The 69251-nt window shown below is 49.1% G+C and overlaps 4 protein-coding genes, 2 long non-coding RNA genes and 2 other non-coding genes across 17 annotated transcripts; 5 read left to right on the top strand and 3 right to left on the bottom strand.

Annotated features, from left to right (window-relative positions):
• Positions 1-25132: 25132 nt before the first annotated feature.
• On the bottom strand, positions 25133-28935 carry LOC120678769 (formin-like protein 3). The gene is made up of 2 exons (XM_039960108.1): positions 27595-28935; positions 25133-25677 (listed from the first exon to the last, which is right to left on the bottom strand). The coding sequence occupies exon 1, from the start codon at positions 28846-28848 to the stop codon at positions 27616-27618; it is 1233 nt and encodes a 410-aa protein (XP_039816042.1). The 5' UTR covers positions 28849-28935; the 3' UTR covers positions 25133-25677; positions 27595-27615.
• Positions 28936-29075: 140 nt separating this feature from the next.
• Positions 29076-32358, top strand: LOC120678770 (probable protein phosphatase 2C 1). 5 transcript variants are annotated; one of them, XM_039960109.1, is made up of 12 exons: positions 29076-29267; positions 30016-30067; positions 30180-30259; positions 30442-30523; positions 30610-30686; positions 30786-30865; positions 30950-31047; positions 31396-31519; positions 31623-31705; positions 31795-31843; positions 31934-32001; positions 32092-32358. In XM_039960109.1, exons 1-12 carry the CDS (start codon positions 29158-29160, stop codon positions 32170-32172), a joined length of 984 nt encoding a protein of 327 aa, XP_039816043.1. In that variant the 5' UTR covers positions 29076-29157; the 3' UTR covers positions 32173-32358. The 5 variants fall into 5 exon arrangements, with proteins under 5 accessions (XP_039816043.1, XP_039816046.1, XP_039816044.1 ...); XM_039960112.1 differs by having other exon boundaries at positions 30420-30523; XM_039960110.1 differs by having other exon boundaries at positions 29080-29267; positions 30616-30686.
• Positions 32359-33824: 1466 nt separating this feature from the next.
• On the top strand, positions 33825-33906 carry TRNAS-GCU. Its single transcript has one exon. It is a non-coding gene; the product is annotated as a tRNA-Ser (tRNA).
• A 167-nt stretch (positions 33907-34073) lies between these two features.
• Positions 34074-36512, top strand: LOC120678771 (activator of 90 kDa heat shock protein ATPase homolog). The gene is made up of 3 exons (XM_039960115.1): positions 34074-35126; positions 36039-36118; positions 36224-36512. The coding sequence occupies exons 1-3, from the start codon at positions 34233-34235 to the stop codon at positions 36315-36317; spliced, it is 1068 nt and encodes a 355-aa protein (XP_039816049.1). The 5' UTR covers positions 34074-34232; the 3' UTR covers positions 36318-36512.
• Positions 36513-38145: 1633 nt separating this feature from the next.
• LOC120680352 lies at positions 38146-38221 on the top strand. The gene has a single exon (XR_005677621.1). It is a non-coding gene; the product is annotated as a small nucleolar RNA snoR117 (small nucleolar RNA).
• A 76-nt stretch (positions 38222-38297) lies between these two features.
• LOC120678772 (protein PHOTOSYSTEM I ASSEMBLY 2, chloroplastic-like) lies at positions 38298-43164 on the bottom strand. 6 transcript variants are annotated; one of them, XM_039960119.1, is made up of 5 exons: positions 41936-42413; positions 41660-41703; positions 40875-41052; positions 40369-40461; positions 38298-38603 (listed from the first exon to the last, which is right to left on the bottom strand). In XM_039960119.1, the coding sequence occupies exons 1-5, from the start codon at positions 42039-42041 to the stop codon at positions 38425-38427; spliced, it is 600 nt and encodes a 199-aa protein (XP_039816053.1). In that variant the 5' UTR covers positions 42042-42413; the 3' UTR covers positions 38298-38424. The 6 variants fall into 6 exon arrangements, with proteins under 6 accessions (XP_039816053.1, XP_039816054.1, XP_039816051.1 ...); XM_039960120.1 differs by lacking the exon at positions 38298-38603 and adding an exon at positions 38671-39027 and having other exon boundaries at positions 41936-42248; XM_039960117.1 differs by lacking the exon at positions 38298-38603 and adding exons at positions 39037-40272; positions 43026-43164 and having other exon boundaries at positions 40369-40471; positions 40875-41703; positions 41936-42297.
• A 630-nt stretch (positions 43165-43794) lies between these two features.
• On the bottom strand, positions 43795-45127 carry LOC120678774. The gene is made up of 2 exons (XR_005676744.1): positions 44977-45127; positions 43795-44361 (listed from the first exon to the last, which is right to left on the bottom strand). It is a non-coding gene; the product is annotated as an uncharacterized LOC120678774 (long non-coding RNA).
• A 4318-nt stretch (positions 45128-49445) lies between these two features.
• On the top strand, positions 49446-50376 carry LOC120679724. Its single transcript, XR_005677292.1, has 3 exons — positions 49446-49482; positions 49698-49731; positions 49838-50376. It is a non-coding gene; the product is annotated as an uncharacterized LOC120679724 (long non-coding RNA).
• The last annotated feature ends 18875 nt before the right edge of the window (positions 50377-69251 follow it).

Here is a 69251-nt window from a genome sequence, read left to right as displayed (position 1 = left end):
TGTTTTATAGATAGCTTGTACTGAAAACTTGCTGCTGCCATCAAAGGCCCAAATAATTGAATCACAGTCATCAGAAAATGAAATAGACTCAGCAATTGAGACTAAATCCAGCCACTGGTTCATAAGTCTGGGGGACACATCTCTCCTATAGGAGATTTTCAAAGTTTCACCATCCCACAAGTCAGCAATGCTTTTATTTTTTTGGTCAGCTATTGTGTAAAGTTCCCAGAACTGAATAGTTAGACTACAATTACCAAACCAGTGGTCTTCCCAAAACCTGATACACTTACCATCTCCAATTTTCCATCTAACTCCCAGTTGAGCAGCTTTACTAGCCCAAAGCACCCCTCTCCAGAATGGGGAGGCACCAATTTCAGGACAACAGAAGATATTTGGGTTTTTGGTATTATATTTGTAGTCAATTATTTTTTTCCAAATAGTGTCATCAGCCAGTTGATATCTGTTTATCCAGGAAGATAAAAGGCTCATATTCAGGCAAGAGAGATCTGTTATACCCCAACCTCCATATTCTTTTTTCTGAGCCAAGCTTTTAAAATTTGTCAAATGGTATCTATGTTTATCTTCTTGATCATTCCATAGGAAATTGGCCATCTGAGAATTAATATTCCCAATAGCCCATTTAGGGAATTTAATCACCGAAAGTAAGTATACAGGAATACTAGCAAGATAGAATTTTAGCAGGATAAGTCTGCCAGCACTAGAAAGTAACTTCCCCTTCCAACCAGCAATCCTTTTAATCAGCTTTTCTACTACTGGTTGAATATCCTCCCTCTTAAGCTTGGTATAGTGCAGAGGAACTCCAAGATATTTAATAGGGAAATTACCTATATTGCAACAGAAGAGTCTAGCAAAGGCCAGGTTCTCATCATCAGATAAATTCAGAGTGAGTAAATCACTTTTGTTATAGTTTATTTTCATGCCAGATAGGTTTTCAAAACAAGCTAGTAGCCACTTAAAGTGACATGCTTGTTCTAGGTTATTTTGCAGGAAGAGTATTGTGCCATCAGCATATTGTAGACTCACAACACCACCCTCAAAAATATTTGTGAGTAAGCCTCTAATGATCCCCTGGTTAGCGGCTTTAGTAAGTATTTTGGTAAACACATCCACTACTAAGTTAAAAAGGAGGGGGGACAGGGGGTCACCCTGTCTTAGTCCTTTTCCAACATTGAAATAAGGGCCATTTTCATCATTAAGTCTAACACAAACTGAACCACCATGGGTCAGCTTCATGACCCAGGAAGTCCATTTCTCACTGAAACCCCTGGTTTTGAGGACTTCCAAGAGGAAAGCCTAATTAACCCTATCATAGGCTTTCTCATAATCTAATTTCAGGATAATTCCTGACTTTTTCTTTCTAGCAATTTCATGAATAATTTCATGAGGTGCCACTACACTCTCAAGGATGTACCTACCTTTTATGAAGGCAGTTTGGTTTGGAGAGAGCAACCTATCAATAATTTTAATCAGCCTGTTGTTAAGAACTTTACTAAAAATTTTAAAATTGCAATTAATCAAAGCTATGGGTCTGAATTTTTTCATTTCGGTAGCATTGTTCTCTTTAGGTATGAATGTAAGAATAACGTAATTGAGTCTAGAAATATCTAATTCATTATTCTCAAAGGCTCACACAAGGGCCATAAAGTCCGCTTTAATTAGCTCCCAAAACTTCTAGTAGATCAGAAAAGGGAAGCCATCCGGTCCTGGGGCTCCATCAGCATAGGACCCAAAGATGGCTGTCTTAATATCCTCATCAGAGAGGGGGGCTGCCAGGATCTCATTTTCCTCATCAGTAACCTTGTCAGAATCCTCCCAAAAAGATGTATCAACATGGATATCCAATTTATCTTCATACCCAAAGAGGGATTTATAGAAGTTAGTAGCTATCATAATCATGCCTGTATTCTCTGTAACCTCACCATCAGGACCCTGAAGGGTCTCAATTTCTTTTTCCTTTTTCTTTGGTTAGCCAAAGCTTGGAAATAAGAAGTATTTCTATCTCCTTCTTTAATATTCTTATCTCTAGATCTCTGTTTAGCTTTAATTTCATCTATTTTCCAAATGTGCTCCAGTTCCTTTTTGACTTCATTCATCCTTTGGGTCTCTCTTTCAGTCAGCATGTTTTCTTCAGAGAAAACATCTAACAGGTTAAACTCTTCTTGGAGGGCTTGTTTTTTCCTTTTTAAGTCAGCATTAATATTTAAGGATCACCCTTTCAGTTTTCTTCTAAGGGATCTTAATTTGAATTGCCATATATCAATAGCCTTTGTATGTTGGCAGGGGGGCTCCCAAACCTCTTTAACAATATTGTAGAAGCCATCTTGCTCCATCCACCATTTTTCAAATCGAAAAAATGGGGTTTTTTTCTTAGCTAGTGCCAAAGTTTATAAGCAAAGGAACATGCTCACTTCCTAATCTAGAGATTCCAGTCACATTAGCCATAGGATAAAAAGCTTCAAAATCAGTGGAGACAAGGATTCTATCCAAGACAGCCATAATTGGTTGCTCTTTGTTGTTTGTCCATGTGAAAGCTCGATTTGGGTTTTTAATCTCAATTAAGCCCCAATGCTCAATCCACTCATTAAAAGAGTCAGCCCAGTGGTAATTAATATTACCATTGTTCTTTTTAGCTGAGTTTCTAATCAGGTTAAAATCTCCTCCAATTAAAGTGGGGCCCTCCCACTCACTCATAACTGCCAGAAGTTCATTTAGGAACTCCTGCTTGTGTTCATCATAAGCTGAGCCATAGACCGTGATTAATTTCCAAGTGAAACCACCACTGATATTAGAAACAAGAGCGGAAACACAAAACTGTTTAATATCCCAACTGATGATATTAAACTTAGAGGTTCTAAGGCCAACTAGGACACCTCCAGCAGTGCCACTAGCTGGAAGGAAGTTCCAGTCAAAAAGACCACAAAGCAATTGAAAAAGGATTGATGAAAAGAATCTTTTTTTGTTTCCTGAATACCAACAAAATCTAAGGAGTTGTTTGATATAAAATCTTTCAAGCACTCTAATCTGCCTGTTTTATTCAAGCCTCTAATGTTCCAAAATGCTCCTATCATTATTGACATTTTTTTGTTTATTGGCATCAATGCCTTTTTGAAGGACTTCAGACCATGTCTCTTTGTTAGTAGCAGTCTGAGGATTAATATCCTTTACTGCATGAGCAGAGTTGTGAGTGTTGGCCTGAGTTAAAGAGGCATCAACCTCCAGGTTGCTTGGTAGTAAAAGTTCTGGAAACTCATCACAAAATTGCTTACTCTTACTATTTTCATCATTTTTCATGCTATCAATATTAAATTGAACAACAGTGGTATTATTACCCAAGGAGACACCAATATTCTTAGCAATCTGAGAGAGATAATGAGGGTCTAGAGCAGCAAAGGAGTTACCTATCAAAGTAGCTGTAGTTTCCATATTCTTGAAGCTTTGTCTTTCAATGGCTTTTTGCATTATGGTTCTGTTGTCTCCAGAATTCCTCCTGGGCCTTTCCTTCTGAAGAACAGGGCCCCATTTCTGTTTCTTTGGTTTAGCTTGTTGATCTTGTTCCAGCTTCATAACTTCAGTTGTGTCAACACAATTCTCTAACTCAACAGTTAGATTCCTTTTGGTATTAGTCAAGAAGGACAGGTCTAGGTTCCTTTTTTCTGTCATTTCCTCCTCATCAGATTCACTGAGGTCATCCATTTCCATTTCTTTCAGAAATCTGTTACATTCACCTTCCTTAGCCAGTTCTCTAAATTGGGCCCATTTTGAATGACTTTCACTGTTAGAAACTTGGTCTGAATTAAAGAGGTCAGTAATTTGGACATTACTTTCCAGGCTAGTGCCATTTTGTTTGTGGTGAGTGCTAGCTTCCATCTTGCAAAACATCTGTCGAGCAACATCTTGGTGGTTGGCTAAGCTTTCCTGAACATACCCAGCAAGGGTGTGATCTGTATAGATATTTCCAACTTCTTTCTTTGTCAATTCTTCTCTCATTTGAGCAGCTTGGATTTTATCTTGGTGACTGTCCAGATGTGACATACCAAAAAATTTACCAAAATAAATCACGCGCTAAAAATAATTCTCAAAACTTTTTCATTGTTGAGCTCAAACCTTTCCCGCCCGATCTCCCGAAAAACCGGTCCCGACATCCGAATCCATCGCTGTCATGTTTCCCTATTCGCCCTCATCCCGCGCGTCACGACCGACCGGCGCGCGTGCGCATCCAGCCGCGGTCGCCGCCGCGATCCCCGCCATCTCTCTCTTTTTCTCTCTCTCTCTTTTTCCCTTTTTCTTCTCTTTTTCTCCATTTTTCTTTTTCCTTTTCCTTTTCCTTTTTCCTTTTTCTTTTCCCTCCCTCTCTCTCTCCTTCTCCCTTCTCCTCCTTCCCTCTCTGTTCTCGAGCCGCACGCGCCCGCACACCCCGCGCTCCTCCGCTCCCTGCCCACGCACGCCCGGCCCCGGCTCCCCGACCACACGCGCCCGCACACCCCGCCTCCGCCGCCCTCTCCCAACGCGCGGCACGCGCCTGCTGCCCATGCGCGCGCCCCTGCACACGCGCGACGCGCCGCTCGCCGCCCCCTGCCCCGTCCACGCGCGCGTGCCCGTGCCCGCTCCCGACCTCCCCACGCGCTCCACGTGCCGGGATGCCTGCTGCGCTGCCCGACCCATCCCGTCACGATGAGCTCGCCGCGCCGCTCGGCACAGCATCGCCGCCTCGCTGCCCGAGCCGCGAATCCCGCCGGCCGCACAACGCCGCTGCCTTGCCGCCCGAGCCCCGCTGCTCGTGAGCAGAACTCGGCGACAAGCACAGCAACAGGCCCCTCTCCTCCATGTGCACGCCGACGCCCTCGGCGCTCACGCCGCTCTGCGATGCCGACAAGCACAGCAGCCCGCCCCCACATCATTAATGGCGCTCCGCCGAGCCCGCCGGCCGGCCACCGCCGCGTTCCTTCCCTCCACCGCCTTTCCTCGCCTATAAAGAGGCCATCCGCATCGCCCTTCACTCCCACAAGCTCCACCGCCACCCCTAGCCTCTTCCTCGGCCTTGCAATGCCGCCACCGCAAGTGCCTCCGCCCGCCACGCCTGCCTCCCGTGGCCGGCCCGCCCCGCCGCCTCCCTGCTCGAGACAAGGGCCGAGGTAGGTGCCCTGGCCCTCCCTCTCCCTTTTCCCCACGAGCACTCGCCCCTGGCCGCCCCTGCCCATGGCCGTCGTCCGCCCGCCACGGCCATGGCCGTCGCACCCCTTCCTGCGGGCCCCCTCCTCCGAAATTGGGGAGGGGAATCGACTCCTCGCGCCGCTTGGCCCTTTTCCCCTCCTCTCCGGCCGCCGCCATGCCCCCAGGCCGCGGGCCCATGGCGCCGGTGCCTCTGACCCCCCCTCCTCTATTCTGTTCGGGAGGGAGGAGGAAGAAGGAGGGCACATTTGCCCAAAACCCCCTCCCCTCTCTTCTATTTGTTAAAGAGCCCTTCCACCCTTTTTGCCTTTTTGCAAAAGAATCCCTGCCCTTTATTATATTCACAAATAAACCCCTCCACTAAGTTTTATTATGCCCCTGCCCCTTTTTAGAGTGACCCATGTATTTCGAGAAATTACAATTAAGTCCTTCCCTTTCCAAAACTAATTACAAAGAGGGCCCTGAACCCCGGTTTAACCCTAAAACTTTACCACACTATTGCTGACATAGTTTTGGCCACGCCATTAGGAAACCGCCCAAAAATATTACTCCTATCTCCATATCTTAATTGTTTCCGATTCGAGCTCAACGATAAAACCTTTATTTCTTTTTCTTGATTGTGTGTTTGTTTGTATACGTCATAGATCACGGTGTGGACGAGGGAGAGCCCGTAGACGAGCAGCAAGTGAACGAGGACCAGTTCCGCGACCCCGATCCCGAAGGACAGTACTTGGATTGAGCTTTATAACTCTTGTTATGTACATCGATTAGGACTTCCCGGAAGGCTTTGAGAACGGCAAGTTCAATCCCATCCTTTGATGCATGTTTTGTCCTAGTTTTATGAATACAACCTATTGGCCTGTTTTACAAAACTGCATATGTTTTGCCTGCTGAAAATATGGTTGGATAGCCACCCCTTGATTTGTTATAACCATTCCTTGACCACCTAGATTGATATCTGAATGTGATCTGTTTGGACGTTAATCGCTGCTAGAACGCTTAGGATCTTAAACACGGTACAACTTATTTTATAAAGAGAAAATGTGTGAGTGTGTGGGAAGGGGAAAATGTGGAATTTCAAAAGATGAGATTAGACGGGATGGATGGCACTTCTGTGTGAATTGCCGAATGGTGTGCTCGTACCTGTGTGGTAGAGCAAGGAAGGGAGATATCCATCTTGTCATAACTAAGGACCGAGTTAGTGTGTCATCTCACCTAACTCCACTATCGTGCAAACCACTCGACCGTTGTATGGGCAACGGCTTAGCATAAACTCCACTAGTTAGTCTGATAGTCATCAGGAGAGTTGAGAGCAACGGGTGATCAAGGAGAAGGAACTAGCTCTGTGTGACTTATGCCCCGGTTAAAACTTGAAGCGTCCCCTCATAAGAGAAGACTTAAATGTGATACAAACATCAGTCCCAGGAGGCTGATGCCACATTTATTATATCAGATGGTTCATTACCGTACAAACCTCCGAGGAGGGCACTCGATACAGATAATAATAATAATAAGTAACCAAGCTATGACATAACACCAGAGCGCGACCCACATGGGATCTAACTCGGGCTCAGAGTACTGCGTCAGGGAAAACATCTCGTACAGGGCCGGTTCCACAGGCAAGGTTGGGTGTAGATCGATGACCCTACTCGGCGTCGTCTGGTACGAAGTCTGGGTCTTCTTCTGTAAAAAGTAAGAATGGGGTGAGTACAACGTACTCAGCAAGTCCAACCACATCCACAGAGGGGGTTATATCAGAATAACATGCTCAGGTAAAACAAGGATAAGGTTATGGTTTTAATTTGCGGAAAGCTAAATTTTATGCAGGGGTTCGTTTAACTGAAAACATTTCAGAAACCAATTTTTGTATTGAAAAACACGAAATTTAAGTTTTAAACTGCTACCGGACTTCCCGTCCGTCGTAGCCCACGACACAACTACCGGACACAATTCCAAAACCACTCACGCTAGCCCAACCCGAAGAAACACTAGTTATGTGACCACACCGTAACTCGCCCAATACCGTGGGCACGGCTATTCGAATAGCTTTTGACTCTGCAGAGGTGTGCAACTTTACCCACAAGCGGGTACCACAACACGAGCACCGTAGTGTCGGTGTAGATCCTGACATAGCCATTACCCACCTTAGCTAGACCTGATTTGTCATCACGGGATTCACCAAGGGGTCATCGACCTAACTCTGAGGTATAACCGGGGTATAAGTCACACTGAGAATATCCCTTCTCCTTGGTCACCCGTTGCTCTCAATCCTCCTGATGGCTATCACATCAACTAGTGGGGTTTATGCTAAGCCGTTGCCCATTCAATGGTCGAGTGGTTTGCACGATAGTGGAGTTAGGTGAGATGACACACCAACTCGGTCCTTAGTTGTGACAAGATGGATATCCCCCTTCCTTGCCCTGCCATACAGGCACGAGCACACCAAATGGCAAATCATCCTGAGATGCCATCCATCCCGTCTAGACTCATCTTTTGAAAATCCACTTCTATCCCTTCCCACACACACACCTTTTCTTTATAAAACAAGTTGCATAAAGTAGCAGGTCCTAAGCGTTCTAGTATCGATTAACGTCCAAGCAAAATCAGACATTAATCTAGGTGGTCAAGGAATGGTTATCACAAATCAAAGGGTGGCTATCCAACGGTGTTTTCATGCAAGCAAAACATATGCAGTTTTGTAAAACAGGTCTATAGGTTGTGTTTATAAAAACTAGGACAAAAACATGCATCAAAGGACGGGATTGAACTTGCCGTCTTCGTAGCCTTCGGGGAGGTCCTTGTCGAAGCACTGTCCTTCGGGCTCGGGGTCGCGGATCTGGTCCTCGTTCACGGGCTCACAGTACTACTCGTCAACGGGCTCTCCTTCGTTCACACCGTGGTCTACGATACGTACAAACAAGCACACAATCAGGAAAAAGCTTTTCGAATAGCCGTGCCCAGGGGTCGAGGGGCTTCTTTGTAAATATTCTTGGGGGGCAAGTGCTTGGTTATAAATTCTAAAAAATACATGGGCCTATTAGAAGTGTAGAGGTTTATTTATTATTGGGTTTATAAGTTGGAGGGCTTGTTTGCAAAATAAGGAAACAAGAAGGGCTTTTTGGGAAAAAGGTTAAAAGGGTGGGGGTTTCTTTTACAAAAACAGGGAAGGCTAGGGGGTTTTGGGCATAATGCCCTGTCCTCTTCCTCCCCCGCGCTGGGAAACAGGGGAGGGGGCCGGCGCTCATCGGCGGCGCCAAATCCGGCAGCTCGGGGGCTCGGGGTGGCTCCAGGGTGACGGAAACGAGAGAGGGAAGGAGATGGGTCGATCCCCGGCCTCACCTTGGACCGGGATGCGGCGAGGTTGCGGGGCGACGGGAGCGGCCGGCGGCATCACTGGTGGCGTGTGGCGGCGGTGCTAGCGCTAGGGAGGACACTAGGGTGGTGGGGGCTTGGGATGTGGTGCGGAGGAGCGGAGCCGGGGGGGCTTTTATAGGCGCGAGAGGCGGTGGAGGTGAGGGTGCGGTGGTGGCGGCCTGACGGACTCCGAGGCCGGCTTTAATGGCGGTGGGGGCCGGCTCGGCGCAGTGCCACTCGAGTGTCGAGGTGAGCAGTGGCTGCGGTGGCGTGAAGCAGGGACGGCGGCAGCTGGGCGGCGGCGCGGACGGTGATGCGACGCCTCGGGCAGGCGGCGACCGGCGGTGCTGTGCGGGCGTCAACGGGGTGGGGGTGTGAGCGGCGAGGTGACGCGACGCCTCGGGCAGGCGGCGATCGCCGCAGGCGGCGCTGTGCCGAGGTTGCCAGTGCTGTGCGCCCAAGGCGACGGCGTGCGCGCGCGGTTCGTGGCTCGTCGTGACGAGGCCGCGTGCGTGTGGGCGCACTGGAAGGCCGGGGCGGCGCGCGTGTACGCGGGCGAGCGGCGTGGCACGGCTGCGCGGGATTGCGGATGGTGCAGGGCGAGCGGGACCGGCGGCATGGTGCGGCCGGCACGGGCGTGCGCGAGCGCGGCCAGGCGGCCGTGGCGTGGCGTGGGCGCGCGCACGGCTCGGGGCGTCGCGGCACGGCATTTGCGCACGCGTGGGCGTGCGAGGCGGGTCGGGGTGCACGGCCAGGAGAGGCGCGCGGGCAGGTGGTGGCCGAGCAGCGCTCGGGGCCGGCGGTCGTGAGCAGAGCAGGGTGAGGAGCCGGCTCGGGCGGCGCTAGGGAGTAGAGAGAGAGGAGGAAAGGGCCGAGCGCGCGGGGAAGGAGAGAGGAGAGGAAAGAGAAGGAAAAGAAGAAAAGAGGAAAAATGAGAAAAAGAAAAAGAAAAGAAGGGGAGAGAGAGAAGGGAAAGAAGAGGGAGAGAGATTCGCGCCGAAAACACGGCGCTCGGTCGGCCACGCGCGGCGTCGGGCACGCGTGCACGGTCGGGTGCGATGCGCGGGTCACGGGTGAACAGGGGGGTTGGATACGGATGTCGGGGTCGAGTCATTCGAGGATCGGAGACCGGGCGGAAAAGTCTGGAGTGAACCGAGCTCAATGATGAAAGACTTCGAAAATTAGCGCGTGTTATAATTTGGTGCATTTTGGGATGTTACAAAACCTCTGTGATAGGTCAATGACCCCTTGGTGGATCCCGTGATGGCTAGTCAGGTCCAGCTAAGGTGGGTAATGGCTTTGTTGGGATCTGCACCGACACTAAGGTGATCGAGTTGTGGTACCCCGCTTGTGGGTAAAGTTGCACACCTCTGCAGAGTTAAAATCTATTCGAATAGCTGTGCTCACGGTATTGGGCGAGTTACGGTGGGGTCACATAACTAGTGTTTCTTCTGGGAATGGACGGGTTGGCGTGAGTTGTTTTGGAAAAGTGTCCGGCAGCTGTGCCGTGTGCTACGGCAGATGAGGAGTCCGGTAGCAACTTAAAACTTGGATCCTGTGTGGATCAACACTATGTGTTACTCGGTACAAGAAAACTTGCTTTGAAAATCCTTTCTTTTAAATGAACCCCTGCATAAAAATTAGCTTTCCGCAAATAAACCCTAGCCTTATCCTTGATTTACCCCGTGCATTATATTCTGTTTATACCCCCTCCGTGGGTGTGGTTGGACTTGCGGAGTACCTTTGTACTCACCCCATTCTTAATTTTTACAGAGGAAGATCCAGACTTCGTTCCCGAAGACGTTGAGTAGAGGTTCCGTCCTGCACCCAACCTTGCCTGTGGATAGGGTCACCCGCCGGAAGTTCCGTATGGCGCAAGAATCTGATGACCCCCTCTTCGTAGTTAATATCATTGTGTGGGTGTTAGTTGTTATCCTCGCGATAGTGGCGCTTCACTGCCCACTTCCGCCTAGAGTTGTACGGTGATGTACCATCTGATGTAATAAAAGTGTTATCAGCCTCCTGGGACTGATATTGTATCACTTTTAAGTCTTCTCTTATGAGGGGACGCTTCATGTGGTATCAGAGCCGTAGGTTGGCCGTAGGACGTGACCCTAGGAGCGAGACCCTTTTTCAGGCCTTTTCACATTAGGACTTTTCCTTCCTTAATCCTTTTTCCACACAAACACTCACCGCTGATTCTTACCCTGTTCCAGACGGCTAACAATGGATGGAGTGGTGGAATCTGCCACGCAGAGCCCAGCCTTCCTAAGTTATTGCTACTCAGCCTGGAACGCGTCGGAGTTGTGGACCCACCAGAGTACGTCTACCGGGAGTACGACTCCAGGGGCACTCTTCGGTGCGACATGATGGTCTTCATGGGAAAAAGCACCCGCTACCCTGACGTAGACCCCTGGTTCATCTCCACCACTGGCTTTCGCTTCCCAGACACCTACCGAAAAGCCGCCCGAAAAGCCTTGCGACGTATGCGTGTGGTCTACAAACATCATCTTCAGCGGACTCCTATGAGATTTTTCCCGCCTACTAGAGGAAGAGGACGCTCATGGATCGCCCGGATGAAAGTACTTGGAAGAGAAGAAGAAGACTTAGAAGATACGGTCTCCCACCTATCCATCTACCTTACCGGCCTAGATGAGCTCTACCGCGAACAGGCGGCACAACTGAAGCAACAAATCCACAGGGCAGAAAAGGCAATCCAAGAAATGGAGGAACAACGGACAAGAGCCATACGAGCCGAGTATTCCCTAGCCGCTCTCCAAGCCCAATGGCAAGAACACGAGGCTCGTAGAGGAGTATGTGGGTGGATAGAGGAAGAACCCGAAGAGACCCATTGGGATAGGGGTACTCAGACCGAAGATGATGTGATGGAGCAGTGTCTTCCACCAAAGAAGTGCCCTATCCAGATCGAGGAAGAGTCCCCATGATAGGAGTAGCACTCCAAGCTAGAACCCCTATCCTAAAAATCGTGGATCCATGGAAACTGTACCCCACCATATTGTAATAATAAGTACCATCTATTCCCTTTGTACCCAAATATTTGTGCAAGCTTGTTCACCCTATTTTTGTTTTTAGATGGCTGAGGAAGGATGGACCCAGGGCTTTTGCCAAGCTGCACCTGGCTTCCCCAGCCTTTTGATCAACACCCTGGAAAGCCTTGGCATTACGGAACGCCCAAGGTACTACAGCAGAGAGTACGAGCACCATGGTACCCTCCGCTGCAGAGTGATCCTGGTCATCACCAGAAGTGGCCGCTACCCCAACATCCAGCCATGGCGAGTGACCGCTACAGGGTTTAGGCACCAAGACACCAATCCCTTGGCCGTCAGGAAGGCACTCCGTTATCTGTGCCGGATTTTTGAAGGACACCTTGCTCCCACCCCAATGAGGTTCTTCCCTCTAGCCTTCAGAACCCCAGTTTGGGAAGCTCGTATGAGAAGCCTGGAACGACGCCGCCATGAAGAAGACCTCTTGTACCAAGTGGCTACCTATCTAGCCTCCTTGGATCAGCTCTTTGACGACAAGCCAGCATCCTGAGGAAGCATACCCATCAAGCCGAACAAGCAGAGCTCGCGGTAAGACTGCAACAGATCCGGGCAGCCCAAGCCGAGGCAAGAGCCGCAGCCACGATCAGCAGCGAAGCGGTTGCCCAGGAGAGCCTCAGGTAAGCCCGAGACCGGCGTATGCAAGAATGGACCAGAAGTGGAACACCAGTCTCGGCAATTGGGGAAGACCATGTCCTACTTGGGACGCCCGTCATAGGATAGGGACCACTCTTGAGAACCCCACAAGCCCCACCCGAGAACCCTAAACGGTCTACTGCCACCGTTGAAAGAGAAGCTACTGCGCAACCCCGGAAAAACGGAACCTAGAGAACGGCGAGCATGGACTGCTCGTTCCCCTGGAAGCACACCCCGAAGAAGGCTCGCTCCGCCAGTACCATGCCCCGAAGCCACCCCTTTTGCTTAAGTTGTACCCTTAAGTGTGATCCTGTACCTGGGCGTGTAGTACGCGTTTTAGTCTTGTCCCCATGTTGTACCCTCCCTGGCAGAAATAAAGTTGTTTGTGCTTGTTGTTTGCTATGTTTATGTGCTTGATAGTTGTGTCCTTTTCGGCGGAAGGTAGATTCTGCCTTTTCAAAAATACGAACTAAACAACTTAAACATCACTAATCCCAATCTCACAAAAACTCTCCCCAATCTACAGATGGCTTCCCGAAGCGGTACGAGGGCCTCCCGCAACCGGACCCCTGCAGCTGCTGGCGCAGGAGGACAGCCTAATGGACAGTACCCTCCTCAGGAAGAACAGGAAGTGAGCCAGAAACGGAGGAGGAAATCAAGGAGAAGTGTCACTGCCACCACCACCACCCCTCAGAGACCTGGCACAGATAATACACAACCAGACCCTCATAATGGAAACACTGGCCAATGCCCTCGTCAACAAGCAGCCACGAGAACAGACCATGAACGACAAGCTGACAGCTTTTCTGAGGACCAAGCTGCCCACCTTTCCCGGATCCAGCAACCCCTTGGATGCAGACGATTGGCTATGTGTGATCCAGAGGAAGCTCGAGCCGTTCGAATGCCAAGATCGAGACAAAGTTCTTCTGGCAGCCCACCAACTCACCGGGACTGCCTTAGGTTGGTGGGAGAATTACTGTGCTGCAGCCGAAGATGCCTCCACCATCACTTGGAAGGAATTTGTGAAGGAGTTCTGCCGCTATCATATCCCCTCGTCCACCATGAAGCGCAAGGCGGATGAGTTCCGAGCACTGCAGTAAGGAAGCATGACAGTAGAAGAGTACACCTACTGTTGACACTCCTTAGAGCCCCAATTTACGTACCGCAAGCGCACGGATCATGGTAGCTTTTCCCTTAGAGTACTCCCCCAAGGTTTATCAATCCGTGGATCGAAAGTGAACCGACTAGGGTTTACCATCTAACCTATCGAACCTATCATAAACATGAAGCGAAGATTGCATATAAACTGAACACTTGATAGATATGAATGAAGCATAAGTGTTCATCACACCCACAACCGTAGATGAGATAACACAACCAAGGAGCTAGGGCCTATCATCTCTAGGTACAGTTCTAGTCAAAAAGGTGATCAAAACATAGATTGCATCTCAACTAAAGGTACACGAAATCATCTCTCGGAAAGGCGGCTCGCAAGCGGCCTACTTTCCCAAGGTCACCGGTGCGAGGTGCGTGTCGACGCCTAAGGTTTCCCAAATCTTTACCCCAAATGCCCACCAAATGCTCTTACTCAAAGCTCCTCCTCTTGGTGGCCGCGCAACGACTCCCATGGTACTCGCCATCGATCCTATTCTACATCATGTCGTCGCTAGAATTTTTCCCTCCGCCATGCTGTCACCACACCGGGGTAATCAACCAACTGGCTAAAACACGCTACCTCAACGTATCCGCAAGATATAGACTAATCACCACGAATAGATCTAATCTTACTATGAACATATGGATGCATCACATATGAGAAAGAAAGCATGCATTGAAGTAGACCAAAGTCGAGACAACTAGAATAAAGAGTAGATTGATATCACCATCGTGTGTGTAAATATCCCGACGAATGTTGGGAATGACTCCCGAACTCCACCATGGCACAACCTCGCAGGGAGGCCATGGCGGCTAGGGGTGGCCTAAGCCATCTCCTAGGTACCTTCGAATACTTGCGGCGGCCGTCGTCTCCCTCCGGCCTTGGCCCTAGGTTTTCGTCGAGTTCTGGGTGGATTGATTCCGCGAGTTGAATAAGGTGCGAGCTATTTATAAGCCGAGGAAGCCACCGGTAGAAGGGGAGGCCGAACCGCCTCGGAAACGGGCTAGGCTGGCCGACCTCATGGGCCTAGGCCGGTCGGCCTACCCTCTTTCGGGCCCGCCTCGGTCTCATCTTTCGCGTGTAGACTCCTCGCATCTTCTAGAGTTTATGTCCTTCACGATTGCACCCCTTTGGACGTCGTTATCTTGGAGATATCTTCGAGGAAAGGATATTATAGGGAATCCTACCTTAAATCTTCATTTGCTTTGCTTAATCCCGAAGTATCTTGATCTCATCTTTGTGGGCTTGGTCCTTTGGGCTCTCTTGGAGGATGGATGTGCATGAATGGGCTTCGAATCAACATGGGCTTTGGTCCTTCCTTTGGGCTTTGGCCTTCGTCTTTCTCCGTGTTAGCGCTCGATCACGGGCCTCGTCATTTCATGCTCCAAAATAGGCCAAAAACCTGCAAAAACGAAGTTCCTCCAAAATATATGTGCAAATGTGAAAATGACCAATAATTAGGCCGGGGTTAGGACGGTTAGTGATTTTGATATTAAATTCATTCCATTATCAAGGATAAATAAGGGATAAAATGGGTACTTAAGGAGCGCCAACACCTATCAGTTCATGGAACTGGCCCGATATGCACTAGAGGAAGTGAACGATGATGAAAAGAAGCAGGACATATTCAGGAAGGGATTGAACCCGGAACTCCGGACCTTGCTTACCCCTCAGATCTACCCCGACTTCAATACTCTGATGAACAAGGCTATTCTCACAGAAAGAGCCAAAGCTGAAGAAAGAAATGATAATAAGCGCAAGTTTATGGAAAACAAGGCCCGCCAGCAGGACCGCTTTCAGAAACCAAGAATCCATCGATGTCCTGTCTCCCTATTCGCCCTCGTCCCGCACGTCACGGTCGACCGGCGCGCGTGCTCATCCAGCCGCGGTCGCCGCCGCGATCCCCGCCATCTCTCTCTTTTTCTCTCTCTCTCTCTTTCCCTTTTTCTTCTCTTTTTCTCCATTTTTATTTTTCCTTTTTCCTTTTTCTTTTCCCTCCCTCTCTATCTCCTTCTCCCTTCTCCTCCTTCCCTCTCTGTTCCCGGGCCGCACGCGCCCACGCACCCCACCTCCTCTGCTCCCTGCCCACGCACGCACGGCCCCGGCTCCCCGGTCACGCCCTCCCACACGCTGCCGAAGTAGATCGCCCCCGCCCTCTCCCCACGCGCGGCACGCGCCTGCTGCCCATGCGCGAGCCCCTGTGCACGCGCGACGCGCCGAACGCGCCCGCCGCGCCGCTCGCCGCTCCCTGCCCCGTCCACGCGCGCGTGCACGTGCCCGCTCCCGACCGCCCCACGCGCTCCACGTGCCGGGATGCCCGCCGCGCTGCTCGCCGCTGCCCGACCCATCCCGTCACGATGAGCTCGCCGCGCCGCTCGGCACAGCATCGCCACCTCGCCGCCTGAGCCGCGAATCCCGCCGGCCGCACAGCGCCGCTGCCTTGCCGCCCGAGCCCCGCTGTTCGCGAGCAGAGCTCGGCGACAAGCACAGCAGTAGGCCCCCCTCCTCCACATGTACGCCGACGCCCTCGGCGCTCACGCCGCTCCGCGACGCCGACAAGCATAGCAGCCCGCCCCCACGCCATTAATGGCACTCTGCCGAGCCCGCTGGCCAGTCACCGCCGCGTTCCTTACCTCCACCGCCTTTCCACACCTATAAAGAGGCCCTCTGTGTCGCCCTTCACCCCCACAAGCTCCACCGCCACCCCTAGACCCTTACCCGGCCTTGCAACGCCGCCGCCGCAAGCGCCTCCACCCGCCACGCCTGCCTCCCGTCGCTGGCCCGCCCCGCCACCTCCCTGCTCGAGCCAAGGGCCGAGGTAGGTGCACTGGCCCTCCCTCTCCCTTTTTTCACGAGCACTCGCCCCTGGCCGCCCCTGCTCGTGCTGCCCATGGCCGCCGCCCGCCCGCCACGGCCATGGCCGTCGCACCCCTCCCTGCGGGCTCCCTCCTCTAAAATTGGGGAGGGGAATCGACTCCTCGTGCCGCCTGACCTTTTTCCCCTCCTCTCCGGCAGCCGCCATGCCCCCAGGCCGCGAGACCATGGCCACCGGCACCTCTGACCCCCCCTCCTTTATTCTGTTCGGGAGGGAGGAGGAAGAAGGAGGCACATTTGCCCAAAACCCCCTCCCCTCTCTTGTATTTGTTAAAGAGCCCTTCCACCCTTTTTGCCTTTTTGCAAAAGAATCCCTGCCCTTTATTATATTCACAAATAAACCCTCCACTAAGTTTTATTATGCCCCCTGCCCCTTTTAGAGTGACCCATGTATTTCTAGAAATTACAATTAAGTCCTTCCCTTTCCAAAACTAATTACAAAGAGGGCCCTGAACCCCGGTTTAACCCTAAACCCCTCTCTGACCTATCATTTCATGCGCCAAACAATCTCCGATCGACCTAAAACTTTACCACACTATTTCTAACATAGTTTTGGCCACGCCATTAGGAAACCGCCCAAAACTATTACTCCTATCTCCATATCTTAATTGTTTCCGATTCGAGCTCAACGATAAAACCTTTATTTCTTTTTTGTTGATTGTGTGTTTGTTTGTATACGTCGTAGATCACGGTGTGGATGAGGGAGAGCCCATAGACTAGCAGCAAGTGAACGAGGACCAGTTCCGCGACCCCGATCCCGAAGGACAGTACATTGATTAGGACTTCCCGGAAGGCTTTGAGAACGACAATTTCAATCTCATCCTTTGATGCATGTTTTGTCCTAGTTTTATAAATACAACCTATTGGCCTGTTTTACAAAACTGCATATGTTTTGCCTACTGAAAACATGGTTGGATAGCCACCCCTTAATTTGTTATAACCATTCCTTGGCCACCTAGATTAATGTCTGAATATGATCTGTTTGGACGTTAATCGCTGCTAGAACGCTTAGGACCTTAAACACGGTACAACTTGTTTTATAAAGAGAAAATGTGTGAATGTGTGGGAAAGGAAAAATGTGGAATTTCGAAAGATGAGATTAGATGGGATGGATGGCACTTCTGTGTGAATTGCCGAATGGTGTGCTCGTACCTGTGTGGTAGAGCAAGGAAGGGAGATATCCATCTTGTCATAACTAAGGAACGAGTTGGTGTGTCATCTCACCTAACTCCACTATCGTGCAAACCACTCGACCGTTGTATGGGCAACGGCTTAGCATAAACTCCACTAGTTAGTCTGATAGCCATCAGGAGAGCTGAGAGCAACGGGTGATCAAGGAGAAGGGATTAGCTCTGTGTGACTTATGCCCCGATTAAAACCTCTGTGATAGGTCAATGACCCCTTGGTGGATCCTGTGATGGCTAGTCAGGTCTAGCTAAGGTGGGTAATGGCTTTTTTGGGATCTGCACCGACACTAAGGTGATCGAGTTGTGGTACCCCGCTTGTGGGTAAAGTTGCACACCTCTGCAGAGTTAAAATCTATTCGAATAGCCGTGCCCATGGTACTGTGCGAGTTACGGTGTGGTCACATAACTAGTGTTTCTTCTGGGAATGGACGGGTTGGCGTGAGTTGTTTTGGAAAAGTGTCTGGCAGCTGTTCCGTGTGCTACGGCGGATGAGGAGTCCGGTAGCAACTTAAAACTTGGATCATGTGTGGATCAAAACTACGTGTTACTTGGTACAAGAAAACTTGCTTTGAAAATCCTTTCTTTCAAATGAACCTCTGCATAAAAATTAGCTTTCCGCAAATAAAACCCTAGCATTAACCTTGATTTACCCCGTGCATTATATTCTATTTATACCCCCTCCGTGGGTGTGGTTAGACTTGCAGAGTACGTTTGTACTCACCCTATTCTTAATTTTTACAAAGGAAGATCCAGACTTCGTTCCCGAAGACGTTGAGTAGAGGTTCCGTCCTGCACCCAACCTTGCCTGTGGATAGGGTCACCCGCAGGAAGTTCTGTATGGTGCAAGACTCTGATGACACCCTCTTCGTAGTTAATATCATTGTGTGGGTGTTAGTTGTTATCCTCGCGATAGTGGCGCTTCACTGCCCACTTCCGCGTAGAGTTGTACGGTGATGTACCATCTGATGTAATAAAAGTGTTATCAGCCTCCTAGGACTGATATTGTATCACTTTTAAGTCTTCTCTTATGAGGGGACGCTTCACTAGACAAGGAATGGATCTGAATTTCTGGGCATTACTTTTTTGTTGCTCTAATTTCTTGAGTGGGTTGAACTCATTGGGTTGGTTTGAGGTGTTCCCTCTGTTTCCATCTGGTTTTCTTTCTCAGGTTCTGGGTCTAAATCATCTGCTTCATCATCATCATTTGTCTCATCATCATCAGGTTTGTCAGGCTTATTATCCCCATTCCCCATCTTCACTTGTTGTTCCCCTTCTACTAACATAGAGATGACAAACAATTTCCTCTTCATTTCAGAGAGCCTCTCAGCAGGAATTTTTGAGGGATCTCTACAGGCTAACTTGACTCGCACCACTTCATAGAAAGATTTGAAGATTGTAGGCCAATCAACATCAAGCATCAGACCAAAACCTGAGGTAATCTGAGCAAAAACTTTCCAATCGCACCATCTCGGGGGTATGCCCCTGATTTGGACCCAAACTTCTTGCAGTTCTTCCAGAGGCTCAGTTTCCCCAATCCACTCAAGTACCTCAACCATCACTCCAGCTTTCCTCAGCCCAAAAGAGGGATAATTCTTTATATCTGAAATTTTCTTATGTGGAGGGAATCTGACCAAAAAATTCTCGGGCTCAAGCTACCTGATTTGCCATGGCCAATCTTTGCAGTAAATATCAGCAAGTTCTTTCTCCAATTCCACTAGAGAGATCTGACAAGAAAGGACTCTCACAACACCATAATTGGTTAAGTTCAACCACTGGCTAGGGCTCTTGTCAGCTACTTCCACATGGTAGAAACCTAAACCTTGGCTAGCACTACCATAGACGACTGCAGTGGGGTAAGATTGATTCCAACGAGGACAGACATCCATATGGTGCCCCGGAACAGCACAAATGAAGCAGACTTTGGGTTTTCCACAAATACCAACGAAATGTCTAGGTTCTCCACAGTTGAAGCAGGTCAAGGAACGATATCTAGCATCAATAGTAGGAGGGGCATCACCAGACATACCTCCCCTCTGAGGTTCTGAGGTTTTCGTTGCTGTTGAAGTGGTGGACGACCTGGTGGTGCACCCTGCTGCTGGCGGCCCCCAATCTAAACTCCATGTTGAGGTTTCCCACCTTGAATCGGCTGCGGAGGTTGATTTGAGCGGGGCGGTGGTTGGTGTTGTTGCTGCTATCGAATTGGAGGAGGTTCGCGGCGTAGGGGCCGCGTCTGCTGGGGGCGGGGCTGAGGACGAACCTCTGGCTGCCAGACCCATCGTCCTCTCTCATCCTCCATCCTCTTCCGCTTCACCACCTCTGCGTAGTTCTCACGTTGATGATTCCCCCCCCCCCCCCAAATATCCTGTGAGAAGCTGATGTGGGTCGGTCTCCCCTCAATTCGATCTGATTTCTTCATAGGGTGGCATTCCTCGATAGTGATCCGTCAGGAAGCCAACCGAACCAGGAACCCTAGGTTGGTGGTGGCTGGGGAGGGAGGGGATTGCCCAGAGTTGGTCGAAGAAGGACTCAATTTCTTCATCCGGATGTAGCTTCTGATCCTCCTCGGCCATTGGATCTGCAACTCCCCCGCCGGATCGGGTGCCAACTGTGCTCTGCCATGTGGGATCCCTGGAGGAAGACGACACCTCACTAACGGGTGGGGGCCTTGTGTTTGAGCTCAGGGGAAGGCTTTCCCGCCCACAGCAGGAGGGCGAGGCACGGGCAGAGGCACTCTCGGAGGGAGGGAAGGGCGTAGGGAGCACCGAACATATGGGGGGATGTCGACGGCGGCGAGCGCGTCGGCACCGGCGCACGATGTGTCGCCATCCCGGCTTTGATACAAAGTTTCTTTGAATCCTTTCCTTTCCTGGCCTGGCTTGCCACTGTGGCAAGGCCCAGTGGTTGCGCATCCTCTGATCCTACTGCACGGTGCAGGACTGGAGTACACTACTGTACACTGTTCTCATCTTCCTACCATCATTTTGTTTCTCATCAAAGGATGGAAGGGTATCTTTCAGAAAAAAGGATGGAAGGGCAGTTATTGGGTGCATCGGCTTTGGAAACGCCTTAAGCCTTGTCAATAAAAGCTTTGCGCCGATGCAGATGTCCGAATTTGTTCCAATTAAAAGGCTGCAAGGAAGAGAAATTTCAGCTATTGCATCTAAAATTTGTCCTTTTGCATCTGTTAAAATGATGGAATTTGGAGTTAAGATCTTGACTGTGCATAAAATTTTGATTCATCTTTATCTAACCAAAGTTTACTCGAAAAGCACTTTGACTTATTTTTAAACAAAATTTTACCATTTCTTCTAATATTTATTCCATTTCACAATCACACAAGATGCCCCCGGAGACAACTCTGCCAATTGACGGAGGTGATTCCGCGATTGACACCAGCAAGTGCTTAGTCCGGCATGGTAATTTAGGACTGGCATAATTAACCGATAAATAATAATCGAACCAAAATACCTGAAAACCTAACTGAAATATCCGAAATCGAAAAAATCGGTCATCAATTCGGTTCCAACCCTCGAGTAACTAAAAAACCAAAATAAATCAAACTGTGTAAGAACCCCAATTGCACAATTCAACCCGGCCCAATACACCCAGCAAACCCTAAGCATATTGTCGGACCATTCTTGCTTTCTTTCCCACTTGGCCAACCAAAATCCCATCCATCCTCCTCCTCGATTCTCTCGACTCCCATCCAAGCTCCAACCCCCACTCGCCCGGCCACCTGTCACCTCAGTGCTCGAAGCAGCCCCCACATCTCATCAGCCGTCGCCACCTGCCTACGGCCAGCAACCCACCTGCCGCCACAACCTGCAGGCAAGCGCTGCCGCCACCCCTACCCGCTCCCCGCTGCCACCGCCTGCCGGTGCCACCCGCTTGCCATCGGCCTCTCACCTGGCACATCGAGCTCCGCCGCCACATCCACCAGCTCGCGCCGTGCCACGTCTGCAGAGTGCTAGAGTCTCGACGCCTCTCGTCCCTATCGCTGGCCATGCCTGCCTCCACACTGCCCGTCGGGAGAACGGGAGGGGAGGGGTGACAATGCAGGGAATGGGAGGCACTGTGGGGGAGGGAGAAGAGAAGACCCGCGAAGGAGGGGCAGCCGGGAAGGAGCTACAGAGGAGGGGAAGGACCACTGTGGGAAGTGGCGAGCGCACGGCCGCGGCGAGGCGAGCTCGCGATAGGGACCGGGTGAGCCGGCCTGCGGTGTTGTTCGGTCAATTCGGTTATAATCGAAACTGATCCAAATTAACTGAACCCTAAATTACTTAGTTTCCAATTTTCTCCCAGTTTTCTTAGGAAAAGATCCGTTCCTATTATTTGGTAACCGAATTTCCTACATGAACCGAAGAACCGATCGGTTCGGTTAGACCAAATGCTAGGGCTGTTGGTGATGAGCAGCGAGGACCCGTCCAAGCAGGAGGGGCCCCGTTGCTGCGCCGGAGGCAGGCTAGGCTCGCCGTGGGGCTCTATGATTGTTGCATCTTGCTGCCTGTCCTCCTCCGGCGTGTTCTGTCCCCCCTTGCTGCCGCCACGACCGATCTCTGACGCCCACTCGCCGCTGCCTGCCTCCAACTGTTTGATTGGATTTGGGGTTGAGCCGAGCCCTCCTTGTCGCCATCAAAATCATTGTCTTCTTGGAGCTGGGCCTGCTGGGTGATGGTCCGATGGAATGGACCTTACTTTTCCTACCCGCGTTCTTTTCACTCTTCCCTGCCTCTCTCAAATGGGGTCCAGGAAGGCAGGAAGCTGACTCTGCTTTTGCTTCCCCTTTAATTTGTGCTCTTAGCATTGCATGAAGTCTAGTGAGATCAGTGAGCAGCCATCTTACTATTACTAATTTTACTAATTATATATATTTTTTTATCCTCCACGTGAAGCCATATATGATCCTGGATAGATAATTAAAAGTAGAGAAATTTTCAAAAAAATAAAAAACATTCAGCCATCAATCTAACAAATCTAATCATAATAATTGTTGGATCTATTAACTTTCCTAATAAATTATCCAACTCTGCCACTACAAAAATATATCAAAATAACCCTCTAAAAATATCTAAATTACTCAACTATGCCATTATAAAAAGAATCTAAATTTAAAATAGCCTTCAAATTTGCATATAAATTATTCAATTATATAGAAGTGCAAATGGGTGATCCTTAGACGCACCTCCAACCCTCTTTAGTTCAAATTTGTACTACTTCTCCAAAGTAGAATCTCATTTTAAAGAAGTAGTACAAATAATTGAACTAATAAGGGTTGGAGGTGCATCTACCCATTTGCACCTCTACAATTATTATTATGAAAAGTTAAAATAACCTCTAAATGGCGCTGGGGGCTTGTACACGGACGAGGAGGAGGAGAGCCTAGGCGTCACCAGGCTCCGCTGGAAGCCCATAGCCCGAAGACCTCCTTCGGCTTTGAGCGAAGCTTCGCTGTGGAGGTCATGGTCATGGCATCAACGGCCTTCTAGTGGGAGAGAAGAAGAGAGGTGGGGAGAAGAAGAAACAGGAGAAGAGATGCCCACTAATAAGTGGGGCTCACATATCAGATGGTCCATCTCATCTTTTACGTCCAACTCAACACGCCAAGTGTACAAAACCACTCTACGAAACTAGGGAAGGGGGCTAAATCCATGGTTTTGCAAAGTTTGGGGCTGTTATGTTACTGTACGAAACTCAATGCAAAACGGACTGACCTGGTGTAATTAATGCAAAAGTTCGTGCTATGTAGTCGCTTCGAAATTTTTCGCAACGAATGCACTCGATCGACATCATTGGATCCAAAACTCATGTTTTGATGCATTTCGTACCGTTTGGGTGCATTTGGGACTATTTTGTTACTACATGAAACTCGGTGCAAAACGGACCAAACTAGTGTAATTAATGCAAAAATTTGTGCCACCGAGTCGCGTCAGAATTTTTGGTAACGAACACACTCGATCCACACCGGTTAAATATCCATTTGGGGGGAGGGAGGGCTCTTGGAGTGTTCCAACCTCAATAATTGGGGGAGGGGAGGTAAGACATTCCTAAACCTCCATATAGAACTGTGTTCATAGCATTAATTACATTGCCACATAGGTTTTTTGGTTTACATGGCACCATAATAAATGGGAGAGAGAGAGAGAGAGTGGAGAGAGAAATAAACTAGATCTCATGCAAGACTCAGTGTCAATATGTAAACCAATATGCTAGGCACTACAAGTTTGCATTGGGACTAGAGTGGTGTTTTCATAATAAATGAAGAACAAATATGATAGATGGAGAAAAGATAGTGGGTTTAATAGAAATCTGTACGAAGACATCATAAGTTGTATAGTTTATAAAGGTGATATCTTGATGATGTGATAATATGGACACTACCCGCAGACACTATAGGTTAGAACTGCCCTTATGGAACTTCTTGCTCAGCATCAAGCATTAGGCGGTACTGAATCCTGAGGCTCATCAGTCCTTGGCTACCGTTATGACTTATGAGTCAGAATATTCAAAGGGAATGTGCTGCATAACTCTTGCCCGCAGAATGTTGTAACGATGAAGAAAGTTCAAAGGATTTCATGGTAATAGAATTTTTCTTTCAACTACATGGAGACCAAAGCATCCCATTACAAAAATTGAATGAGCATCTGCGAACTATGGCACTAGGAAAGACAATCAAACCTTCTGTCCCCAGCAGCTAGTACAAATCAGGCAACTTGACTAGGCGTCTGGGCCCTTGACCCTTGTCCTTGTTCACGGCATAGGAATCCTTTTTTTTAATTAAAAAAAGAAAAGATCAAAAGATTCTTATCACAGCTATGCCCATGATATGCTAGATACGTGCAAAATATGTTCCCAACGTTAAGGTTCCATATGCTTTCAAGCGGAGTGCGATCTGGTATGCAGTCTTAAACTTTGCTGAGACTCCATTTTCTTGGTCAACTTAACTGGTTCGCTAAAATTCTTGCGACCAAAGGCTTCAGAAGAGTGCTATTCAGAACGCTAGTTCACGGCAACCATTTCCTGCGATCCGGATAGACTCGTTACTTGTTGGCTCCGGCCATTTGACCTCAGGCAATGGCTTCATTGGTTCCGCGTACCCCCCCCCCCCCCCCCCCCCCCCCCTCTGAAGTCGTGCACACTGATTCTGCTGAATTGACCTGAATGCTGTGCCAAGTCTACAAGTCAGGCAATGACTCAGGTTCGCCTATAAATGCGGTGCCAAGTCTTCCCTGAGGTCGTGCACACCGCATTGACCTCTGAATCCTGAATGTAGCTCTCAAAAGTCAGAAACCCAGGCACCCTGGCACAGTCATGCAGTGCGGTGAGTGGATCAATACAGGATTGCTCGTTGATGTTTCTTGGAAACGACTGCATGACTTCGCGAAGCAGTTACTTCCGGGAACTTGTTTGACTCGAGTTGAGGAGACAAGCCTGCACCTGATGAAACTCCAATAAACATATTGAAACAGTAATGCACCTCTCAAATAAGCTAAATGCAATTGCAACAGCCGATTTTCCAGGACACGCGACTTGAACACGAGCAGTACAACAGAACAGTTCAAGAATGATTCTTGAATCAGTATCACGGCACGATATTTGCAGGGATATCCTGCATCCGAATATATGCTCATAAATATGCGACGATCTTTATTACAACATCCACAAGGCCAGTACAATCGAGAGAATCCCACATCCTTTTATTCGAATCCATTGAAGCATTTTGTACTCATACATTTCTCAAGTGGTCAGACCAGCTCAAGTGCCGGCATTCAAATCTGTTTGCAACAGTTACAAGTAACCACCAAACAAATAAGGCATGTCATTGCATGCTGAAGGATGCATCGTTAATTCGACCAGATGAAACCTTACCTCCACATCAAACAACCATAGCATCAGAGGCCAAAACTTTCTTGCTACAATGCTACTGTCCCATCCTAACTAGAGTATAATCTAGGCCAAAACATTACCCCCCATATTTATCTACCAAAAGGGGAAAGTATACACCACCAACTGTACATAATTGTATTTATTAATTACGAAATAAGTTTAACCAATATACAACACACGGAGAACCCATGCAACGAATGCCCTTGGTATCCTCATAGCACAACTTAGTTCAGCATGTAACAACATGCTTATCGACAGGAACATGACAAACCAGCATATGCTGGACTCCTTTCTACTCTTGTTGGCTGACAGCTAACAACAGCTACCTTATGACCTGAAAAGGGCGGAAGAATATGAGCACGGCAAGTGATAAGACTTTGCAAGCTTTAAGGAATAATAAACGGTAACAGCAAAGTCGTAACACACAAGAATGACTCTTAGGATTTTAAAGTCAAAAAGATGCCATCGAGTGGCCCTTTAAGAAGCAATCGCGGCTCACCTACAACTTTATTCTCTTGAAATATCAGTTCAGTTCCAGATGAAGGATTATTCATTACGCAAGTTGATAAATGCTACTACCACATAAGTCCGGCTTTATTGCCTAGCTGGTTTGCCACCACTAACTACATTTCTCATTCACCAAAATGGAAATTAAGATGGACGTTTCTTTGTGTCAACTAATTCTAGCGTCACAAAGGTGCTATCTATGGTGTAAAGTGAAGTACGAGCACACTCATAAAGCACTGTACAGTCCACCATGTCTTCAAATAATAGCATATGTCTGTTGAAGCAGTTGGAACTTCTTCAGTTCCTCTCAAGGCTTATGTAAGAATAAAAGATTGGCAGACAGAAAAACCAATCACAAAAGGGGTATGCATTTAAGGTCTCAAAGGCTTAGGTCATGCGTTAATCCTACTCTATCAACCTGTTTGCTGTCGAATGCACAGAATTTCAATAAGCCAGGTACATCTCTATGCCTGTGAATGTGATGGTCAGGTTTTCGTGACCATCAATCAGACAATTAGTTGTTCCAGCATTTTTTTCACAACACAACAAGAATGGTGCATATATATGAGGTTATGAGCAAAATTTGTTAATAGCAGAAAGACTTGACGAAGTAGATGTGCTTATGCTATACTAAAACAATTAGCAGGAAGCAGGAACAGGAAGCACAATAGAGAAAGAATGGAGGTTTCAAAAACTAACAACCTACCAATAAAGAGAAGATAGGATATTTAGAGCTAAAAGCATGAAAAAGACTTCAGGAATTAAGGCTGTCAAACTACAGCAGCATGAGCTAGTTTCATTCATTTGAAGGACATCAAGGCAGAATCTGCAAACTCTGTTTCTAGCACCTTGTCGACGAAATGATACTAATCCAAATAATAGGTTCCACAGAAAAATTAATTAACCTAGTGAAGTCGATTATAAACAACGCCCAAAATGAACATTCTAGCAGATTAAACCGGTTTCAAACAATGAGGTAAACAACTTAAGTCCACATAATCTTTTTTGGTTCTGTCCTTTCTTTCCTTCAATCAAAATTCTGCAGAAAAACAATAGTTTCCTATATTTGTGCATATTTACATCATGAAAACAGAATGCCAAGCATTAAAGTTATTTTCTAGCTTTAGACCAAAAAAAAAACAGGATGATGACACTTCAAAACCATAGATATCCTGTTCATTAAGATATTAGATCATGAAAACCATATTTACATCATGAAAACAGAATGCACAGTAATGACTACCAGCTTAGCTATGACTTAAGATATTAGATCTAAGACAGATGTAACTTGCAGATGCACATCTTAAATGATTAGGATGCTTTAATCCAGTCATGATTTGTAAGCATGCGCTTAAATTAACTGAAGAACACCGAGCCAAATTAACAGAAAGTAACAACAATTTTATAAGAACACTTATAGAGGCGCAAATCTTCGACAACTCATGGAGCAAGGCTCATATAATCAAGAGCAGAAAGTGCCTAAACATCTCATTGACAATAACCTCAATTTTGTAGTGCTCACATAATTCAGCTTAATGCAATTGATTATTAAAATTCTAACAGAAGAAAATCAGCTACTCTGGCATTTGCCCGATCAACTAGCCGAAAACATACAGCCAAATAGAAAATCAGCTACTCCACTGAAACTGTTTAGTTCATAGAGGCTAAGCAATTCAATTCATACTCCAGGGATGCAAAACAAATTCAGCAAGTAAGGTTGAGAGATTTGCTACGATCTGTTTACCTGATAATAGGAACCTCTGGCTCAATCAAAAAAGCCATCCCCCTCGCGGGCCTCCGACATGACTGCATCGGACTCGGGGTGCGGAGGCCACTCCGACGACACAGTCTCGCCGCTATTGGCAGGTCCACCAGCTCCGTCCCCGGTGACAGCCTGCGCAAGCTGCGTGGGCGACGCCGAGACCGGAGCAGCCACCGGCGCACCAGCGTGTACGCGGCCGCGGCGGCGGGTGGTGGTCGTGAAGCGGATGGTGATCCGCGTGGACGGCGAGTCCTGCTGAACCGGCGCGGCCCCCTCCGAGGAGGGGATGCGGAAGCGGCAGACGGGGCAGGAGTTGTGCATCTCGAGCCAGGTGACGATGCAGGAGGAGTGGTAGAGGTGGGCGCAGGGGAGCTTCCGCGCCTGGGAGGCGAGGGGCAGGTCCTCCTTGCAGATGGCGCAGGCTACGGCGGGCTCGGCGACCTCGACCGTGGGCAGCGCGGCGATGGACGCGGTAGGGGCGGGGGGCTCCCCACCCCTGGCGGCGGCGGGGGCCGGGGGGAGGCCGAGCTGGCCGTGGAGTACGGCGGCCCCCACTCCGGTGCGGTGGGGTTGGTCCGGGAGCGCGGACATGGCGGCGACCGCGGCGAAGTCGCCGACGAGGGCCCCGTCGTGGGGCACGTGTCTGACGAAGCGGCGGATGAACTCGCGCGCGGACTCGAAGCCCGAGCTGAGGAGGTCGTCGTCGTCGTCGTCGTCGGGGTCGTCGGAGAGCTCGGAGGAGGAGGATGAGCCGGAGCCGGAGCCGGGGAAGGGCGGCGGCGGCGGAGGGGGGTTCTCCTCGAGGAATCCGCGGCAGCAGCTCGGGCAGACGCGGTGCGACGAGGCGGGCGGGGCGGGCGGCGGCCCGTGCAGGTCGACCGTGGCCCCGCACTCGCAGCAGTAGAGCAGCACGGGCTGGGGCGGCGGCGTCGGCGTCGGCGGAGAAGCAGTAGGAGGGGGAGGGGAAGAGTCCTCGGGGAATCCGCGGCAGCAGTTCGGGCAGACGCGGTGCGGCGAGGAGGGCGGGGCGGGCAGCGGCCCGTGCAGGTCGGCCGTCCTCCCGCACTCGAAGCAGTAGAACAGCCCGGGCACCGGCGGCGGGGACGGCGGCTCGCCGGCGGGCGGGGAAGGCGCGGACGCGGACGCGGACGCGGACGCGGACATGGTCGGGGCCGGTCCTCCCGCTTGGGGCCCTCCGCCTTCGGGTCCTCCTCCGGGTCGCCGCCTCCTCGGCATCCCCTTTCCTCTGCTCGGCTCGGGCCTGGGGATTTGTTGCGCGAGCGCCGCGCAGTCCTCCCCGCACTCCCCCAGCCACCAGCCAAGCCAGCAGCGTGCCGCCCGCGCGGCGCGGGGCCCGCCGGCAGCGGGGGCCACGCACGGCGCGGCCGCGTTAAAACTCCGGGCCCGGAAAGGCCCGGGTGGGGCCCGCGCTGGCGCCTGCGAAATGTGATATGCCTCGCTGATGTGGCCTGTCCGCCTCCACCCCTCCGTCACCCGCCACCGCCTCGCGTTTCCCACCGGCGACCGAGCGAGGAGGAGACTGCAATGGCGGCCTCCACCGCTTCCCGCCTCTCGCCCCCTCGCTTCCACGTCCGCCCCCGGTCTCCTCATCCTCCACCTCGCCGCTCGCGCTACTGCCCCGTCCGCGCCGCCAAGTACGCCCCTTTCCTGGACCCCCATCTTTTCTTTGCCTTTGTTGCAAGAAAACATGGTAATTCTCGCAAGTGTTTTTTCGAGCGGTTCATGGAAAAATTGGTTAAATTTCAGTCTCAGTTAATATTTTGGCGAGTGATGGTTCATGGTTGTAATAGGAATTAGTATGAATCCTCGTTCAATTCCACCTTTTTGGAGCATTACTCCCTCCATCCAAATATTCAAGGCCCATTTTGTAACTCGAAGGTGATAGAGAATGGAATGGTAAAAAGAAAGTTCAAGTCATTAGCTTGAACCAAAGGATGACGGTACGAAGGTCGCGGCATAAACTTTAGTTTTTATTCCCGTCTAGTTTATGCACCTTTCCTGCAAGTTTATGCACCTTTCCTGCAGGCTCTACCATCCTCTGCGTGTTTAGCTGTAATTCTCTCCACATGTCCGGTGACAGTTTATCTACGTGCATTTGCTCTGATGGCCTCTAGTTCTAGTCACTGTCAACTCACATTGTCATCAAGGTGCAAAACTAAGTTGCATGCTCCTGCTCCAGCTATCAGCTTACTAATGGGGCCATTGTTTGTCGCTTGGTGCAACTACTCCCTCCATCCCAAATTATTAGTCGTTTTGGCTTTTCTAGATTTGTACACTTTGCTATGCATGGAGGAAGTACTTACAAGATAGGATCCTCAAGTTATTCGGTGCATTTCATCTGTCAGTGGCACAGTATTCAGTCATATGAACCTATGATTGTAGGTTGGAAGCCGTGTTGTCTATTGGTACTCATCTAATCCCACACCCAAGAAAGGTTAGATGTTTATTTTAACCACGCATAATTCAAGTTGCTCGCTGATCACATCACTGTCTGCTTTCTCTTAATCCTTTTTACAAACTTTCATTGTGTTTCTCATATTTCCCAGGCTGCTAGTGGTGGAGAAGATGCTTTCTTTACCAATAGCGATGCTGGCGGAGTATTTGCAATTGCTGATGGTGTTTCAGGGTATTTCATCTTTGAAACTGTTTTTCCCCCAAAAAGAAGTGCTGCCGTGAGCTGCAATCAATGCCTTTACCTCCTCCTACATCTGAGTGTCCGTAGAACTTTCAATAAATATATGCTGCTTTCATTAATATGCATTAACACATGGCTTTTATCCTGCTAGTCATTCTCTTATCTACTGACAGATGGGCACAAAAGGATGTCAATCCAGCTCTGTTTTCTCGAGAGCTCATGAGAAACAGCTCTAGTTTTCTCAAAGATGAGGAGGTATTCCTTGCTAAACATTAGTACTGTTAAATATACTCCATTTCCTTTAGTCTATGGGCCTGCAACAAATTTACATCACATGGAAGTTGCAGGTCAATGGTGATCCTCAGATACTTCTCATGAAAGCTCATGCTGCAACTTCTTCAATTGGATCCGCAACAGTGTAAGCATTGTTTCTACAGTACTATATGTTACAGCCTTACAGTTAATTCTTTGTTCTGGCTGATACTTAAAAATCTGTAATTCATTTCAATGGTAATAGAATCATTGCGGTGCTTGAGAAGACTGGGACTCTAAAAATTGCAAGTGTGGGAGATTGTGGTTTGAAAGTTATTCGCAAAGGTGACCTTGAATAATACATTATAAAATTTACTCATTCCGTACCAACTCTAACCTATAATTGTCTTCTCTTCAATGGCATACTAGGCCAAGTAATGTTTTCAATACCCCCTCAAGAACACTACTTTGACTGTCCATACCAGATAAGCTCCGAGGCAGCTGGTCAGACATATCAGGATGCACTGGTATGCAGTGTCTTTTACGTTCTAATTAAATTTTCTTTATTATGTTTAAACACCAGCACTATGACACGTCACTGCAAAAGTTTAAGCTTAAAGGTGGCTAATTGGTATACGAAAGTCAACCTATTATGAAGGCATTATTGGATTAATTAAATTAAATTTCACAATGTGAATGATAAAGTTATCATGCACATGTAAAGATTGTTTTATTGCCTTATTTGTATATGTGAACACCTCCTAAGTACTTTTAGTTTAGCGAGCTTCATGACAACGGTCATCACACTCGTACGTGATCCAGGTGTTCAATTAAGACTTCTGCATTCTGAGTTTGTAAATTTTTTGGTCTGTCAGGTTTGCAGTGTAAATCTCATGGATGGTGATATGATTGTGAGTGGTTCAGATGGACTTTTTGACAATATCTTTGATCAAGAGATTATTTCCATAATTTCTGAGTCATCAGGAGTAGATGAAGCTGGTAAATTTCTTGCTTCTACAAAAAAGGCCATTAGACCAAAAAAAACCATATGTTCCACCCCTTCTAAAACCATGTTAAACTTCTGCCTAAACTTTTTACACAGCGAAAGCATTGGCAGAGCTTGCAAGAAAACATTCAGTTGATGTCACATTTGATTCACCCTACTCAATGGAGGCCCGGAGTAGGGTAAGATACAAACACCTCTTATGATAATCTCATTTACATGTTATTCTTTACAACATCAATAATGGCACATGTTTCACTCCGGCACGCAGGGTTTTGACGTCCCATGGTGGAAGAAGGTTCTTGGAGCAAAACTAATAGGCACACATCAGCTCTTTACAAGATTTCATGCACTATATTCTACATAGCAAGATCAATTAGCTCATTGGTGCCAAAATTTTATTACTGTAGGTGGCAAGATGGATGACATCACAGTTGTCGTCGCCCAAGTGAAGACTGTAGCTGTCCCAGAAGATGAGGTAGACCTGCAAAGCCACTAAATTTTGGTACAAAAGCAACACCGATCCATCATTTTATCTTTTCGATGATGGGAATATGTGCTATTTCAGGGTGGTGACATAGAAGAACAGAAAGGGAACGAGCAAAGCATTGCTATTTCAGTTTCGTCTGCTGAACAAAATGAAGAATGATCAAGAGCTAGCTTGAGTTCTCAACCTGCCGGCATTTTCACTCAAATTTCTTTTTTTCCCTGTGATGGACCGATGGTGTATTGTACAGTTTTGTGTGATTGTGTGGAGAAATTGGGCATGTATGTACACCTCCCACTCCCAGATTGGGTTTAATATGAATGAAAATATGAAGTCAATTTCAATTCAGTGCATACCCGCCTAGGGCCTGGAGTTTACTCCTTCACAGCTCACGTAAATACGCCTTCAAAACCGGGATACATATTAGCGGCAGGGGTGGAGCTACATGTGTTTGTTGGTGTCAGCTGACACCGACGACTTGCGGCATAATCATTAAGAAACTATTGTTCTATACTATTCAGGGCAGGCTGCTCGCGTCGCTTGTGTCGTTCTGAATTCAGGAATCTACTGTAGGGCTGAAATAACTGAAGAATTGGGAGGCGTTCTTTCAGAGTTCGTGGGACTGCAAAACCTGTTCAATTTTTTGCCTGAAAACGAATGAACGCATTGCTCACTGGTCACTAGTCTTTCTATACAGTTTGCTGCGCTTCACCGGTAGAAAGAATTGGCAAATTTTCTTTGTCATGGTTGGTGATGGGTTCCTTGACGCGAGTGTGCTCTAGGCCTCTAGCCTCTGTTTACTGCAATGACTGATACCTACCAGAGGTAATTCTAAATTTCAAGGTGTGACTAGCCCCCAAAAAAATGGGTTCCACGGTATGAGCGGGCATTGCAGTCACCTCTGGTAAGTCTAAAAAAGATTTAGTCTGCTCTGTTTGGAAATTGAGAGGAGGATTAGTCACCTCATGCTGTTCCAATAGCCTCGCTTTTGTCCTGATGGATCAGTCTCGTTGGTTCAGACCTTCAAATGACTGCATATGTGAACTGTCCTCTTTTTGTACAGAATAAAAGGGAATATGTTAATTGCAAACGCCGCATGACCACAGATCCACAATGCATAGGAAACGTTGGTAGATAGTCACAAGTAATTGCTGGTGCTGGCCAATTGTTGTCAAGTTTCAGCCAATTAAGCAATAGAAAATGACAACAACTTAAACAAAAAAGATATATATGAGTCACAATGTAATTTAAGCCGTCAATTTTTGACTGAAAACAATATAAAATACTTTTCCATGAGGAGCGTTTGCACAAACGTGCCGATTTAGCTTGTTGGGTTTGGCCCAATGCAGTCATAGCTTGGTTCATGTAGAAAACCCCCGGAACTAAACCCAATGCCTTACATTCCAGTGGTCGATCCTCTTCATTTGAGATAAATGTAGTTTAAAATTTTCAAGATTCTCCGTCACATCAAATTTTTGGATACATACACGGAGCATTAAATATAGTTTCAGAAAAAACTAATTGAATAGTTTAGCTGCAAATGATGAGATAAATCTTCTGAGCCTAATTAATTCATGATTGAACACTAATTACCACATAAAAACGAAAATACTACAGTAGCCGAACCCAAAAAAAATTCGTGAACTAAACACGCCCTGAGCTTACCCGTTGTCAGCTTCCCACATCCACCTTTGAATTCACCTGAACAGCGCAGGTCTTTTGTTCCGGCACAAAGCAACACAAACTGCGCCTGCACGGTCTGGGTCGAAGGATTACACAAATATTACAAATTGATACTTTAAGATGTCAACAACGACGCTTTGGCCGAGTGGTTAAGGCGTGTGCCTGCTAAGTACATGGGGTTTCCCCGCGAGAGTTCGAATCTCTCAGGCGTCGGTCGTTTTTCAGATTTTTCTTTTGCAGAATCGTCCCATGAGCCATGAACTGATGAACATCCTTACAATTATTTTTTTCGCCGGTCTCCCGTTCCGGTCGGTAGCGGTGGAAGCTACTAGACACCTTCCTCCTTTGCCCCTAGACTTCCAGAGTATTCCGAGGCAGCACCGAAGCATCCAGAAGCAGCCGCCTCATGCTCTAAAAAAACTCCCCCCTTCTCCGGCCATCCTCCCCGCACCACACAGACAGACCACGCGCAGATCCAAACGCGACCCGAGCCCGACCAAACCCTAAGCCCCGCCTCCCCCTCCCCCTCCGCGCGAGCCATGGCCAAGTACGGCGAGGGCGACAAGCGGTGGATCGTGGAGGAGCGCGCCGACGGCACCAACGTCCACAACTGGCACTGGACGGAGCGCGACTGCCTCGAGTGGTCCCGCGCGCGGCTCTCCTCCCTGCTCGCGGGCCTCACCGTCCTCGACGGCGAGGGCGGCCTCACGCTCCGCACCGTCGCGCTCGACAAGCTCGACGGCGAGGCCTACGTCAACATCCGCAAGGGCAAGGTCATCCCGGGGTACGAGCTCTCCCTCACCCTCTCCTGGGAGGCCGAGGCCGCCTCCGAGGCCGGCGCCGCCAAGGTCGCCGGCGCCGCTGAGGTCCCCTACCTCGCCGACGAGAACGCCGACGAGGACCCCGACCTCCGCGTCACCGTCCGCGGTGACGAGACCCCGCTCGCGCGCCGCGCCAAGGACGCCTTCCTCGCCCGCGGCAAGCCCCTCGTCCTCGAGAAGATCCGCGAGTTCGTCGCCGCCATGGCCAAGGGCGGCCCGGCCAAGGACGAGCTCGAGTCCAAGAAGACCCCCACCAAGGGCGCCGCCCCCGCCGCCGCGCCTGGCGCCGCCCAGGCTGCCAAGGAGCAGGTCCCCGCTCCCGCGCCGGCGGCCAAGGAGAAGAAGGCCAAGGGGAAGGACAAGGAGGGGTTCAAGACGATTGAGATGACGGAGAAGTTCTACTGCCGCGCCAAGGACATATATGAGATCTTGATGGATGAGAACAGATGGAAGGGGTTCACGCAGAGCAATGCCAGGATCAGCAGAGAGGTTGGAGGGGAATTCAGCCTATTTGATGGCTCCATCACCGGCGTCAATGAGGAGCTGCAGGAAGGGAAGCTGATTGCCCAGAAATGGCGGTTTGGGAGCTGGCCAGACGGCCTATATTCCTCGGTAAGTTTCTCACACGATGGATGCCTAATCTATCTATCTATGCCAACGAATCATTTTGGTATTGCTCGGGTATGCTCAACCTTATACTGGATATCAAAACATATGATGTCAAAAGTAAACAGCGATGAATGATTCTCTCAAGGAACAAGGATTAATATTTGTTTTGTCCAAGAACAAATAAATAGTTTGATATGCCTAAGTGGGGCTGATGTTTGCTAGGCATGGTAGCTTCCTCCCATCTGAATTCAAATTGCTAAAATCAATTATAGGATGTGAGGATTCATGCCGATCTATTTAAATGTTCACTTTGTTACCTCTAGCCAAATAGTACATTTAACAGCAAATATGTCTCACCTTTAATTGTGCGGTTTTGGTTCAATTTGCGTTGGTGAGTACTGGGTAGTGGGTACACAATTTCCAGCAACATGCCTTAGTAATGGAATCATTCAATTTTTATCAGTGAGTGAACACTATAGGTTGCTGTAATTTCTGCTGCAAATAGGGGTTAGGGTCACCAATTCACACCCTTGTTTGGCTATTTGTGAATATATGCAACAGCGCTGGTTAGTACGCCCTATTTTTATCATGAGTTAATTAGGAACTGAGCATTTTGTTGAAATTTGGGTATGCAACACCTCCCACCTTACATTTGTGGGCACATAGTTTTGGTAGTATTGTTGGCTTTTGCTTAACTTGTGTTTTGTGTGCTTAAGAAGCTAAAATAGAAGCTAAAATGTTTAACTCTGTGCGAGTGCTGCTGTCTGGCAATTGCTGTATGTCTTCTCTTTGGTAGATAAAATAGTTGTCATTATTGGACAGGATATCTATAATTGTAACTTTGCATGCATGGATTACCTTACCCAATTTATTTTCTGTGTCACCTCACTTTGTCGTATGAAACTTGAAATGCAGGTGAGGTTGGTCTTCGATGAGCCTGAATCTGGAGTTACAATCATAAAGCTCAAACAAACTGATGTGCCTGAGGAAGACAAGTATGTTTTCATTATTCATTATGTCATTTCCTGTGCATTGAACTTCAAATCTGCTAAAACTGTGTATCTAGTTACTTACAGTATGTTGCTCTGGCGGTATTTTAGGTATGGTAATTCAACTGTGGTGGAGAACACGGAGAGGGGCTGGAGAGAACTCATTTTCCAGCGGATACGCGGAGTGTTTGGTTTTGGGATCTAAAGAAGTGATACAGCCTGAAGCTGGGTCTCTAATTTTTACTGAGTCGGGCCTTGGATGCCATAGTTGTCCATGTTTTACTCACCCAGTTATTCCATGTTGTTAAAAGGCAAAACTCAGCATACCATGGGGGTTAAAAACATCTTTTATTCATCATGCTAGAATGCGTCTGCTTCATACCATGCGGAGTGTTTGCTAGAATGCGTGTCTGCCAGTGTCTATTCGCTTACTGTCTCCAGCCTCGTTTTCGATCAGGTATAAAGTATAATATAATGCCAGTTGTGTGATGTGACAGATCGGATCAGAGATTGAGTAGTCACAACCTGAGTACCGTTGTTCGGTGTTTTGTAGGCGTCCCTCCAGCTTATAGGGTTCATCACTTGATTTGGTTCAAACTCATTCTAGTTTAACTTGAGAAAATGCCAAGTTTTGGGTGCAAGCGATAGACGACACCTGCAATTCTTCATCTTCGTATTAATATGATTTTGAATCTTCCAGTGTTCGAGTTACAATTTTTTTCAACGCTTCAAAGTACACTTCAAAGTTTTGGTATGATGTGTTGCCTTTGTTTGCTTTGTGTGGTGCGTTTGGAATCTGGGGATGGACCACTTAATATGGTTTAGATAATATGATTTAGAGATCTAAATAGACGATTTGAGAGTTTGGAAATCTAGATGGAGCTGCGGGGTTAAGTTTGAAGACAGTGCAATTTACTCATTAGTTAATTTTAAGGATACAGGTGATCCTATCGACAACAGAGATTAGAAGGGATTTTCGGTTGCTTGAGAAAGAATGCATATATACGTGGCGACGATGACACCTTGCGACTGGGTTCTAAATAGCCGTAGCTGGTAGGAAGGGTAGTCGTTATAGCATTTAGTCCGTTAAAGTTAGTTACAGCTTACTAAATGTTTGCTATAGCTTGCTAAACGTTGTAACAGCAGCCCTACTATACGCCTTAGCTGGTGATTTAAAATCATAGTTAGGACTCCAACGAAGCGATGACTGCGGTCACATAGATGACTATATAGGTCTTATTTAGTTTTATACGGTACCTATCGCATCGAATCTTTAGACATACGCATAAAGCATTAAATGTAGTTGGAAAAAATAACGAATTACATAGTTTAACTGTAAATGACGAGATGAATATTTCAAGTCTAATTAATTTAAGGTTGGATATTAATTACCAAATAACAACATGGCCCTAGTTAGCATACAAAGCCAGTAAGCCACTCTATTAAATGGTTTTGTGAAAAGTAGAAAGGACTATCTTTTTTTTCGAAAGGGTTACAATTTCACTCCAAAGTAAAGGAAGACTATATTTTTTTGAAAGGAAAAGTTACAATTTCACTTCAAAGTAAAGGGAAAAAATTCAAAAAGTTGAAATGATGAAAATTGCACTTCAAGCAACGGCAGTAACACAAACACTAAAATCCAGTTGAATCTGGTGGAACAGATGGAATATAATTGAACAACGGACTCATCAGACGGGGTAAAAAGATAAAACTCGCTGGGCTATCTGGGCCTAAAGGGCAATAGACCAGGCACTCAGCCCAACAGCTAACGAAGAACAAAATAGGCCATTCTGAATGAGACCTAGGGTTAGAAGAGAGCGTTGCCACTATATATACGGAGCCCCAGATGCCTATGCCCATCTGTGCTTCTCCGTCTCAAGTCCGCCGCCTCGCCCTGCTGGCCTGGACTGCTGGAGGTAGATCGATCTTCGCCGCGGCGACGAGCCGACGAGGCGTCCACGCCCCTTCAACCCTCATGCCCGTCTCTCTCTCTCTCTCTCTCTCTCTCTCTCTCTCTCTCTCTCTCTCTGCGGGGCCGATGACTGGAGATCTATTGTCCGTACCATCTGATTTTCTGATGCATCCTATTTGCCAAATTTTCTGAGGCCCCAGATCGATCCCCTCAGCCCTGCTCGCTGCGATTTTTCTTGTTCTTGTTGCTGTTTTGGATTTCGTATCGCCGTGGTTAGGTTAGGCTTCTTTGTTTTTTTTTTTTGGTATCTCCAAAGGCAACAAATTAGAGTCTCTGATGCGCTTCTTCCCGTAGCGCATTCAGCGCTGTACGTTGCCGACAGCGATCTCGGAATAAGTTATCATGCATTCGCCGTCCTCTCGTACGGCTTGTGCATCCCGATGTCCAACAGTTCTCTCGCGTCACTTCGATCCGTGCAATGCGCCGTGCAATGCGAAACCATTGCATCTTTCTTCTGCTGAGATGTATGCAGGCTTCTGGTTTTTCTGGTACTGGATGAACGTGTTGGCCTTGCCTCACCTGTTAGTTTAACTGATCAAAGAATGGACGGACACTGCTGTGCTAGTAGTGATGCTCTGGTGCAACATGAACGATTTAAAATCACTATATTCGTTTAATAATTTAGTTGGCAATGCCTGACAGAAGACTATTGAATCACTTGTCACTTCGTATCTGTGGTAATTTGAAAGCTAAATCCAAGATATAATCTTTGAACTTAGTACAAAATCATGCAAAATCATTTGTCGCGAATGTTATTCCTACTCGATAACTGATGCAAAATCATGTGGCTGACTGCCTGTGCGGTCTACGAACTACGACCTTGGCAATATCTTGCCGTTGTACATCTTATCGAGCAACTGCTTGGCTTCTGGTCGCCGGAGGAGTCCCTTATTATTAGGCAGCCCAGTTCCAAGACAGACAGGGCAGACCAGCTTCCCTCGGCCTAATCATATTGATAAGTAGCATGATTAATACTTTGAAACTTGAAAAATAATCTTACAGAAATTTGCGAAATGTTCACAGTATTTGTGGTATGTTTGTAACAAGATCAAACGGCTGGGTTCAACGGAGATTCATCTGTTACTAACCTATCTTCTGTATGAACAAGAACAAACTACAAATGTTCCATATGCAGAACTACAGGCATTCAGAATCAATTGACAATGGAAGGCAAGAGCATACCATAGCAACTAGGATAATAGCACGCTCCGCCGCGCCCGGTTTGGACGCGCCGTCCCGTGGACGCTTCGCCGGCCAATTCTGGCGGCGATGGTTGCCAGCGGCGAGGGGGTTCGGGCGAGGGGGCAAGAGGCGACGGAGAGCTACCTCTGGAGGGTCGGATTTGGGCTCGGGGCGACCGGGAGAAGGCTCGCCGGCGAGCAGGGGAAGGCGGCGGCGGTGGCAAGCGGCGGTGGCGGCGCTCCGCTGACGGGCTCGAGCTGGGAATGTGCCTTGGAGGTTCGCCTCGACCTGGTGAAGCTCTCAGGGGGCTCGGCTTGAACGGATTCGGCCTGGAGGAAGGAGTTCACCGCGCGGGACTCGACGGCGGCTTTCGCGGCGGCGGCGAGCGGCGTTCCCGGCGAGCACAGAGCGGGAAAGGCGAAGAACAGGGGCGCGTGAGCTTGTGGGGATGAAGGCGAAGCTTGCTAGGGGGTTGGCGTGGGCTGGGGGTGACCGGAGATGGGTGCTCCGCGGTGAGCTCGTTGCGGCAGCGATGGCGACCGTGGCGAGCTGCGGCGGGAGAGGGAAGTGGGGGTTTGGGCTCTGGGAGGGAAGGAGAGCAGAGAGGGGAGGTGAGGACGTCTCTTGGCGAGGCAACGGGGGAGGAGAAGGGCTGCAGAGGAGGGGCGCGGTAGTGGAGCGGCAACGGGCGGCCGTGGTGGCCGGCACGCTCGCGCGCCGGGAGGAAACCCCGTCCCGCTGCTCCGCGTCCGTCCCATGCGCGGCAGAGGTAGAAGGGGAGGGGCGGCGCTTCCGCCATGGCCCCGCACGGGCATCGCCTCGGCCATGGCCCCGCGCAGGCCTGGCGCTGGCGAGGGCGGGCGCGAGGCGGTGCGGCAGAGGGCTGTGGGCCCCGACATGGTGCGCCCGCGGGATGTGGATGTAGCAAATCAACGGACCGCGTCTGGCGTCCCTCCCGCGTGTCGTCCCACGAGGAGCAGAGTGCTCCCAGAGCTCCCCCTCCACGCTGTATAGAGTATAGTATATATATTGGGGCACTCTGAATTCAAAGGCAGAACTACAAGCATTGAGAATCAATTGACAATGGAAGGCAAGAGCATACCGTAGCAATTGGGGCACTCTGTGAATTCATAAACATCTTTTGCCCTCTTTCTGTTGAGGGCCTTCCATTTTCCTGTGCCACCGCACATATCACCTGAATCCAGCTGAAAATGAATTCACTCCAAGAAAAAGAACCACATTTGTAGTTTTGCCAGAACTATACTCCATAAAATTAAAAAAAAAAGAGGAAAAAAACTTGCTACACACTGGACCAATATTATTAACTCAGTTGTGCCAAAAATTGCATTCAGACTCCCTTCGTTGGCTCCTACTAGAATTTAACCAAACAATTGATGTGGGTGTATTTGCATCTGAACGACATACAGAAGTTGTTAACTATTCCAGTCAACAAAACTATTGTTCCTATATTCTATAATAGAACGTGGGTACTCTATTGATATGATTGCCGATTTTCAAGAACGCAAATCTTATGGAGTCTATAACTGATGAAGTCATTCAGCATAAAACAGGAACACACAAAGCGATTAAGTGATGTGAGACCCTTACATATCACAGCACCACTGCCGTTGCAATTTCTGCAAACAGCTTTCTGTATCCCAGACTTGTTCGTCATATCTGCGGCGATTCCGTTTGGTGTACAAATCGTTGGGCCTGTTGTACTGATTATGGTTACAGCACCTAGGCAGACAAGACATTTTCGTCTTGAAGGTCTAGTTTCTTCATCCTGTATAACAGATGGTGCATTAGAACACTTGAAGAAACTCAGAAAAGGGAATTCGGTAAAATGTTGCTGGAAAGGAACGTCAAATACCACAAAAAGGTGAATTCAGTAGTGGGCTTGCATAACTGCTTGAGTAGAATCAGCTCACTCAAAATGCAGGCCAAAGTTGTACATTCCTCAATGGCAAGATTTTGGCTGTCAAATGTTACAAGTCTGGAACTAATATAACGGGCACCGCGTCTGGAGCTATTGGACAGCTATACCTGGGGCCTTTGGTATTTTCAATTTAATCATTCATAGATGAACCAGAAATTCAATTATGAGAATATAAAATGCCTATATTCTAAAGATATGATTGTAGTAAGAACCTTCCACTCACTACGACACACAAATCAGATCAGGCTCTCTATCCTTATTCATGTGTTTCAACTCTAATTGTGGAGTTGGAAGAGAGAACCTACTAAAGGGTCTAAGGGATGGCTTAGCTTGAACATTACAACTACTATACGGGTTACTGCAGTCAGATACATGCTAAGTTAACATCACGAATTGGACATGAGGATAAGGCAACACTCACAACCTTGCCTCTCTTGCACGTGTCTGCACATACCTTTGCATCATCAACTTTCGAGCAACACCTGATCTGAGGTCGCACTGAAGCACAAACATGCCAATAACTGAAAGTTAGCATCATCAATCACCGCCAAAATCAGCACAACTTTATTTCTCCTAGAAAACCATTTCCCTTAAAACATGCAGAGTGCTACGCATAGCCCGGTGTTTATGCAGCCAAGCATAGCACGGAAACAATGCTACATGCTGAAAATTAGCTGTCCAAGGAGGCAAGAATGAGCGCCCCCGAGAGCACTCTCCCAAGAAGACTCACCTTTACTGGGCCGGCAGGCTCCGCTGCCGACGGCGGAGGCTCGACGGTGCGAGAAGATGTTGGGGGAGAGCGGCGAGAGGAGCGAGTGGCAGCCGGTGCCCGCCATCGCCACCCGGCTCTCCGTCTCCTCTCGCTTGCTCGGTGTTGTGCGGACGAGAAGAGGGAGCGAGCGGCTGCGCTGCTGGAGATTGGGGTCGCAAATATCTGGCCCGGTTCGGACCCGACCATGTACCGACCGGGTCCGGCCCAGCCAGCTCCAGTCCGGCCCAGGCCCAACGAGGCCGAGCCGAACCCAAGTGGCCGGCGGTGAGGCAACGGCCACGCGGTGACGCCCCCCGGAAATTACCGACCGGTTTCCATAGCTGCCAGATCAGCAATACATCTGTAACGCACAACGCATGAAGTATTCGCGTCGGCCCGTAATCAATTCTACCAATCCACTTCTTTCCCTTTATCAAAAAAAAAATCCTCTTCTTTCCCCTTTCACGCTCGGGACGGTGACGGCGGCAAGCTGGCGGGCGGCCATGGGGCCGTAGGCGGCGGCGGCGAGCTCGCGTAGGTGGCGGCTGCGACGGGACGCCGGTAGCAGCGGCGAGCTTGAGCGGGTAGCGGCGGCCGGGGGCTCCGACGCGGCGCCGAGCTCCGGCAAGGCTGCGTGCGAACTGGTGGCGGCGGGGCGGCGGATGCACTCAGCAGGGTTGAGGCCACAAGCGGTGCAGTGGACGCACACGCACTCCTCTCCCTCTGTCACGGCAACGACGGCGAGGTGCGGATGGATACGCTGGACACTGTGGACAGCGGCGGGGCCACGAGGAGGGCCGGCCGTCGGCCATTCAAGCGGACAGTTCACGCCACCGACTGTTCGGCAGCAAGGCACGCGCAGCAGCAAGGAGCTCGGTGGGCGCGTTCGTGGTGGCCGCCGGCGAGGCACGCGTTTAGTCACACGGAACGCGGAACGAGGCAGCGTTTCGTTCTCCGGGAACTTGGTTCCCAAACAAGGAACGGGGACGACGCGGGACGATGGCCGGTACGCGGGGGGAACGGCGATTGGATCGTCGTCCCGGGTGCAGGCGGAACAAGAACCACTCACCTCGCGGCGCATCGGCTCGGTGGCCGGCGGCCGTCGCGTCCGTGGATGCCGGCTGCCCCTCCGCCAGCCACATCGGGTTCATTTTCCCCGTCCAGCCGGCAGCCGCCGTCCTCTCTTCAGCCGGCCGTTCGCAAGGGCGGTGCCGCGGCGGCCCGCGGCCGCGACGCACGGCCGGGCGCCGCACAAGCTCGTGGCGGCGTTCTCCGGTCTCGGAGTCGGAGGCCCTGGGAAGCGGCTGGCCGCCTGGCCCGCGCAAGCACAGCAGGACTGCAGGACTACAGGAGAGAGTTCGCCGGCGCCGCCGCTTAGAGACACGAGAGTCGAGACACGACTTGCGGCTGCGGCAGCTTTCAGCCCACGACCGGCGGAGGACGACTAGACGAGGGGAGCCGCAGGCTCGCAGCGTTTGCATAAGGATAGCCAAGGTTTTTTTTTCTTTTTGATAGCTGTACAGCCATATCCAATCACGGCGCAAGTCATGAAGCCAGCAGCCCCATAAACACGGGATTAAATTAGCCTGAACCCATGTATTTGCTTTCTTAATTTGGTGTGCAGCAAAATTTGTAGCATTGCAGTCAACAGGCAAGTTGCCCAATGCTAAATTTGCAATCTCCCGTTATCTTTCCTTCCAGCTTTCTTTCCAGCGGTCGATTTTTTCACGGCCACTCTCGTATGGAGGGCCCACCACCCACTACCCACATGATTTTCAATTCTCTTCTCTCTTTTCTCAACGAGTACTTTGCGTGCGCCTTGGCGCGCCTAGCCATCATTAGATTAAGGTAGGATGTCATTAATAGATATAAAATTAGTGTCATTGTGACAGTTGCAAATATTAGTAGGTATATGTTACATCACAATTATTTTACATGTATAATACATAACTATATATTAGTATGAAAGTGCTACTGCCTATCGTATTTTGCGGTACAGGCATTACTGCATGTGAAGTTCCTAGGATGGCTGTGTTGTTCCTAATATGTAACCATTGTGATTTAATTTGAATTAGTGATAAATTTATGTCCGTTGCAAGGTACGGAGGTGGATGCAGATGATCTCGGTGTACCTCTTTAATTGTGAATGCAGCTAGAATATTGGTAGAAGCACCCAGGAATGGATCTGGTACCTCAAATGAAGGTGAAAAGGATGAATTTGTGTTGGAAAAGTAAATTTAAGTTTTTGCATCCATTGTTAGGTTGAACAGTTCCGCAAAGATTTTCTCGGCAGCATTCTGGGCGGCTGCATCGATCTGGGCGGTGAATACTGATGGTGCACTTGAAGCGGTGCCATTTGTGGTGGAAGGTTGCTCTGCTATGTCGATATGGTGACCTGATTGTTCCTGAGAGGATAAGAGGTATAGGTAAGAAAAGAGTTAGTGGGAGAGTATGGCTGCAGAAGAAGCCATGACACTTGAACACTTTTTTTAAATGAACTGAAATGAACATATTTTCTTTTGTAGAATTTCATTGGCAGCACATGAATTTAGAAGCACCTTGGAAATTGCAGATACTTCTGTTTTTCTTTTCTGTAAACAAAAACAGGGAGAGTGCCATGGACTGGAGTGGGTTGCTGGTAAGATAATTTTTTCTTTATGTATAGTTTGTTGGCATTCTAAGGTTTCAAGGTTATTTGGGCACAATATAATGCATGTCATTAGGAGGTGAAGTAGAAAAGAATTTTGTGCCCTAAAGCTGAATGAACCTCTTAGGCTTGGTACACATACGGAGAATATGATTGTTCATATCATTAAGGGTGATAGGAGAGTAGCAAGCATTCGCTATGCAATAGTAAACAGGATTTTTTTTTGCTTAATGGTATTGGTTTTGAGAACTGTGGCTGCAAAATAAATGAGGTTGTAATGGAAAGAACTGAGATGGCTGGAACCTGGAAATGTGGCTTGTGTTGAATATCTTCAAGGTGCAACTATATGGTCATAGGAGGGAGATCAAATTACATTGCCAGGCTGCCCAGCTTCCTCTTGCCTGCATTTGAGTGCTGCTGCTGCCAGCCTGCATCTGGTGGCTGTTGCTCTGCTGCAGCACCTTCACGGCACTCGTGCGCTGCCAAAGGCCTAGTAGGTGTGCCGATGCCACTGTCGTCCTTGGCGCCGCCGCCGTGGCTAGACACCTCCTGATATGACAGGTGTAGCGAAAATAGCCTCTCGTGCCATATTTCAATATAATATTTTGGCGATTGATGACACACACAACACTTGGACTAATGTGATTGTTAAGATGACTATTCTCAGACTTTTAGGTTCAAGTGATGACAAAGAGAAGAGAGGCGTAGCAAGGCCCGAAGGGCCACCCCTACGGGTGTTCTGCTACCCGGTTAGCGGACGGGAATCGAGGGGGAGCCGCCCCTCGCGGGTCTCAGGGCAGCGCCCTGAAAGCTCTTCGGTCCAAGGGACAAGAATTGAGGCATTTTGCTATCATCGGTTAAACCGACGTAGGGCAAAATGAACTCACCGGTGCAATCACAGAGAAGGCCTGCGAGCTAGGGTTTGGCACCGGATTAACCGGCATTGGGTATTTTACACTCGTTGGTGCATTGACTTGGAGCACGTCTGGAAGTTTGGTTTCACCGGTTGAACCGACGTTAGGAAATTTGTATACGTCGGTGCATTGACAGATGAAGACAGAGGAAATTCTATACACCGGATGAACCGACGATTGGGTCTTCGTGAACGTCCGTGCAGTTGTCCAGAGAGTTGGTTTTTAGAGTTCAAATGGCAACTACATTCACCGGTTAAACCGACGTAGCATCGGTTGATTGCCTATACATGTAACGGCTAGTTTTTGAGGCAGGCAGTTTTAGTATCACCGGTTAAACCGACGATGGCTTTTGGGGTACGTCGGATTAACCGGCGTTAAGCACATTTCGGGCAGCTTTTCTCCAACGGCTATATTTGCTTGTGCTACCTATATATACCCCCAAGGCCGGGTCATTTGTGTGTGCTGGAGTTCAAGGAAGTATACAAGAGCTAAAGATCATCTCCAACCACCATAGAGCTTCATTGTACATCATATAGGCTTAAGCACACTTGTGAGAGTGCTTAGTGCTTGTAATAGGGATTAGTTCTTGCGAGAGCTCCCTTGAGAGAAGTCTTGCTGCGGCAAGCAACTTGTGATCCGTCGTGTGACCCTCCGTCTTGGTGTGGAGTGGCAACGACACTTTGTGCGGGGGAAGAGGAGGCCCCCTCCTTGGTGGAGAAGCTCCGTAGTGGATTACGGCCGGGTGACCGAGAGAGACGGTGGCGGTGCACGAGACTCGGTGTCTTAGGGGCACTTGCCTTTGCTTACCGGCACCGCCTTGGTGGCGTAGTGCAAGACGGTGATCGAAAGAGCCTCGGTGTCCCGTGGATGTAGGCGTTTGTGCCGAACCACGTTACATGACCGTGTCTACTCGGGAGTTTGCATCCCTCTTGCACTTACCTCTTTACTTACCGCATTACGTTTCCGCATTTACTCTATCTTGCGTACCTTTACTTTCCTAGTTAGTTTGATTAGGTTTGACTAGGTTGCAAGTCTTTTAGGGGTAAGTAGAGAGTAGTATAGATAAACCTTAGTCATAACTAGCATGTATAGGACGTGTTAGGTTTATCTTATGCAAGTAGTTTGAGCCCTAGGTTAAAAAGCGATTAGCGACCCTATTCACCCCCTCCCCCTCTAGGGTCGGACACCCCGGTGATCCTTACAACAGGTCTCACCCTGAAAAACAAAATCGTTGCAACCAACTGATACAACTGGTTAACTGTGAAAGAAACTTCTAAGCCACAAGCTACCTTGCGACCACACTTCTAATAGCTTTGTCAAACCATTTTTTATCGCAAATACAACATATTACCTAACTATTTAAATCATCTTTATTAAACCAGCTCGAATGGATATTATAGGATTCGACTTTGGGTTCCTAGAGCTCAAATATACTACGTTACATTACAATGAATAATACAATCGCACTAATGAAAGGAAAAAATTTGGCTGGTAGAACAGACCTTAAAGAACACCCTTGCCAAGATAAATAAGATCCTCAATCCCTCAATTCCAATGTCTCATTCCTATGGTCAATTTTGTAGAAATGCTAAGGTGAATATTCTGCATATATTCATATATATAGACATCAAAGAATGCACATGCGATTTGAGTCAACCAACATAACTCTTATGCCAAAAGTGAAAAAAAAACTGGTTATAACTGAAAATGAAAACTTGCAAAGGTCAATCTATACTGAAATAGCACATTGAAACTACCATGGTATCAAATGGGTATGAAAGACCTTTCGCTTTTCTGTGCTGCTAACATATGATGTTATCACATATCTGTCAATTTCATAAAACAAGAATACCACAACCAAGGTCTGAATGGCTCGACTACATTCACTTTGTTCTTTTCAACAACATCAAGCTCATACTTGAAATGTGAATTTTCAAAGAAGCATAAGTGAAGCATGAAGGAAGATATAGGTTGTACTATGTAAAAGAAGACAAAATTCAGAGCAGTTCACTATATCATGATAAGCAGATTTTCAGAGCTGTTCACCATATCATGGTGGTACAATTCTGCTGACATGTTTTAATATCTAAAAAGTTAGCCATGATGGTAAACAGATTGCAACACTTCAAATGAGAATGCAACTTGTTGTCATCTTCAATCAATCCATTTTCCCGTGCAAGTTTGTATTCATCTCTTTGACAGAGATATCAATCAGAGCATATGGCCAATCTAACTGCCTCTAGCCAATTTAACATGAGGATTGATAGCAACACTACAGAACCGAAGCCAGGAAATCTATAGGTAATGGACTATGCTATAAGAACTTGAATTTAGTTTGTACGGTGGTAAGAAAAGAACAGGCCCCCAATACGCCATATCAATCACCAAAACTAAATCCTTCAAAAAATGAAAATCCATTCAAACATTTCATCGAATACAAAGGATGCACATCCTGGTAAGAATTTAATTGAGCAAAGATATTTGAAGGTCTTGTTGCCATCTGTGATTCTCCTATACCAATTAAAGAAAGTAGTAAACAGGGCCGATACAAGAAGCAAGTGAAGAAACTTTACATTTCGCAAAAAAAAGTGAAGAAACTTTACAGAGGCAGTGGATCCTGCCGCTGCATTACCTTTGTTTGTTCCTACAGCCTACTGCTGCACACACGCGTATTAACGACATGGGAGGAATCTGCGTGGCATAGAGAGACCAACTTGGTGACATGGGAGGAATCTGCGTGGCTAGGGGAATCAGCAAAATCAGATCCTCGATGCATATCTTCTTGCTCCTGCTGGGAAGGGAAGAACAACAAATTGATTAATGAATCTTGGTTGAAGAGGGAGTGAAGGAGGGTAGCAGCCGTGCCCACGCTGACCGGCGGCCCGTGGCCAGCCGGGGCGGCGGTGCCGGCGGTGGCCGGGCTGCAGTCGGCCAGCCAACCTGCTCGCCCGCGCCCGCGGCGGTCAGGCGGCTGGGCTCAGATTGGCCACCGGTGAGCGGTTCGTGCCCAGGTCCCCGCGGCCGAGGCCGACAGCGGCGGTGGCGGGGCCGGCGCTGCCATGGCGGCTGCATGCATGCCCGCTGAGGCCGGGCAACGAGCCGGGGCCAAGCAAAGGTGATCGTGTCCACACTGACCGGTGGCCTGTGGCCAGCGGTGGCGGCGGCAGCCGGGCTGCAGCCGACTGGGCTCACCCTGGTCGGCTGAGTATGGGGCCGGCGCTCCTGCGCAACCGGCCGGCAAGCGGGGCTCGCGGCCATGGAGATGCATGAAGAGAGGGGGAGGGAGGTCGGGGAGGCGACGCGTCGAGGGAGGCGCTCGGCTACCATGCCGTGCTCGGCGTCACGAAAAGTGTGGGTGAAGAGGAGCAGGTCAGGAAGGGGAAAAAGTTTGGGGGAGAGGACGAGGTCGGCGGCGCGTTGAGGAGCTGCGGTAAAGGGGGCGACGGACGTGGCTGCGAGCCTCGTCCTGGAGGTGGAGGCACCCGGCCGCCGCCGCCGGCAGCGCCGCATTGGCCGCCGCCGTCGCTTCGCCTAGAAGTTTCCGCACAATGGCAGTGCGTGGATAGGGGAGCAGGGCCGAGCGATCGGCATCTGACGGCGGAAATTAATTTTGCTATCGTGGACCAATGAGAGGGCGAGGAGGGGTGGGGCTTTAACATATAGAAATTCTTCTCCTTATCCTTAAGCTCCTAGGAGCTCTGCCCCTAGGGCGAGCGGCGAGATCCGGCCGGGAGGCAGATCGGCTTCCCCGCCCCCTCCCTTCCCCTTCCTCTCTCCCCTTTCTCTTTCCCCTTTCCTCCCTCCCCTCCCTTCCTCTACTCCATGGCGGCCAGCGGCTCCATGGCGACCGAAGGTGGGGAGGCGCGGCGCGGCAGAGGCAGCGCGGAAGCAGCGCGACACCGGAAGCGGCGGCGGGGGGGGGGGGGGGGGGGGGGACGCCTGGCGCGGCGGCTCGTCGTCTATAGGTTCATATTTTTTTCTTTTTTTTGTTGCAACAATTTTCTAAACTTTTTTCATACAGTTTTTCTTAGATATTGGATGCAAAAAGTTTTCTCTTGTTTTTTTGACATTTTAAAATGCGCATTAAAATGTAATATATTACACGTGCATTAAAGTTTTGCTTCATCTCATGCCATGGATATTGAGTGATTGCATCTGCTTTTCTTGTTTGTGCCTGCAGTGACCTTCTTCGATTACGTCATCGGCATCTTAGGGTGAGTTCTGCTCTTGCCTAGGCCTTTTCGATCCTTTATGTTTGCTGCCTGTTATGCCTTGCATCAGTGGAAGGGCATAGTAATTACATGTCATGCTTTTTCTTAGATCTGCACCAGGCTTCTTGGGTTTAACCAGCAGCATCTCAGGTTGAGTTTGTCCCTCCTCTATTCTTTCGAATTGCTAAAAGGTTTAGAAGTGAAATTTCTGCTATAGATTAGCAGCAGCATCCATGCATATATCGTCAATAAACCAACCGGAAATTGATATAAGTAGCCAAGTTGGTCAGTGTACATTGCTTAACTTGATTGGAGGTACCTTTCTTATGCATTGATGCTCCTGATAGTTTTAAAGACAAAAGAGAAAATATATTCTAAGTGTGGAGCAAGGTATATTAGGTGTAATGCGAGCAAGTTAGTGAGTTTTTCAATGTGGAAAAATAATCTACATGCTGAAGTAAGAACTCAGACATCTACATGCTAAAGTAAGAACTCGGAAATCGGCATTAGGGACTGCTCTCCTGTGCACTAAATATGCTTGCATGAATGCACTTTTTGGGGTGCACCAGCTGAATCAGAGCGAAAAATTGCCTTTTCCTAGGCTTAGACATAGGGAATGGGAGATAAATATTTTCCTAAAGATATATCAAAAAAGAGTTAAATACGCCATCGGCCCTCGAACTTGTCCTGAGGTGCCACTTAAGTCCACAAACTTGCAAAATCGAAATCTAGCACCCTGAACTTGTTAAGTTGTGCCACTTAGATCCACAGCCCTTAATATGACGTCATGTGGCATGAATATATGCACAAAACCCATCTAAAATTACTATCTTCTACTTTCAGCCCCCTCCCTCCCGTTCTCTCTCTTTCTCTCTCCCCATGCCTCCCCTGCTTCGCCTCGAAGCTCGCCGCCGCCGCCCTGCCTCCTCGCCTTACACTGGAGCTCGCGAACGCCGCTGCCCCCCGAAGCTCGCGGACGTCGCTGCCCCCTGGAGCTCGCCGACTTCGCGCTCACCGCTGCCCCTGGAGTTCGCGGCCGCCCCCTGGCTCGCCGGTCGAACTCGCGAGCCATGTGCGGCGGCGACGGAGCTCGCGGGCCTCGCCCGCGCGGCCACGGAGGAGGTCATCAAACTCCCCCACTATCTCGCCACTACCTCCGCGCCAACACAGCCCCTCCTCGGCACGCACGACGGCGGCGGCGGCGGCGGAGCTCGCTACCCCCACACGCGCCGCGGCAGCATGGCTCGCAGCTCCCGCGCAGGCGGCGGCGTCGGAGCTCGCGGCCCCCACACGCGCCGCGGCGGCGTGGCTCGCGGCTCCCGCGCAGGCGGCGGCGTCGGAGCTCGCGGCCCCCACGCGCGCCGCTGCAGCGTGGCTCGCGGCTCCCGCGCAGGCGGCGGCGGCGGAGCTTGCGGCCCCCACATGCGCCGCGGCGGCGTGGCTCACGGCTCTCGCCTCCGGGGAGGGCCGAGCTCGAGGATGGGGAGGGGGAGGGGGAGGGGGAGGCAGGAGGGGGTCGTGCCCCTGCTCGCCGCGAGCTAGGGAGGAATGGCATCGGCGGTGGGTGTCGGCCCGGAATCCTCATCCTCGTCGCTGCTGTTGCTGGGCCCTCCATGGACACCGCCGCCATGGGAGAGCGGAGGCCTCCGCCAGCGCCGCCGCCATGGGAGGGGGTGGAGGAGGGAGGACCAGGGGGCGACGGATCCACTCGAGTCTCCTACCCCAGCACCACAGTCCTCCCCCGCCGCGGAGCTTGGCCGCCGGCGCCATGGAGCCACCATGGCCGCTGCCGCCATGGACACGCGGAGGAAGGGGCCTGACCGGAGGAGGAGGAGCCCTCGCGCGCTCGCCCTCTCCCCGTGCACTGCAGCTCCTGGCCGGCGGAGGGAAGGAGGAGGGGCGCGCCGGGACGAAGGAGGACAGCCGCGCGCGAGAGGAGCGGCGTGCCGGCGGAGGGAGGAGCGGCGCGCAAGTCGGCGGCTCGCCGGAGGTGGGCATGCGGCATGGAGGCCGGTGGCTCGCGGCCGCGGGAGGCGCGCTCGCGGTGTGGAGGCCGGCGGCTCGCAGAGGCAGGCGCACGCTGTGTGCGGCAGCCCTGCCTTCTAGACGGCTAGGCGTGCTCAAGCTGCATTGTGAGCTCCACGGGAAGTTTGTAAGCTTCATTCCTCTCCGAGGAATCCATAGCAAGTGACCTCGGGCTTGAGCATTGGTCTCGCCCTTAGGTGAGGAGCATAGGAGTTCTTGAGCACCGTCTCTTGAACTCTTCCTCAACGGAGACGTAGCACTTTCAGGTGTGAACTTCGGGAAACAAATCCCGTGTCTCTTGTTGTTGCTTTACTTGTTTTTCTTGATATTTGTTTGCAAGTCAACTTTGTTAGGGTTTGAGGTCGATCTACTTGATTACAAGGTTCCTGTCAATATTATCTGGTTGAATAGTCTTAGAAGTACCTTCAGGTTACTATAAATTTACTCGATCTAAACTCAACACACTTTATTCAGTGTTTGAGCACATTTGCACCATGACCCGGATAGTCCGGGTTTCCACCTGGATAGTCCGGAGTATCCGGACCCAACCCCGGACAATCCGTGTCACCTGTTACTGATCAGATTTTAAAGTGTTTTAATTTCAGATTTAGCCTATTCACCCCTCTCTAGGCATCTTCAGATCCTCTCAATTAATTTGATCAATGAATAAGTAAGGTCCAGCTCATTAGAAAGGTGCAGTGTATTTGAGTTTAATGGTATTATGACATTATTGCACAATTTTATTTGGTTTATTTAGTTGTGCAACCGGACGCCTGCCACAAGCATCATCAACAGGGGACTGAGATCTCAAAATGCGGCAAGGCTTTACAATTACTTATTTTAATTACACTATCAGATGTTAACCAACTCATTTTGGAATGCCAATATTTTCAGGAATACAAACTTGCAATAAGCTTGTTTAATTACCTCTTGATTCAGGTTGTCAGAAGTGCTCATGACCCATTACTTACTCAAGCTAGCTTGCCCCTATTCTTATTCAAAATTGGTTGGAGCTTCAGCATTTCTTGTACTCAACAGTGTGGTTAGCTCTCGGTTTTAATCCTTTGTATGCTCCACTTGTTTTTCTATCAGATTTTCTACAAGATGTTTTATAGAGTTATTGAATGGAAGGGTAGTTACTGAATTTTGTAAGTAGCGTGGGTCTTACTCGATCTTCAGTTGGCCGGCCACCTTGATTTCAACAAACACTGGCCGATTTCTCTTGAGCAAGCTTGCCGTGGTTTTAATCCTCATGAGTTTTGGGGCTAGATTTCGGGTCAAGTTGTCCATGGCAAGTTTGTACCTCGGTGCAACGATATTCATAATCCAACTCTTCAGTTGATGCACAAGTGGTTAGCCATCACTCTCTTTCCAAGAGATGATGTCCGACCCGTGTGCAACGATGAATTGATCATACTATATGTCATGGTCAACAAAATCAAAATCGCGCAAGTTTTGGTTAAGCAATGGCTTTCGAATTTCAAGATGACGGGTCCTATTGAGTGCACTTCTTTGATTACTCGTATTGCTACACGTGTCGGTGCCTTAGAGGAGAATTTCATTCCTTTCATTGAGGGCGACTGTGCGTATATCGATGAGGCTTATTTGATCCAAGGACACACAGTTAAGAAAGGTCCGGATGACTCTTTGATTTTTCTTCTTTTTGGGCTATATGAATGAGATTCCGCTACCCAATGCGGAGTTCCATTTATATAATTGCCGTTGGCTAATCATCCCTCTCGTTCCACGAGAACGGGATCGTTGGCATAGATCTTCTGGTTTGCCTGGCAGGATGACAAGAAGCGGGACCAAAAGGGAAGTAGAACCAACACCGCCGCCTCAGCAGCCACAGCCTTCACATCAGCATGAGGCCGGTGGTTCGTCATGGCACAGTGCCAGCAATGAGGAGTGGGCACGGCAGGCACCAAGCCGCTAGTCCACCAGTTCCAGCTCCAGCGGAGCCCCGAACCTCATTAAACGGACGGCCACGTCCCGAGGTTTCGGCGCCATTACCCAGCATCTAGGTGAGCTGATGCGGGTGCAGAGCGACAACATTCAAGATACGCTGCACCAACACATCAAGACATCCCAAGTATGGCAGCGTCACGCTGGCGAGAGACTCCACGACATGGAACATATGCAGCTACAGCGACAGGAGGAGTGGAGGGCCTACTGCCGCTGGACGAGTTTCAACCCCGACCAGCCGTAGTGAGCCTGAAGCTAGCTTGGGGGAGGACCCCACGAGAGGTAACTTGTATCATTTATCTTTACTGCTTTCATAACCTTGCATGAAATCCATAAAAATTTGCAAAATCCAGAAAATCCATAAAAATTTGCATAACTAAAAACAAATAAAAATTTGCAAAACTTAAAAAACACCAAAAATATTTCTTTAATATGTGTAGTAAGCATGGTATGAGTTTTTCTTGTTGAGATGATGAATAGTTGCTCTGTTAATTTCCTTCGTATGCTTAGTTATTGCAGCCGAAGGAATTGCACTACGAAATTGATGATTGAAAAGCACGGGGCAATCAGGTATTGGCTAGATATGCTAATTACCTCACTTCTTGGTAGGATCAAGTTGTTATTTTATTTGATCCGGCAAACCAGCACACACATGCTGTATCTGAAAAATTATTGGAAAACAACACAGAAGGGAGAAGGTACACTACCCAGCACACACATGCTCTATCTGAAAAAGAAAATTGTTTAAGATTTTTTTATGTTGTAGAACTTTTTCTCATAACTTTCTCTAGTAATTCATTTTCCCCAGTCCGTGCCTGACACACTTTTCTATTTTTTTTCTCTCGCAGCCATTGGTAAAAAGGCAAAAACAAGCTCAAGCAGAATTCAAGGAAAACCAATCCTTTTTTTATTTGTTTTTTGTTTGGTAAAAAAATGTCGCACTGTATTGTGAGTTAAAAAAAAAAAGTTAATCACTACCCCTGTAAAGTTGTGTTCGATAGTTTTTATTTTGTGAAAGCAACCTTTTTTTCCTCTTTACGTAATTGTTTGTTTCTCATTTTTATTATCTATCTTCAAAGTTTTCTGTCTAAACTTTTCCACCTCGCTTTTTTAAGCTTGAAATATTTTTTACTCAATATATTTTTTACTCAAAATATAATATTTTTCTAGCACTCATTTTTCTTAATATTTTTTTTCTCTCAAAATTTTTTCGATATATATGTTTCCTTTTACAATTTTTTCGGTAAAACATTTTCTAACAAATTTTTTTAATAATATGCTTCTAAGCGCGAATGTCAAAAGTGTTTAGAGTAATTAATTTTTTCAATAAATTTATATATTTTTTTCAGTTTTTCAATATTATATTTTGTTAAAAGTTACTTTTATTTCCACTCCCCCCACCCGTATTTTACACCCAATTATCCCACATCCAGAAAAAAATGGCTTCTGAAAAATGTTCTCTGTTCACGTTGGTGACATTTCAACAGGGTCCACAACCAACTATCGCAGGAAAGCGGAACGTGAAAAGGGAAAGAGAATTAATATGGGATCCACACACATACTAAAAACAGAAAGGTGGGCCTGTCGGCAATCGACCGTATGTTGTGATTCTGGCGGGCGCCCGCAAATTAGAATTGGCCGGCAAGTTGAGAGGTTTTCCTTGTAAAGAAACAAGCTTTTGTACCATAAAAGGCTATGTATCGATCTGAAATATCGTTGCCAACTAATATGGAACATGGACCACGCCCAAATCATTGTTCCAATACCTCTCTAGTTCGAGGGTTTTAAAAATCAGCGAATCATGTTCCTCGTCCCCGTTCCTCATTCCCATCATTCCAGGAACTTGGTGACTGCACGCGTGAGCGGAGGAGGCCAGGCGCTCAGCTGGCACGGATCGCGGCGAGGCACGCGTGGAAGGCGGAGGCAAGGTACTCGGCCGGCGTGGCTCACGACGGCGGAGGCCAGGCAAGAGTTTGGCGGCCGCTGCAGCGGCAAGGTGCTCACTCACGAGCTCTCACGCGAGCGGAGGCATCGAGCCCATGGATGGAAACAAGAAAACACTCCAACGCCGATCTACTCGTTTCTTCCGTCCTCGAGAAAATCGAAGACTCGGTTTGCCAAAGGAGAAACCATTTCTCCCACCCTTCTTATTAATACCTATACCACATCATCAAAATGCTTACATGGCAAGTTCAATAAATGCTAGAAACTATCCTAATCAGCAGTTTTGGGACTGCCCTTACAAGTTAAACAACTCGTCTTCATCGAATTTTCAAATTCAGATATGCACAAGCTTTACAAATTACGATGATCAGAGCTTTGAACTTCAGGGCGCATCAAATTCAGGAGGCCACGTGTTAGGGGTGTTCAGTCGTTGCCCGTAGTCGGGGGTGCGGCTCGGGCTCATTGCCCGACCGTCCCCTCAGCTGAAGATGTGAGCATTTTTCCACCCGACTGACCGATTGGTCAGTTTTGTGGAGAAATTGCGGTTCATAAAAACGGGCGTTTGGCTAGGTGGCAATTTTAGCATAGTGAGCGCGTTCAGCATTTGAGTAGGTCCGCTGGGGCCCCGGGTCCCAAGATCCGTCACAACCTTTCACAAAACGAACCTTATTTCCTTTTGTATTGTGATTATCAACCCGGGTATAAACATCACCAAATGCACCCTGATTTTTCATTCTTTAGATTAACAAATCGTATCGCACCCCTAGCACCGCACGATGAGTGATGAGTAGCACCAGCATCACCAACCTTTGCATAGTTGCATGCGGGCTACTTGGTGCTATGAAACTTACCACTAATAAAAAAAAAATTTACCGGGACATGTTTTAAACACCTCTGACGAAGGCATGAATTTCAATCACCTCAGTTAATGCCAGACATTAACCAAGATGGTTATGACAACGGCGACTATTACACAAAAACTTTGTAGGGGCGGGTGGCACACTCATTCCTGCTTTTCGCTCCTAGAAATATTATTTATAGAGACGGATGAGGGATCACCCACCCCTGCAAACTGATTTAAAAAATAAAAAAAGCAGGCCACCACTGCGCCGGCACCCGCCGCCACGCCCGCCTCCACGCGACCTGCCGACGTCGAGGAGCTTGGTGAGGTGCCGCACCCACGTGCCCGGCGTGAGCGTGCGCCGGAAGGAGACCTCGAGGGCGGCGTCAAACGCCGCGAAGAGCGCCTCCTGCCGCGGGTCACCGGCGCCCTTCGCGACCTCGACGCCGAACGCGGCGTGGCAGATAGCGCCGAACCCGAACCAGCGCAGCGCGGCTTGAAGGTCGACGGGCCGCCCTGCGGCGGCAGCGGCGGCGTCCAGGGACGGCAGGAGGCCGCGCCGGAGGTGGACGGTGAGCACGCTGTCGGCGAAGCGGCGGAGCGAGCGGGAGGAAAAGGTGTGCAACGCCAGCTTCCGCTGCAGGCTCCAGAGCCGGCCGTCGGCGGCGAAGAGCCCGTCGCCGATGAGGTCGGCGGTGGCCTCGCGGAAGCGTGCGCCTTTCACGTAGCCCGCGAATCCCGCGCGCAGGAGGTGGTCGACGCCGAGCGGGAGGCTGCGCCCTGCCGGCCGCCGGCCGCCGCCGCGGAAGCCCGCACCCCGTCGGCCGCCGCAGCGCCGCACGGGAGGCTGCGCCCTGCCGGCCGCCGCCGCGGAAGCCCGCGCGACGCCCGCCGCCGAGCGCCGCCGCAGGAGGCAGCCACCGAGCACTGCCGCGGGAGGGCGCGCTGGGAGGCCCCGCCCCGCCGGCCGCCGCAGCGCCGCACGGGAGCCCGCGCGCCGCCTGCCGCCGCCACAGGAGCCCCGTGCCCTGCCAGAGCCACCCACGCCCAAGCTCGGAGTCAGAGGACTGCGCCGGCGCCACACCTGCACGCGCCAGAGAGAGAAGAGAAAGAGGCCTGACGCTAGTGGCTGAGAATGAGAGGGAGAAGAGAAAGATAAGGTCGAGTGAGTGAGTGGATGAGACAGAGGGGACGTTGCTCAGGTAAATAGGGTTGTGTTTAGATCCGTAAAATAGTGATAAAAAAGTCACATCGGATACTGTAGTATATTATAGTATTTTTCATTTGTTTGTGGTAATTGTTGTCCTACTATGACCTAACTAGATTCAAAAAATTCGTCTCGTCGTGTACATCAAAACTATGTAATTAGTTTTTTTTATTTACCTACATTTAATGCTCCATGCATTCGGCAAAAGATTTGATGTGATAGGTAAATAGTAAAGTTTGGAGAGAGAAATTTTGGAACTAAACACAGCCTAGAGGGCTCGGCGAAATTTTTGAACTGTGTTGGCGGTCAGCGAACTGCTTTAGGGGCGGGTGAAAACGTGATGCGCCTTTGAAAATGGGTATAATTTTGTAGGTGCGGGTGACTTCTCCGTCCGCCCCAAAAATATATTTTTAGAGGTAGAGTAATTGCTACAGTACCATTATTTTTTAGGAACGGTTCCTATTTGATCCGCCTCTGGAAAAAAAATAGGACGTTATTACAAATTATTTTTATAGTAGTGCGCCATATAAAATATATTAACCGAAACGATCATCCTAATATAACCGTCTTGCTAAATCAAATACAGGCCGCTAGCCCAAAATGCTTTGTTGCGAACACACCTATAACATATATAAGTAGTCCCTTCCCAGTAGCTCTATCCGCTCATTTTCTCTCCCACCCCACTCCACCCTGCAGCAAACAGGCGGCGGCCACCACAAGTCGTGCCCGCACCCTCGCCTCGCCAGCCTTTTCGCACCCTCGCAAGCCGGTCGTCTCCTCGCTGCTCCTCGCACAGTCACGCCCGTCGCCCGTGGCTGCGCTGCTCCTCGTTGATCATCCGCGCATCGCCGGCCTCCGAGCACCAGCGCCACCAGCCTTTGCGCGCCAGCATCGGCGGCCTCCGCACACCAGCGCTGCCAGCCTCCTCGTTGTTCCTCGCCGGGAAGGCCAGATTTGGCGGCGGCACGCGGCGGCGGCGGGCGTCCAGGGAGCTCGAATCTGGCAACGGCACGCGGCGGTGGCGGGCGGCCGGGGAGCTCGAATCTGGCGACAGCACACGGCGGCGGAAGGCCAGGGAGCTTGGATCTAGCGGCGGCGCGGTCGGGGAGATCGGATCCTGCGGCTGCGCGCGGCGGGCGGGCAGCAGAGGAGGCGTGATTCCATTCCCACACTCGCGCGCTAGTTTTCTTCCCAGCAATCGATCCAACCAGCCCGGAGCCCTCCTTCCCTTTCTATTTTCCAGCGCGGAGCGCAGAGCTTCTAACACGCGCGTGGGTGAGGGTGGATTGGGTGGGCACATGTATTAGATTCGTTCTTTTTTCATTTTCTTTTCTAATGTGTTCCATTGAGTTCGTTTAAACCAAGTGTTATCTTTTTTCTTTTTAGTATTTTATCTTTCTATTATATTTTCTCCTGATAAGTTTTTGTTTGATAAATGTTTCATTGCAATTATGCTAAAAAATTTTCTCCAGAAGTTGAATAGTAAACTTATGCATAAAAGTTATGCTAAAAAATTCTTCCAATAAATTTTCTAAAAAAAGTTATACATGTAAGTTGTATGTCGTGAAAATTATCCTAAAAAATATCTTTTAAAATTTTGATTGAAGAAGTTATGTGTAACAGTTGTGTATCACAAAAATTTTGCTGAAAAATATTCCCTAAGAAGTTGTTTGAAAAAAAATTATACGCAAAATTTATATGTATAAGCTATAGGTTTCTAAAATTAGAAAGTTTTGGATGAGAAATTTTTTCTAAAATAGGAAACTCGCCGGCTGTCCGATCGTGCGCCAGGAGCCTTCCTGATGCGCGCAAGCTTATTAGAAAGGCCTGATGGAGGAGCTCGACGGCGGAGGAGGAGCTTGGTAGCAGAGGAGGAGCACTACAGATGGGCTCGTAATGGGCACGGCGGTTTTTTTTCCTTTTTTTTAAAAAAAAGTTTTTAAAATTTTATTAATTGAGGCGGGAAGCAAAACCGTCTCGGAAAATAAGTCATTTACCGTGATCTTTACGAAAAATGTCTCGGTTATGTTATCGTTTTTGGCCGCCTCAATTAGGATTTTTGTAGTAGTGTTCTAAAACTAGGGAAAATTTCTTTATGCCATATAGTATTATGAAATTTGAGTTATCAAGATGGAATTTAATTTGTTCCTCTTGTCAGTTATCCCCTATAGTTGAATTAGGGAAGTGGATGGACATGCAGTGATTAGTCAATCACATAATGACGAGCAAGTAGTTGGCTATGTGATGAAATAATCAACTAAGATGCGAGCGAACTATCACAACGATGGCACGAATCTAGCATCTAGGATCGACTACTTAGGCTCTGTTTAGTTGAAACGCAAAAAAAATTTTGCGAAAGAATCTTGCTAATTTGAAGTACTAAATGAAGTCTATTTACAAAACTTTTTGCACAGATGGGTTGTAAATCGCGAGACGAATCTAATGATGCTAATTAATCCATAATTAGCGGATGGTTACTGTAGTATCACTATTCCAAATCATAGATTAAGTAGGCTCATTAAATTTGTATGTGTCGAAACATATAAAAAATTTTGTAATTAGATTTCATTTAGTACTCCATGTATGTGTCGAAACATTCGATGTGATATTTTTTTTGTTTACGGGATTTATGGGGTGGGAACTAAACAGACCTTAATCACTGAATACGCGCAATCTAATGCAGCCCGGCTCGCTATTTACATGGGCACCTGCTGCCGAGTTCATGGGCTAGTTTACCTGTGTCAGCCATGCCCGCAGACGCAGAGGCCGGCGGCAGTGGCAGCGGCGCTTTTTTCTTTTTTATATTTTTAAAAATAAAAATTTCAAAAATATATGTTCGTTTTGAAATATTTCAAAAATACCCCCCGGTCGCCCCCCATAGAGCGACAGGCCTTAAGTGTAATTTTTTTTCTTCAAATTCGCAATGAGGCCCCTAGAAAAAAAAGACCCTGTCGCCTCCCCAACGGGCGACAGGGGCCTGTCGCCCACCCCTGGGGCGACAGACCCTATATATGCCGCCATTCTCTTTGTCATTTGAGCCTGACATATGCCGTCATTCCCTTTGTCATTTGAGCCTAAAAATTCAGGAAAAAAGAGAGGGGTGAGAAGAAGAAAAACAGCGAAGCTCTGCCGAATTGCGTACTTTTTGAAATGGTGGAAGGGCACTGCTATTGGGTCACGTATGTCTGGGCAAAGAATGCCACATTTGGGAAACCCGTGATCGCCGTGCTGAGCAGTGGCAACCTGTGATCTCGTACTCGCAGCTAGATACACTATGGTTCCTATTTTGAGCTATTCGAGCGTGTAGTCGTCATCATCGTCGGCAGGATCTCGGCCGCTAACTCCTACCGCACCTAACTTGTCCTTCATTAAATCACGGGAAAAAATCGCAAGAACTTCCCTTATTTCACGTGCATTATGGAACCCACAAACATAATAAGTTCACATCAATAGTATGAATAGAAACAAATGACAAGTAAATTAGCACAATCATAAACATCGGATACAAATAAGCGGTCCACAGCTATCTCATTACAAATAAACATCAGAGATACAAACATCAGATATATCTAACCACCCTTAGGGCGTCGGACCCTCTTAGCCCTCTGCTGGGCACGGACATGGCCCTCGGAGTAGGTGAGAACATCCGGAGACCTCACCTGTCGCTCAGGACGCGCAAGGGGCTGCGGTGTCTACTGCTGAGAGATCCCAAGTGGTGCTCCTCCTAGCTGTGAATACCCCAAGACATCGGGGTCACCTTGCGTGGCAGGCTCTTCTGGACTCAAGCTGTCGAAGTCGTCTAAGGTGAAGGTCTCGTTATCTGGTCGAAAGGAGGAAGAAGAAGGTCCGGCGCCCGCATGGGGGTAGAATCCTACGCAAAAAATGTGGATGTTAGCGTACGCTCGTATATTTTGTCATGACATGTAGAAACCGAAATACGAAACATAAACTAACCTGTGTAGGCCGGTATCTGTGGCCCCGGTACCATTCCTGAATACGGTCCGCCAACTGGTGCTGTCCCTCTAAACATTCCAGTATGGCCGAATGCAGTAGCTGGATCGTATCCTGTATGTGATATTAGTAAATATGTAGGAACACTTGATGTAATTTTAAATAGATATGTACGTTACCTGCACTTGGGAAGAACTGCAACGTCGGCCCGTGCACGGTCGACGGACACGGGAACGACGACAAGGCCTGAGATGACCCGTGGCTGTCTTCGTACTGCACACGGCTTCTGAAGTTGTGCACTACCTGACGCAACTGATCACGCTGCCTCGACCATGCCTCTGTCTGCTCAAACTGGGTCATTGGGGATCCGGCACGTACCCTCGTCAAGTAAGTCGAGTAGTCCGTCTCCATCATGTTGCAAAGGCGAAGCTGCATCAATTCAGTAAAGGTACAGTTACAAATACATGAATTATCTTATGAATATGATTATATATATATATATGCAAATATGATCAAGAGACTCACCGCGCCAGCTAGTGACTCCACGTGGTGCCGGGCATAGCCATCCTAAGGCCTCGCCTGGTGTGGCTGCGGGTGAGTGTCAACAAAAACCAGACGAGCCCGAGTCCGGGGTAAGTACCAGGTGAGGTAAGCCCTAAAGGAGCTGTCTGTGTGTGGTCCTGTTGGATGGACCAAGTGCTCGTCTGCCTGTTCCCATTGGTCCACCCACGGCTGGATCTTGGTGAGCCAATCATCAGAGCACGGCAAGCCACTCCTAGACAACCTACAAAGTGGACCACGAAGAATCGTTAGATTCGACACGAATGTATGAGCCAAGTTCATTCATAATTACCTGTTGTCCTGGCGACTGACACGCTCCAACCCGGTGGGCACCGGAAACTCCTGGCGCTGCCCAAACTGTCTCCTGACTCTCCAGGGGCAATATGCCTCAACCGCGATGTCATAAACCAGGACGGCGGAAGTAAGCCACAGGCTCGCATTCGCGGAGCAGTGCGAAGACAGGCCTGCTAGTGCACGGGTAGCCACGGCCTCTGGGCTGTAAGGATCCCAGACAACGTCCTCGAGCGTCAGCATGTCGAGCTCTGAAACAAACTCAGGATATGCGCGTCTAACCTGCGCATGCGCCCAGGACCTCTGCATTCGGAATAAGTAACATTAAAAGTGCGCTAATGCATCATGTAACAATGAATAACAAAATTAGATGTATAAGAACATACCTGACGCCAGATCCAGATAGTTCCCATAGTGGGCCTCTCGTCCTCCTCTTCGCCGTACATGCCCCCGTGGTAAGGCTCATGGCTGACCATGGGCCGACCAACGGCTAGCATCTCGTACGACCAAAGCTGTAGCAGTAGTGGGCACCCTGCCAAGATAGCGTTCCCATGTGTCTTCATGCAGCCGTCGCAGAGTCCACGGTAAGTGGCTGCAAGTACCGCCTCACCCCAGCTGTAGGGCGGTACGTCCTCGTCCCCATCCGCAATCTCCCGTGCATATGGAAGGAGAATCCTATCGACCGAGTTGCCATGAGTGTTGTTGAACATGATGTAACCAAACAACCAAAGTAGGTACGCCTCCAGCGATCTGGTCACACTGTACTCGTCTGCATCCGCAGCCAACAGGGCAGGCTGCATAAACAATTAAGATTAATGGTTTCAACTGTCAATGGAACATGTGAATTGTAACAATTAAATTTATATATGGAATGAATACGTACTGTAAACTGTAGGAACCAGGTCTTCGAAGGACCTGCTGCTCGCGGGTGCGGGTTGATCGGACCTTCTTCTTCCACGCGGTCAACCAGGGCAAAACGGCCCTCCAGCTCATCCTTCCACGAGGCCGCCACCACACGCGGACCTACAGCCTCCCCGACGATAGGGAGGCTGAGGAGGTAGGCCACGTCCTGCAGCGTAGGAGCCATCTCCCCACACGGGAGGTGGAACGTGTGTGTCTCCGGCCTCCATCTGTCAACGAGCGCCGTCAGGAGGGATCGGTCGAGCTGAATAACCCCAACCTCGACAAGACGGCTCAGAGTCAGTAGACCGGCCTCACATAACCTGAAAATAAACAAAATTGTCGAAACAAAGGAATACCGACGAATACATAAGTGATAAACAATAATATTTCATTACATACCGGTCACACCAATCGTGGTGTATAGAGATCGCCTCCTCGGGTGGACGAGGACGTAGTACCTCTAGGGCTCGGTGCTCAACAGCTGCAAAGTAAGACCTGTGGCTCGAGTCGATCACTAGGTCTAGCAAGGAGTCCATCTCCATACCTGCATTCAAAAATATATGAGAACACATAGGTAAATATATATTTCATACAAACTGGACACATAGGTACAATAATAGTTCATTACATACCTGCAATATTTCATTACTACATATTACAAATAATGAAATACAATTGTGGATCATGACACCGAATGCCTTCCACGAGCAATTCTCGCCGATGCTCGTCTGAACGTAGGAGGTGCTCCATCTCTGGGATTTCCGGAAGGACCGACGTCAGCAGCATCGTGAAGTGCATTCTGAGGACACTTCTTGTAGTTGTGACCCAATGCTCCACATTGGCTGTAATGCTTTTGTGCCTTGCTTGCTTCCGACTCGTCCATACCATTCCGAATACGACGTGTCTGACGGCAGCCTTTGCCTTTCTTAGTGGCTGGATCAGGAATAAACATCTTATTCTCATTATCCTGAGTGAAAGGCCCCACAATTCCAATCCCGTTTTGGACATCGGGCCACAATGGAGGATACCTGCATGCCTATCACTAATAAGGCACACATCTGGGCGTGCAGCAACAACATGAATCTTCACTCGTTCAAGGAACCAATACCAACTGTCTATGTTCTCATTCTCAATAAATGCAAATGCGAGCGGAACTATTTGGTTGTTGCAATCTACACCGATTGCGGTGAGTATCTGACATTTATACCTTCCAGTAAAAAATGTGCCATCAATGCAGATCACCGGAAGACAAAACTGAAATGCTCTAACACAAGCACCTATGCAAAAGAAGGCTCATTGCATAATTCTTTGTCCCCTAGTCACGGCTGGTACGAGGTATGTGTCATAAAAGCTTCCAGGATTTCTAGCAGCAACCTGGGATAACATACGAGGTAGGTTATCATATGAAGCCTCGTATGTGCCGAACCGCATCTCCAACACCCTTTGTTTAGCCCTCCATGCCTTCAAATAACTGATGGTGTACTGGTAAGTCTGCTCAATGTGTCGAACAATAATTTTTGGCTCATAATTAAGGTTGTCCATAATAAACCCATACATTTGCTTTGCAACAAAATCGCATGATATATTGCGATGCGAGGGAAGAACTTCTGACAGCAAACAAGTGTGCTCTGTGACAATGGAACATTTCCAGTTGGACTTCCATTTTCCCTTGAATGCATGTTCTCGCCATGGACATCCATCATTCACACACTTCACCTCATATTCTTTACTGCCAGACTTTACGACTCTGAATTCTCGTTTCAATGATATTGCCCATAGTCTCACAGCATCTTTTACGGCTTCAATGTTTGGATATGTTGCACCTTGCACTACCTCATTCCCTCTGTACTCCCACTCCTAATTTCGTACATCTTCTGCGACATGACTGCCAAAACCATGCTCCTTCCACTCTTTTGGCAATGAGTACTGCTCGTCATCAGATGAGCCCTCATATTCTTCCATCTCTATTGCGGTTTGGTCTTCTGCCTCCATCTCGTCCACAATGCTATGTATCCTCTCTCCCTCATCAGCAAGGCCCTGTGGTCCCATGTTTTGGTTCCCTGTCTCTTCTGACTCATCTTGCTCAACATAATTGGTTTCTCTTTGAATACTCGGAGTTCCTTGATCTGCACAATGTTGGATTTAATTTTGTGTCTTCTCCCGGATTTGAAAAAGAATGGCCAGAGGCCACCCACGCTCTAGAGCTGCTTGCACGTACTTCTGCCAGTCATCAGTGCTGTGTATCATCATCAATTCCCATAATTCACTTTCTACCTCCCAATTAACAAGAGACTGGACAGTGATCTTATGTGTCAACGGATCAACATGGAACCCACGCTGCAGCCACTTACATATGGAACCAAAACTCATTTCCAGAGGTTTATCTATGCCGCTAGATGTGCGCTTAAAGGCAGAAAGATCTACTCCATTTGGCCCATACATAACATTGTATTCACCATAAAATACTTGAAACTGCATCTTGCTCGACATATCTGTATATCACATAATACTTATCGAGTTATACTCTTTACTTCACTACCTTATTCAATAATCCGTAAAAACTAAGTATGAAATTCAACTACAACGTATAAGTATTCGTAACTACGTGATGACACTCAAATTCTATACTGCATATGCCAAATTTTATTCTAAATCATAATTAATTTATAAACACGTCTCTAATAGTACTGCAATTGTAATAATAAATGCGTAGAACTAATTTTCTAAACTAATTTACTACTACGTAACTACAAACTAAAGTATCATTAAACTCCTACTTAAATGGTTTTACTATAGCACTAATTAAATTAAATTACACACCCCTACTTAAATTACTCATACTTAAATACGTAGTACTTAAATATAACAATATATAAACTAAATGTACTAACCTGCAGATCACAAGTGCTGAATCCGGCAGGGCTTCGCCGCTTTCCTTCTCCTCACTCCTCTCTTTTTTTCTGGATTTTTGGTGGAATTTTCGGGCTCAAATGAGGAGGGAAGGGGAGGGTTGGAGCTTATATAGGGGGCCATACCCCGGTCGCCCGAGGGGGGGGGGGGGGCGACAGGCCCCCTGTCGCCCGCGGGGAGGGGGGAGGCCCCCCTGCCGCGCCCGTGGGCTGGGCCCAGCGGTCGCCCGAGGGGGGGGGGCGACAGACCCCCTGTCGCCCGCGGGGGGGGGGGGGGGGGGGGGGGGCGACAGGCCCCCCTGCCGCGCCCGTGGGCTGGGCCCAGCGGTCGCCCGGGGGGGGGGGCGACAGGCCCCCTTTTTTTCTAGGGACCTCGTTGCAAATTTAAAAAAAAAATTACACTTAGGGCCTGTCACCCTTTGGGAGGGCGACCAGGGATATTTTTGAAATATTTCAAAACAGACATATATTTTTGAAATTTTTATTTTTTAAAAATATAAAAAAGAAAAAAGCGCGTGGCAGCGTGGCACTGCCTGGGCCGGCCGTGCATGGGGGCATCATCATACGGCAGCCAGTACTGTCGGTGCCCATGCGGTACAGGACAGTGGTGGTGCTGGTGGTTGCATTTGCACTGAACCGCGAGCTGCCGCGGGGGTGGGGGGTTGTTGCTCGAGTTAATTCCCTCAATGCTATCAAAATTTAAACTAATCCTTTGAATGCCATCAAAATTTAGACCATCTCTTCATTGCCACTGAAATTTTACTCCAATCCCCTCAATGCCATTCCGTGAGTGTGCTGTTAGATTGACTGTTAAATAAGGGAAAAAAGACATTAGTACCCCTGTAAGGCATGGATGAAATATTTATAGCGCCATCCCTTCTATGCCATTGCAGAGAATTAGAAATATATATATCCTCATTGATGATAATTTTTTTGACAGAAAACAGCATATACAGTCATACAGTATATTCCCATAAAAGCAGCCATATAGGTAGACATTGATGTCCATACATGCATATCCCATCAACCATAGCTGTCCATAGGAACAGTCATACATGCAAAGTGATAATATCTCTCACAATACATAGCAAATGAACAAAGAAGTAGCAGCAACCAGTAGCTAACATTGGTTCGTCCGGTGTAAGATGCCAATGCCATCCAGCATAAATCATGCTCCTGCAAAGCTACAACCAGTGAATCCAGCGGCGTAGCTCAGCGGCACGACGGGATCGCGCATCAGCTCGAGGGAGATGGGGCACCGGAAGTCCAGCGGCGGCGACGGGGGCTCGGCGCCGTCGTCGTCGGGATCCACCTTGGAGTCCGCGGCGTGGCGGCGCTGAAGAGCACGCACTTGGCGTAGCGGAGGAGGCCGATGAGCGCGATCATCGACGACGTCCACCTCTCGGCGACGCGGTCGCTGATCTCCCGCTCCAGGGTCTCGATCTCGTCGCTGCCAGCTGGCGGGGTCGTTGATGCCCACCTCCTCGAGGATGCCCTCGAGCCGCTCCCTCTCGGGCACGATCTCTCGCTCCACCTCGTGGATCAGCGCGAGCACGGCCGCCCTGAGCCCCAGCTCCGCGGCCGCCGCGCGGCGGCACTGGCGCGACGCGAGCGCGAGCAGGTCCGCCACGTCGTCGGCGAGCCCGAGGTCGGCCACGGGGAGCAGGTCGAGCAGCGTGGCGAGGTCGTGCTGCAGCTCCCCGGCGCGCGCGGCCACCTCGTCCGACTGCAGCAGCAGGCGAGTGCGGCTGCGCGCGGCGCAGTCCGCCACCAGCGCCTTGAACCGCTGCAGCACGAGCAGGACCTCCCTGAGGCAGAGCGACGCCGAGCGCGGCAGCAGCAGCGCCGGCCCCGCGCCGCACAGCAGCAGGTCGTCGAAGACGGCGGCGAGCAGCCGCGCCCCGCCTGGCCACCGCCGCGAAGACCGGCCGCAGGAACGGCGCCGGCGCCTCCGTCGCCGAGAGGTCCCGCGCCAGGCGGTGCAAGGAGCGCAGCACCTCCCCGTCGGGCGCCGACGAGGAGTAGGGGGACGACGGCCACTCGTCGATCGCCGCGCTGCTAGCCATTGCTGCTCCTGTCGCCGTAATAAGCCTGCTCGTCTGCGGCGCCCCTCCCGCTGCTCCTCCTGTAGGCGGGGGCACATGCCTCGCAGCCTCCACGGGGGCCTCGTGCGGCGCCCCTCCCGACGGGCGCAGGGGGCTCGTGAGTCGCCCCTCCTGGCGGCGCGCGGGGGGTTGCTGTGCGGCGGTCCGGGAGGGGAGGGATAGGGTTCGTGGGGGTAGAATCGGAACACAAAAATTGTACTGATGGAAGTTTAATATTTATGAACAGTTTTTTCACGGTTACTGTTTGGAATCTAACGGAAGTGGCACTGAGGGGATTGAAGTAAAATTTCAATGGCAATGAAGGGATGACCTAAATTTTGATGGTCTTCAAGGAATTGGTTTAAATTTTGATGGCATTGAGAGAATTAACTCTTGTTGCTCAGTGCTCTCGCCTCTCTGCTGGCACGTACGTACGCTACTCGATCGCAGTGTATTACGTTGCATCCGCCCTGTACGCCTGTGCGTACGTGCAGCAGCAGGTAGCTCTGTGCTCTGAGCCTCTGACTAGTGTGCATGTATTTCATCAGTTTGTTGGCCGTTTGCGTGGGCAGTTCCTGACGTCCTGACCGCCCTGCAGCGCCGTGCAGGGGCACAGCACAGGCCTACTGGCTAGCCGCCTGTTTCTGTTTGGCCATCCATGACCCATCCATCTCACCCAAGGATGGATTCGGATGTCTGGAAATCCGAATTAATTGTATTGGTATCTGCTAAAAACATAAATATGGATATTCGAATTCGTATTCGAATTGAATGTGGATGTCAAATGGAAAGCATCTGAATTCGATTATTAAATCCGGATCCGGATCCGGATATCCGAATTT

Source organism: Panicum virgatum, chromosome 6N (assembly GCF_016808335.1).
Source record: "Panicum virgatum strain AP13 chromosome 6N, P.virgatum_v5, whole genome shotgun sequence".
In the NCBI taxonomy this organism is placed as follows: Eukaryota; Viridiplantae; Streptophyta; class Magnoliopsida; order Poales; family Poaceae; genus Panicum; species Panicum virgatum.
This window is presented reverse-complemented; position numbering and strand designations above follow the sequence as displayed.

Excerpts from the sequence above, each read along its gene's own strand:
- LOC120678770 (XM_039960109.1), top strand. The coding sequence starts at position 29,158 with ATGGCGGCCTCCACCGCTTCCCGCCTCTCGCCCCCTCGCTTCCACGTC. Across the intron at positions 30,260-30,441 it reads ATTGCTGATGGTGTTTCAGG|ATGGGCACAAAAGGATGTCA; the intron begins GTATTTCATCTT and ends ATCTACTGACAG. Across the intron at positions 30,866-30,949 it reads TTTGAAAGTTATTCGCAAAG|GCCAAGTAATGTTTTCAATA; the intron begins GTGACCTTGAAT and ends ATGGCATACTAG.
- LOC120678771 (XM_039960115.1), top strand. The coding sequence starts at position 34,233 with ATGGCCAAGTACGGCGAGGGCGACAAGCGGTGGATCGTGGAGGAGCGC. Across the intron at positions 35,127-36,038 it reads CAGACGGCCTATATTCCTCG|GTGAGGTTGGTCTTCGATGA; the intron begins GTAAGTTTCTCA and ends CTTGAAATGCAG. Across the intron at positions 36,119-36,223 it reads GATGTGCCTGAGGAAGACAA|GTATGGTAATTCAACTGTGG; the intron begins GTATGTTTTCAT and ends GCGGTATTTTAG.
- LOC120678769 (XM_039960108.1), bottom strand. The coding sequence starts at position 28,848 with ATGCCGAGGAGGCGGCGACCCGGAGGAGGACCCGAAGGCGGAGGGCCC.
- LOC120678772 (XM_039960117.1), bottom strand. The coding sequence starts at position 41,023 with ATGTCTTGTCTGCCTAGGTGCTGTAACCATAATCAGTACAACAGGCCC. Across the intron at positions 40,472-40,874 it reads CGGCAGTGGTGCTGTGATAT|CTGGATTCAGGTGATATGTG; the intron begins GTAAGGGTCTCA and ends ATTCATTTTCAG. Across the intron at positions 40,273-40,368 it reads AGAGTGCCCCAATTGCTACG|CGTGGAGGGGGAGCTCTGGG; the intron begins GTATGCTCTTGC and ends TACTCTATACAG.